Genomic DNA, 71,879 nt, shown 5'->3' on the forward strand with positions numbered 1-71,879 from the left:
GGCCATTTGGGCCCAAATTACATTGTCTTATAAGTTTGATTATAATCACAGTCATTGGTCACTTGTAATCAGGAGGGATTTGGGGAATGGACCACTCAGTGGGTAAGGAATTGGCTGGATGTTCACACTCGGAGAACTGTGGCCAAGTGGAGACCGGTGATGAGTGGTGCTGCTCAGGGCTCCCTGCTGGGATCAGCGCTGCTTAACATCTCCGTCAGTGATATAGACAGTGGGATTGATGCACCCTCAGCAAGTCTGCTGATGACACCAGGCTGCGTGGTTCGGTTGGTATGCTGGAGGGAAAGGGTGCCATCCAGAGGGACCTGGACACATTTGAGAGGTGCTCCTGCCCATGGCAGGGGATTGGAACTAGGTGATCTTTAAAAGCTCCTTCCAACCCAAGCCATTCTATGGTTATGTTGTAGTAACTTTGCTGTGGTTGCTCAGAAACATTGCAAAGTTAATATATTACAATCTTTAGCCTCGGCAGTGCCCATCTGTTAAGCACTGGTAACAATTGAAGTGTTTCACAGCAGATGTTCTCCCTGAACAAGTGCCCACACAGGGTTTGCTGATTTCCTGGATCACAACTGTTTGTCCCAAATAAGTCTGCAAGTAATTGCCAAAGGTTAATTCAGAGTGAATGCCCTGTCTTCTGGATTTACACTGGTATGAGCAGTACAGAATTTTCACCTGCTACAATCCAGCCCTGTTCTCAAACACTAGCACAAATCAAGAAGGGAGTCAGTGGAGTGGAAAACAGATGGAAGTGAGATCAAAATAAATCCTTCCACTTTTTTCTTGTAACACTTCAGATCGTGGATGGGAGAGCTGGGCTGCAGACAAAATATCACGGGATGTTACTTGAACATCTGGAGTCCAAACAAATGCTTCTTTATATAAAATAACATTTAGCAAAAAATGCCTAGAAAATGTGAAAACTGGACCCAATCCTGGTCCCATGGAAGTCGCTGCCAACGCTCTTGTCCACGTCAGCAGTCCTGCTCTGATGACATTACAAATGCCGTGTCTGAGTTACATCCGATGGTAAATGGAATTTAAAACCTTTCTCTGACTCTTTCTGGTAGAATTTCCTTTGTCAGAAAAACTTTGCAAGTATATTTCAGGCAAGAACCAAATGTCCAGTATTTGGATTCTCTTTTCAAAGCCACAAATATCTATGAGGTGTCCAACTCCTCATGAGAGCCACTGAGAAACAGGTACTTAATTTCACTTTGTACCTTTAGAAATGTCCCATCTGATTTAGATTTTGACAGAGCTGTTAAAATAGCATGGCAATTTAAGGTAACACTCTTGTCCAACCATTTGTCATTGAACCTCTTTCAGTGAGAAGAGATTACCTCACAACTATTCAGCTGTGAAGCAGATTTACATGAGCACTCTTCATGTGTTTCAGTGCAACACTAAGCTGCCACTCAGAGATGGCACAAACTAGTCTGACTGGCTTTGCAATGGAGCTAGTGAAAAGCATCCACATTGGCTGTTTAGTCAGGGATGTCACAGAATCAAGCCAGCTGAATGTTAAAATCTCTGCAAGTGACATTGCTTTACTTACCCAGGTAAGAATATTTACATGGGGCCTCAAAACCAGCTTCCTTGGGAATCTGATCTTTTCACTTGGGAAAAGATGAGAATAGGATGAGAACAGAACTTAGTTTATGCAAATTTTTAGGAAAGGATGTGGTAATAAAGGAGGTCTTTGGATTACAGAGAAGGAATCTGGAATTTGTGATAGACGATTAAAGTGGACGAGGTCTGCATATCTAAGTAAGAGTTTATGGTTTATATAATGAAGGACAAATAAGCAGCCCAGCCTTTACCTAACTGGAAATCTGTGTGTGATTAAGGGAGATGTGCTCCCTTCACTACCATTAAGTGGGGTTCTCCCTTATATCACTGTCATGGACTAGGATCTGATTTAAACCACGTGCTGTAGCTAGTAACCTCAGATAAATCAATGCTCTGTGCCTTTCTAAGGTATTGTCTGTCACTGTAGGACATTTAACAAACTGCCTGTGTGGGAATAACTTGTTTAATCTAAAGCAGAAATACAACCATCTCGGGGTGGGGAGGCAGAAGCAAGACCAACAGGGCTCCTAACTAATGTGTGGGAAGTACTGAAGTAGCTGAGACCCTCCACTGCAGGTGGTGGTCTGCATTCATGTGGAGAAGGGAAGTCTTCTGCCCTGGAGGTCGGATATACGGTGCAGGTATACACAGCTGAGCTCAGTCCCTTCTCCTGGGTAAGGGACATGGTGGCTGCTTCCCGTGGGTTTATACCACGGTGTAGCACCTTTCTGAAGCTGGAACCTAATCAGAAGAACTACCCTAGCTATGGTGTCAGTCACATTTCTCTATTGGGTGCTCTTGGTATGTTAATAAGATTATGCTGGTCTTGTATGCCTCTCAAGATTAGGTGGTTGTCTGATTTATTGGTGGGATTTTCTGGTGGTTTATATACTTAAGGTTCACAGATCTCATTTTGATGCAGACCTTTAACTGAGGAAATTAGATGGGATACATATTTCAAGACGTTCTGGAGGAACTGGGGTGCTCATTCAACTCCTGAGAAGGGCAGGGATGGGCAGTCAGTATAGAGGATTTGTTTTTTGGCTGTTGCCTCTTCAAATGTAAAATCCTCTGCTGTGATCCAAGGGGAGTAGCTGGTTTATGTTCAGATGCAGCCCAGGGGAGACATGTGCCTGTGCCTCAGATAATTCAGATGTAACAGTATCTCTATTTTGCATTTCAGCTGCTATTTAAAGCAACCAAACTTAAATGTGCCAAAGCCAAAGAAGGTGTCTGTAGAATAGACAAGTTATGTACAATGTGTGCTGCCGTTAAATGCTGTTAATTGCCTTGGCTGGGCAGCCTGCTGTGTCCTGGTTGGTTTCTGTTGTGATCCCAGCCTTTGTTCCTCTTCTGCAATGGAAACATTTCTCCTTATTTATTTTTGCGTGAGAGAACATGTTTCCATTCTGAGCCTCTAGATACCACTCGGGTGCCCCCTGACCTCTCCTCGTGGGCCCAGCCCGTGTAAATGACCAGACGAAGGAATGTGGATGAAGGAAGTGCCATAAAGTAGAAATATCGCTGGCTCGTAAATTCCCTCCACCACAGCAAGATTTCAAAATAAACAGAGCTACAGTCACATAGGACAGCATAACTCAGCAGTGCAAAATTCATCACCGCCTCTTGCAACGGAGCGCAGCCTGACATCAAAATGAAACTCCTCCAAGAGTCCTGTCTGCCTCAAAGCCCTGGCACCAGACCCACATTATGTTTCCATACACGCTTCACCTGGCTTTGTTCTCCAGGTTACTCCTCTCTTCACAAGTATTACCAAACTGAATCCAGGGTGGGAAGCTGAACTACAGTCCTTACTCAAGTCACTGGGACTTGGTGGCCCTCATATCCTCTGGGTGGCTCTTATAAACATACCCAACTTTTGTTTCAACTGTGCTCCTTTAGCCTGCAGCGTGAATGTATCTGTATCTCCAGTATCTGAGAGTCAGCCATGAGTACTGTCAGCTGCCGGATGCCAGGATTACTTAGGTGGGTTCAAGCATCTTCTTGCTGCCAGATCTGCTCAGCTGCAGATCACTGTTGCTTCAGCTCTGGTGATACTTCTGTCTCTGTTAATGAGGGTTCAAGGCCCTTATTTCTGAAAGATTATCCAAACAACATGTAATTCCCAGATGCTTGAAGAAGAGACACGCTTATACACCACACAGGCTTTTTGCTTCTGGGTGCAATATTCTGCTGTTGACCACCCATAAGAGGAAGGTTTCTTCTTGGACTGGGAGCTTTTGAAGAGAAGGAAGCTTTCTCCTAATACTGTATGTGCTTGCTCTGATACGTAATGAGCAGATAGCCATGTAACAGTTTCCCAAAGCCCCATACAAAGTCAGGAAGAGGAATCAAATTGGGATTCCTTGAAATAAAATTTTAACTCTGGTAAACTCCGCAGGTAAAAGAATGTATTTCAGGTTAAGATACAGGAACAAATCCCCACTCAGGAGTCTGTCTTACAACTAAGAGCAGTGGAGTCAACAGACTGGCAAGCAGGCACCAATTATTATTTTTCAGCACTTTTTTTGGGTTGACACTAGATGTTTTCAAAAGTTGAAATTAAGGAACATTCGATGAGCTCGTATAGCTTGTTGAAAAGTATTCCATTTTAACACAAAACATACTGCCTTTCCACCGAGACCCAATATCCTTCTGCTTTTCTCCCCTGACTCTGCTGTTCTTATCTAAAAATAATTTGGTTTGTTTACTCAGTGAAAAATTGAATGTTTCCAAGGGCGCAGAGACCTCCTTTCTCTTCATAAAGAGCTCAAATGTCCACTGAAAAAGCTTTGATGAGAATTTTTCAATCAGATCCAGTGAAAAAAAGAGAAGAGATGGGGGAGGAATTCATGACTTTTTTCTTCTTGAAGCACACAGCAGAGTTCCTTAACATTAGTTGTGGGAATGAAGAAGAAAGCATCTTCCTTTGATCTGAAGGGAATCCTATAGTTTTCCTTAATTCTGCCAGCTGCTCTAATTCTGTGCTTCCACCCAGACAAAACCCTACATTATGATTGAGCCTGAAACCAATATAAACAATCCTGTGCCCTTTTAGCCCCACTGTTAGAAGATGGAGTATCAGTGGAGCTGAGAATTTACTCAATACATCTAAATGAAGTGTAACCTTCCAGAGTTAGATGGCACCAGCTAGATAACCCCATTCAAGTGGAAATAAATGAAGGATGACACCAAAGATTGCATGCTGGGGCCATCACTGATAGTCCTGCTTGTGACTTCTGTACTAACTGCGCTGGACATACAAATACCAAAAGTTTTGTTATTACTGAATATGCAAAAACTCTCCAAAAGACTAGCTAAGAGTTTTGTGTGTAATGTGAAGGAAGAGAGATTTATTACATCGTATACTTTACCGTGCAAGAGCGAGTTAGGGATAAATGGACAAAAAAAAAAATTGAGGCAGAAATTGAAAGAAAGCCCTAAACTCTTTAAGCATCCAGGTTTTAGAAGAGTCTGCCAGCAGACTGGATAAAAAGGTGTGGAATAAGGGGGTTGTTTGTGTGATAACAGGTTATGGACTCAGCGCAGAAGATCCTTCCCTGTACTTAGAGTAACCTTAGAGTCCACAAGCCTTGATGTACTTTTTAACCTGCAGCGTTCCACCTTGCTGCTCTGGCCTGCTTTCCCTGATAAGCATGACCTCCCCCCACCTCCTCTCTCCCAGCCTTACAGCCCTAGGAAATTTTGGGGAAATTCGTGTTCCTCTTGTTTTGTAGCATCTGGAATTAGGGCTGAATAAAGCCCTTCAGGCTGGGAGGTTTTGGAAGGAAGCCCCACACTCACTGGGCCCTTCGCCAGTAAGTTAATCCTTTCTGTATTGACCCTTCTAGAAGCAGCAGTCCCAGGCCACCAAGGATCTGATAGCCTTGAACTCTCCATGCCTGGAACTGTGCTTGCTGCATTTTAGTGCTGATCTCTTCCCAGCAATTTCCTCCCGAGGCCCCAGGCGGCAAAGCAGGGGCAATACAAATCAGCCATATCACTCCTCATTTTCTCAGTCAATGCTCTTGAGCAAATGTCATTGTGTCAGTCAAGACAGAAGATGCTATGCCATTTGCTTCAGCTGCTTTTGTTTGTGTTGCTACTGCCTTGCATGTGTGCATGCCAGAAACTCTAAGCTTCCCCATAGATACTTTCCCAGAGCCATTGGCTGTAAGCTGCATAGATCATTGCAACACCCCTTAACCAATGGCCCTGAGCATGAAGCTAAAATCAAGTTTGGCTTAGGCAGAGCTGAAGGTACAGAGCAGTTAAATTGTGCTTGCTGAGCTGCATGTGTAAGCGTGTATACGTTCATGGGGGTTAAGGGCAACATAGATGTGTCCAGGGCAATTCGGAGCAATGTGCAAGAGCATGCATGTGCTGTATGGATATTTGTCCTGTGTCCCGTGGGGGACTGGGGTCAGTTCCATGACTGGGAGTAGGCAAATGGAAAATGGAGAGTATTAAGTATCTCTGGTAACATCTGCAAGTCTCTCAGCTTTCACAAGGAGCCATTGTAGCTGAGGATCACTGCAGCTATGGCAGTAAACTGCACCACTCGAGAGCCTTGTCTTTAATACAGACTTTCTGTGTGATCACAAATTCCATAAATAGCTCTAGTGCCATAGTGTTCCTTCAGCAGCTGTTTTCCAAAGGCCAGAACACTCACACCAGGCACTGGAATCAGCTGGAGCTGGCAACACTCAGCATCCTCAGGAAGCAAGGTTTGGCCTCCCAGGCACTGCTTCACCCTGAATGTCAGGATGCTCTTGCAGCCATTGTCCAAAATAACATTCCACCTTGGTTTCTCCATCCTTAAAATAGGGATAAAACTCTAGGACAGAATACTTTGGGTCTGATTTGGGTACCTAGATGCAGCCTTCTAGTATTATTTGGAACAGCTCAGGTATGCAGCATACCTGCCAGATGATGATAAGCTTATAGACCCATGTATTTCTGATATGGCACCTGGAGGCCTTGCGGTTGCCCCACAGACCTGCAGTGACCATATGTTTACATTCAGGGAACTGACCCCACTTTCTTAAGGTCTACAAAATGCTAAGACATCCTCATAAAGAACTCCAGAACAATGTCTATAGAAAAGTACATTTAATACAGCCAACCCAGATGATTTCTTCTTCACCTGTATTGTACCAACTCTCTGGCAGGTTTGCTCTCACTGGCACATGCTAGGAAGAGTGCAGAGATGCATCTGCCACCTGGGTTTTTCTTCCACAAATAAAAGCTATGCCCAAGGGTTTTTACGACCTTTAAATTACTTACCCTTGCTCCCGCATCCCAGCTGCAGGCAGTCCACCTGGTCAGAGTGTTTGTTTGGGAGGAAAAAGCTACCTTCTGTGGGACATCTGAAAGGCTTTTGTTTCCACATCAGATGTCCTGTTTGAGAGCACATACAACACCTCCAAGAAATGTAAAAGGGAAAACTACAGCCCCTGCGGAACCGACAAGGCTGTAAATCCAAAGAAAATCTTCCCAGGTCATTTATGAGTCAGTACATCAGATATTGGCCTCTTGTGCAGAGTGGCTTGGTACAGCCACATTCCTTCCCCTCCTTTCCCCTGTTACAGGAGTAGGGGACATTTGCTGTGGTGTTGTCCTGGGAAAAGGAATTGCAAGAAATAGCATTTACGTCCTTAGATGGGTGCACTACAGAAATCCACTTTGTTGCTCTTCACAAGAATAACTAGTTAGCTAAAATCTGCCAGCTGAACACAGGGAGAAATTCCATTATAACCTCCTGGATTAAGCATTCTAGGACCAATCCTGCAAGCCTAAAGCCTCTCTTTGCTCTGAATTCCCTGGCTTTCTCTGGTGCATGCTGTCCTAGCAACTCTACTGTGTTGGCTTTTTCCATAAGGTGATTGATAGGTATTTTATTGCACAGGTATACTGCCATTAGCTCCTGCTGGCAACGTATTACTCTTGTTTCCAGGTGTTCTTGACTTTACATTGAGGGCAGACATTTACTATTCTATAAATTCCGTCTCCGGTTTTTCAGATATTGCAGGAGCTGGAAAAAAGCTCTTCATAATCAGGAATGGGGAATGAAGCTGAGTTTTGTTTCACGGGAAAAGTGGTACAATTTTTTAAAAACGTAGAGTCTATCTCCTATAGTTCTTTATTTCTAATGAAGTTTCTGATTCCCTGCTAAAATCAAATGATGTGAGACCTGCTTGGAGCTGCTGAAATCAGTGGGAAGTTTGGAGCTCCCCATCTTTGTTCGAGCTGAGCCCAGCGTCTTGGCCATGTGCCGAGAGGGCATGCTGCAGGAAGTTGCAGCCATGCTTGCCCTCCGCCCTTGAGCATCTGCTTTTGACCATGACCAGAGAGAAGATTTTGGGCTATGTTGACCTTTGATCTGAAATAGTGCGGCCTTTGTACTGCTCTCATGCATCTTCCTCTGAGTTTTTTGCATCTGTAAATGTCATAATGTGAGTTAGCTGGTTGTGCTCTGTCAGTGAAGTTCTCCCCCTCTGTAACACACAAAGCTCAGGTCCAACACCAGTCCTGCTCCCAGACACCCACCACCGAGGGAGTTGCACCATCACAGGATGAGAGAAAATGCACTGGGTGGACTTGTATTGGGCACTTCATCTCACCTGGGGAATTTATTGGAGTGAAGCTCCAATAAATGTTGATGCCTCTGTGTTGTGATTGCTCCACAGAGTGGGAGTGGGGCCAAGGATTGGGCCCTCAGCCTGGGATATACTGTCAGAGCTTTGAGTACACGTTTAATTAACATACACCAAAAAAGCTGTAAATCAACTGTGCTACAGATGTTGAGGAATTGATTGTGTACACGTGTGAAGGGAGTGACTATGCCAAATTCAAACACCTAGTTTACTCCCTTGTGGGAGGCTGATGTTCTTAGAATTTAGCTTAATGTATACGTACTGAAACAAGAACACTCTCACGTTTCTCATGAGAAGGTGCAGGGGTTTACATATATACAAACATTTTGAGCTAGGTCTCTTTCCTGGAAATGTGAGCAATCACTGTAAATGAGGACAAATGGAAAACTGTCTGACATTTTTTTCCTCTAAATTGCCATGCTGTTCAGATCTCAATGGCTTTTACCAAACGAAGCAAGTCTTGAGGAACCAATTCCTGCAGACATAGAGTAACGAATATACTGATTTTTCTGAGGTCAGTAGTTCTGAGCAACTTGTCAAATTGAGATTACAAGCCCTTCTGACACAGTCTTGTCCAATGTTTGCTATTTGTACAACTGCAAAATTAATTGACCAGTCTGCTCAGTTAAAATCATGGTTGAACTTCTTGACATGAAATTCAGTCTGGGTGAGTCCCTTACCTCTATGCTCTTTGCCAGGTTGAAAATAGCATGTGATTGGTGAGCTAACAAAGCCACAAATGCTTAAAAAATGTAAAAAAAGCCAGCATATCAACAAATGTCATCCCCTGTTTGTGAACTGAGATAAGACAAGAGCAACATTTTTGGGACTCAAAAATTTGTAGGTCAAAATGGAAATAGAAATAATCTCCAGAGAGGAACATTTTAAAGTAGTAAATGAGCATAAGTACAATTTTTACAGTCCAGAAGAAGTTAAAAATAGAGACATTATGAAAAAAGAAAAGATTTCTGATGTAAGATGTATCAGACTATACAAAGGCCTCTGGAGGAAAGAAATAGAAGCTGAATCTCTAAAAATGTTAAAGCACAGATTGTACATAATGCAACTAAATCTTGAATCAGAAACAACCCTGCATTGTGAGAGAAAAAGGGCTAGATGGGTTTATTTCTCCGAGTCTTGTAACTGAATGACTCTTCAATGCTTTTTGTAGATGGTTGAAGTTTTATGAGCATCTGGGGATCCATAAAAGATACTGCGGGAGTACCAACTGGTCTCATTTCCTCCGTGTTTCAGTACGTATGGTGATAATATCCTGAAACATGTATTCAACCCCAAATTCTGAAGCAGAAGTTGGGGACAGTAGCTACAGCCACAAGACCAGACTCACTCAAAAGAGGAGAAATGAGTATTTGATATTTCCGTTGACATACTGGGGGAGTGGTAAGTCATGGGTATGTACTTCAGGGACTCATTTCTGGCCCAGTATTTTCCTCTAAGAGAGCAAAGCTTTAAAAGCTGGCTTTGAAAACTTTAGTTTACATGATCAGCTATTGGTTATGAGAGCTAATATAGCTCTGTGCAAAACACAACTCCAGCAAGTAAGCAAATGTAGGATTTGGCACTTCCCATTCTCCCACATCCCAGTTATTTCCAGTCCTGTAAGACGCATGTCCTTGTCGTGTGAGTGACATGCATGTTAAGTGATGTTAATGATTGTTTATTGCAAACTAAACATTTCTACCATCTGGCGATTTTAGATGACGAATGTCAGAGCAGTTCCAGCAAATGAAATGTTTCCATCACCATAAACGGGTTGTTTGCTGGACCTTGCTTCAATGTGAGATTAATACAGCTGCCCCTAGCCCAGAGAACAGATCTCTAAATACAAACTAGATTTAGTTTACATTATTTGCCTCATCAGCCCTCTGTGCATTCACTAATGCCTAACTCTGGGCACACCACATGCTGTCCTTTTCCTCCCACCATATTCTTATTGTTCTCTTGAATGTTTTTATCTTACCTGTTACTCTGGGCTTTTATGTGATGTAACTCTGTGGATGCTCTTTCCTAAAATGGCTATATCCATGGTTTTAATTGACAATAGGACTTTTTCAAAACAACACTAAAATAATGGACTTATTGAATTATAAATCCACATTTTAAAAAATGCAATTTTCAGAAACTTCATGAACATTAACATTATTACTAATGTTATATTAATAATAGTAAACATTAAAAAATCAAAAGAGAGAAAAAAGAAAATAGAAAATACTTTCAAAGCCAAAAGCAGAATACAAAGGAAGTTTGAGGAAGACTTTTCACGGTGATTTCTAGCCAACGCCGAGTCTCCTGTCACTAGAGGGCACCACAATACACGGAAACATGGCTTCTGCGCCTCAGAGGGTGCTCCCACATTAGGGTTTTATCTGGGAACAGGGATGTGCTTTTGGAACGGGCTTCTTGAAGCTCTATCCCTATTTACGTTGCATCGCAAAGTTGTCTCTGAAGGTGTGATTTAGATTTCTTTAGGATGAAATAAATTAAAAAAATGAACTCCAGAAGAGCATCCAGTTGTTAAACAGCAGTTCAGTCTTAGGACAAGACTACATCCAGACTCAAGAAAAACCCTTGAAATGATTGCTTTGCTCAATAGATCTGTCCTTATTGCATCACACAAGTTGTTAATATAGACAAAACCATGAGGCCCCCAAACTTTACTGGGGGAGAAGGCAGCTGGAAAGTTTGTTTCAGAGCCCAAAATCCCCAAAGTGTATAGATATTTGGGTTATGGTATTTTTTTCAAGCTTATCTTAAATTAGAAGCAAATAATAATGCTAATAAAAAAATCCCAAGAGACATGTGACTCATATTTGATTAGTCAAAAGAAAGCCTGAAAACAATGAGTTGGGTGCTGTAAGGACCTCTGACCATTTTGACCTGGCTGTTGGGCTAGATCTTTTCCCTGAAGTCTCAAGTCTGTTAAGTTCTGATGCTCTGGTCTTCTGTGCATCAGTTTCCCATGGAGAGAGCATAACAGCAGAGCTGATTTGGCCCTGGCCAAGTCTCCCAGGTGCCTCTTCTTGCCGGGAATAGTGAACCTTTATTGTTGAGTAAGTTTCTAAGTTCCTTGAAGTGGCCTGCGAGCTCAATGAACCTGAACGCTCCAAGCGAAACCCAAGCAAAGCCGCACAGTTTTAAACACTCTTGAAATAAAATCCCCTCCACAGCATTGGTTTGGTGCTTGGGGAGAGGCAGAACATGCCAAACTTGGCTCTGCTTTACCCCAAGCTTTCTGAAAACACCTCACAGTGAGACCAAGAGCTATGTTCCTAACAAAACTTAAACCCAAGCAAAATCTATCATGTTTTAAGTTTCTTCATGAAAGGTTAGATCAACTTGGGATGTGCTCTGCTGGGATAAGAGGAGAGATAGATTCTGCCCTTAAGGGCCAATTTCATATCCATTCAAATCACATGCAGAACTCCCAGGGAAGCAAGATTAAACCTTTAAACACTGTTAGAAAAGCAGCTACCACAGTTCTCTGTCACTCTAGTTAACCATCTATAAACAGTTACTCACTTGACCTCCATTTGATCTCTCCCTCTGCCCTCCAAGGAATCTTTCAGGGCCAACACACATTATGGATATCTCTGCATACATGAACGTTTGAGGCTATTTTACTGCAATGAGAACAGACCTCTTGCAAGTCTACCTGAAACCTGGTTATTTGGGGAGATCATTTTTTTCCTTCTGCAGAGCAGATGAACCCAACAAACCACTTATCTTAGTTTATACTGCTTTGTTGTAAATACTTAATACTAAAAGTCCTGTTTGCTACACATGTAAAGGATGAGCTTGGAGCCATGAAGTGGCAATAGGAAAGGAAAATTGTCTTAGCACTTGAAACAAGAAGGTCAAAGACAAGAGTCAAGAAAGATTTTCAGACCACTCCAGGGTTGTCCTTTTCTAGCTGCTGCTTGGATGTGCAGCAAGACTGCAAAACCTTCAAGCTTTCACCTGATTAACAGTCTTGGGGGAAAAGTATTCATACAGGAATGTCACAAGAATAAGACTACTTTAATAAGACTACTATTTAGAAAAGAATTCTTAAGCAAAACAAGAATGACAGTAAGATGGAAGTAAATCTAAGGGCGTATAGTCAGTAAATGGAGAAAGAAAAACTTTATATGGATGCCTTAATAAGTCAGAGAATTTAGAGTTAAGTTACAAAAGATTATAAATGCATAGAAATACTGGAACATTTGAAATCTCCAAGCACTCTTAACTCTGCACAGATGCAATAGTTAATGTCAATTTTAACATTTAGCTTTTTTTATTTCCTTCCCATCACAGAATCGTGTTGTGTGAAAATAAGCAGTTTAAGCATGATTTAAAAAACATATATTGGGAAAATAAAGAGAAAAAGAAAAAGAAAAAGAGAAAGCTGCATCTAGAGACAGAGATACTAAACTGCTGTAGTCATTATCATGTGGGCTAATGGATGATGTTACAAGAAGGCAAAGATAAGGTCAATTTGGTGTCTTAATCATGCAGTCCCACAGCCTAATACATACAGATTTCTAAATGTAATTATCCTTAACTCCAGATCCCTGAGTTTCCTGGCATTAACATGCTTAGCTTGTAATGTATTTTACTTCAAATTGTTGAGATGCAGCAATTTGATGTTAATCTGAGCTCCATTTAAACATAGATTCTGTGTGAACACTATGGCTGTCCACAAAATAATGCATTTAGTTACAGATAATAAGTCCAGGAAATATTACAGAAGATCACAGTCAAATAGTATTAGTAAGAACAAGATTAAAACAGGGACACTATTTTGAGGAGGACATTTAGTTTAATTCCTAACTCACAAAGTTTCTTAATAATAATGAACTGTGTTTTACTGGCCAGGAATGGCTTACTCGAGATGTGATTTGTGAGGATTTGAAACAACTTCAGATAGCAATGATTTCATTCCCGGGTTATGCCAGTCTAAAATTCTAAGCAACAGAAATGTTGCCATCTCCTCGTTTAAGAGGAAACGTAATTTGATACACACACACACACTAAAAACTTGGAATATTGTGTTATTAAAAAAGGCTGTCTCAAGCTGTGTTGAAATCAACAGTAGATCTATTTAAGGTTTCTGAATTCGTCCTTTCTTTGTTAGCATTCAGATAAAAGATTAAATTTACTGGCTATTACGGAGTTCTGGCTGCAGCTGGCTGGGAGGGTGGGGGTGTTGTTCAGCCACCCTGTTCATGGAGGGGTGTAGACGGGATTTTTTGAGCATTCAGATAAACACTGGACAGTTTTGTGGGAGTTAACATTAAGCTGAAACGAACTCTTCAAGGAATGTAATACTTGACGACTCTTTTGACTTCCCTTCCAAGTGTTAAGATTTCCCTGAGTTCATAATTCTAGTTGAGGGGGTGCTGGTGGTATGTGTAAATCATAAGAGCCCCTTTTTTGTTTTGTTGCTGTTTAAGTCTTAAACTGAGAAGCGTTGTACCGTAGGAGCAATTTGTTGTTGACGGGGATAATCGCCGTTCATAAAACTGCTGACCGTTCAGACGAGCTCGGTCTCTGTGTGAAGGTCTCCATCCCGACAGCGGGAACAAAGCGGGGTGAAGGCAGCCCCGCGGTACAGGGCAGTGTTTCGATCAGGTCTCCTGCCCCTCTCAGCGCTTCTGGGCTACGTGGGGTTGGCTTTGCTCCGACCCGAGCCCAGACCTGTCCGCGGGAGGATACCCAGCGGGGGAAGGGCTGGAAACAGAGCAGCCTGCGCTGGGCCGGTAAAGTCGCCCTGGCAAAATGACAGCGAAACTTGCTTTGCTCTCTGATTTCTTTACAGTAGAGAACATACCTTTGGGTGCGCGCAGGTGTGTGCATGCTGGAGGGGAAAGAAACAGAACGCAAAAGACAAGCGGTTCATCCGGCAGCCTTCGAAGCAGGACGACGGGGTCTCCTTTCCTCCGGTGCCAGAACTACTCCCTGGGACTTTTCCGGGTACCCGGGCCTCGGGTATCCCCTCGCGGGGCTTCCCCTTCCCGGGTCTGTCCCGCCAGAGGGAGGCAGCTCCGTGCCGCCTCACTGCACCGCTGCACAGTGCTGCCGGGAAGCGGCGGAGCCAGCGCCGGGACTCGGTGTTGGAGCGGCGGGAGAGGGATGCTGCCGGGTGAGGTGTCCCGGTGCTCCTACCCCCTTCCTCTCAGGAGACTTGTTCTAGGGAGAGGGGAGGCTATGACAGAGAGGAAGGACAGCCGAGGAGAACGGAGAGCTAGGGCATCCTTGCGCTGTGAGGAAAAGGGTGCGAACCCTATTTGAAGCTGATCGCACTCCCAAAGGTGCAGTGAGAGCACTCGAATCTGCGTGCTGCTCGATTCAGATCTGAAGTTCTGTCCAAGTATTTCCTAGCATCCAACTAGTTTTCACTTTGTTACAACACATCTGCATGTCTGGGGATGCCGAGAGGGAGACTGTTACCCAAATTTAACACTGATTTTATTCCACATCTATCCAGTCACTTTGATTAGAACTTTGGGCTGGTTTTCTCTGTGGCAATAGCATCAGCACAGTCATGCTTTTGCTCCTGTATATGAAGTGCAGTGTAGATATCCCCATGTGCCAGCCAGAGCACTGATGGGACAGCAGCACTCCTAGTAGTATTTGCAGTGGCATTGTGATTTGCCTTTCCCATCCTGCAGAATGTCACAACTGTCACGTTGCAGATGCACCCAGGCTCACAGCACGAGTTACAATTATCGGCCCTTTAAGCATCAGATTCCTGTTGTGCTATCTTACTACAAAGAAAGTGAGGGAGAACAAGATCAGCTTAAACAAATTCAGTACTCCTTGGTAAGCAGGGACAAAGACATACAGATACACAGATAACTAGATGTAGGGAGCTGGATGTGTGCGTCATAGAGGGAGCCAGTTCATGGCCCAGTATCAGCTCCAGCTTTTCTGGTGACCATTAGAAACAAGCTCTCCTCAGTGAAACAGCCACAGATTAGCACAGACGCATAGTTTGAAGCCCTGTTTTCAACTTCATGAGCAGTGGCTGAAAGAGTTTGAAGTTAGCTGGGGTATAAACCGACTGCACTGCTGTCTGGTGGCATCTGGGACCTGTCCTTTAAAGGTCTCCAGACCAGGATTCACTCTAACCACTCGGGTCTCTGTCCTGTCTGAAGGCGCCTGTTTTAAATGTAGCTGAGGGGTCCAAATTCAAGCAAAGCCTCGATGTTTATTTAAAGTATTGAATAGCAACAAACAGGGCCCCGTGAGCTTGGACTGCAGACAGGGAGGACATGCTTAAGTCAATTACACTTGACAATGCTGTACTGGCTCAGGGTAAGCGGAACCCCTCGGACCTCCGGGCTCAGCCGCGCCGTCGGGGCTTTCAGCCGAGGTGCCAGGGAGCCCAGAGGCATCTGCAATACAAAGGAGGCGAAATGTGGCAGCAGACATACAACTAGCTTTGGCTAATATGGGGAAAAGGTTGTGTTCCGAGCCAAGCATGAGGAGGCAAAAACTGAAAGCAGCCGTCTCCTACTTCCTCCCCTTCCCCCAAATGCCCAGATAAACCTGGGGATATTATCTTTATATTCTATTATAATCTGGGAAGATGCTTCGCTTGAGGCTCTGGCTCTGATGTCCAGACCGCCAGTGGAAGTCTAAATTCGCGCCTACGGTAGTGAAATGGGATATTTCTCATCCCGGTGTGAATACTGAGGTGTTACAGGACGCGTCCCCACAGCTGTCCCAGCTCTAGCAGCCCTGGTTCAAGAACAGAGCTGCCGGAGTGCCCAGAAGGGACCGTGGTTGGCATAGTTGGGGGAGGAAACATTTCCTCCGCTGCTGGGGCTGGCTGGAGTGGCCGTGATGCCGGCTCCCCGCCGCGCCGCATCCGTGAGGGGAGGTAGGCACCGCCGCTGCCGTCTCACGGGGGCTAGGGTCGTGGGGCTGTTGGGGTAAGCACTTTGCCTAGGGGAAGACTGCCAGGCTGACGGAGTGCCGAGAGAAGCCCTCGCTCTTTTGGTTCCTGTCCAAGCATTTTTAACAGAGGAAGGATGTAATAACATGCCACGGGCAATAAATCATAGGCTAGCTACTCCCCCTGGCTCCCCTCCCCCACCCCCGGCGGTCCCGGCCCCTCTATAGAGGGAGGGGAGGAGGGGACTCCAGCAGAGCGCTCAGCCGCCAGGACGAGCAGTGCAGCGCCTGCCCTGCGCCCCTCCAGCCGCCTCACCATGGACCTCCGCTCCCTGGCTCTGCTCGCCTTCGCCCTGGCCGTTCTCTCTCTCTCGGAGGGTAAGTGAGCTGTCGCTCTCCAACCGCTCCTGCCTGTGAGCGCTGCGGAGCCAGCCGGTCCGGGAGTTGCGGTCCCGCGGTAAGCCCCGCTCTTTCCTCTCTCGCTGCAGCTTTCCGGGCTCTGTCTCCTGCCGCTGTTCAGATGTGGGGGACTGGCGAGCCCCGAGCCGTGCTGTGGTGAGCTGGAGGCAGGCAGGCTCTCCCTCCCGCTCTCCCTCGATTTGTTTTTCAAAAGAAGGCTGTTCAAAGCGATCAGCTGCCAAACTTACCCCAGATTGAGATCGGCTGGGGGGAGGTTTTCAGCAGCGTTCGGTCTGTAGGGAGCTGGTTGGGTTGCAAAATACGCGTATCTATTTCCACTTTAAAAACACAACCCTTAAAGTTAACAAGAAATGAGAAACAGACGGTTTGCTCGGTTCCGTTTCCATCCCCTGTCGTGATCTATCTTCCCTCCATCAGGGCAGAGCTCAGCCAAAGTGGTCAACCCGCAGGAACCACCGGTCACCTCGCACCCCCGGCGAGAGAGCACGGAAGGGCTGCGGGGGGAGAGGGGAGCTGCGCGGATGGGAGGGGGGGGTCTGTACAAACGCGGGCTGGCAGCCGGCGGACGCTGCCACGGCGGCGTTTGTCGCCGTTCGCACCGCGCTGCACGCAGTCTTGCAGCCCGCCCTCCCCACGCCTAGCCCGCTGTCACCCCCGGAGCGCTGCCGCAACGGCTGCTGGCTCGCCCGCTACCCGCTGTTGAGACCCGCCGGACTCGGGCAGCCCCGGGAGCGCGGCAACCTGCGCCTCCTGCTCCGCGTTGCGCGCATCGCCCCGGGGGAGAGGCGACTAAGCGTGGCAGCCTCTGGGCATCTCCAGGGCGTTCCTTCTGCAGCTGCCTTCTCGCCTGGCAGAGATTTGCCGCCTTTTGTCCCTCATCTAAAGCTTGCTGGGCTAGGTAAGGAGCGCCCTTTCAAATCTCCGCTCCCATCTTATTCTCCCGTTCTAGTGACCGAAACTTGGTTATTCCCCACCCAGGGCGGCAAAGGATGCCCTCCGGTGCCCTCTTTGTGTAGCCTGAAAGAGTTAATTGTTCCCTATAATTTCCCCGAAGCCTTTCCGCAGTACAGTCCCAGCAGCAGCCTCGTCCCGGTGAAGCTCACGAAAAGCCAGAACGGAGCAAGCGCTGCCTCGGAGAGGCTCCAATCAGCGGGTCCGGGCAGGTGGTCTCTTGGCCCCGGGACCCGCCGCGCTGGGGCTGCGGGCGGGAAGCTAGGGGAATCCAGGGGCCGCAGGTGCTGGAGCCAGTTCCAGCCCCCCAGGGCCTCCAGTCCAGCATCCCCGGGGCATACGATGTTCCAGCGGCTCGCCCTGCCGGTGCCCGGGATGTGGGGACGGACTTAGAGTGGGCTCCCCTCATCTCTGCAGGCTAGTGGGGCTCTGGAGCTAGCTGTGGGAGCTTTGGTGGCCAGCACCGGGTCTGCATACGGCAGAGGTTACCTTTGCGGCAGGGCAAGGACCTGGCTACCTGAGCGAGGAAATGTCTTAGAAGGGTTGGAAAAAAACTAGTGTAAGGGGAGAGACCCCACCGGCTTACAGGGATAAAAGTGAAGTTTTTGCCTACATCCTTGCATGCCATGTAATGCTCTCAATTCTGGTCGAGTTGAGGGCTTGCAGGATTACTTTCGTTTGGAGGGCAGCGAGCTCTGAATGCTTTGCAACCACCCTGGTAAAGCTCTGTTTGCCTATAACAGCCTCAGTTCCCGTGGAAATTGAGCTGTTCTAGTTTTAAAAAGTTGCTAGCCTTCTCCCAATACTGATAGATGCGTTCTTGGTAGGCTAGTGTAAAATGATGCTTCCTTCAGATGTTTTGTCCGTTTATGCCCAGCTCGTTTGCCTGCATTATAGCTTCCCACTCCACTCAAGTGCCCAGAGCTTCTCAACCCACACAGCAAGTTATCGATGGTAACTGGATGTCCAGTTCCAGTGTGGGTGAAGCAAGGCAGATCCCTACAGGGTGAAATAGGTATCGTCCAATGTTGATGTCTACTCTGAGAGATTTTTGTGGGTTTTTTTTTTTTTTTAGAAAAAGGTGGGTTTCAGAAGGAGCAAAACTCAGCTTTGAGTTGTAAAAGAGTAAAACTATTATTTTAAAAACCCCAAACACCCATAAGAGCCCTTTGAACCTTTCTGGTGGAGACTAATAGTTGTTCTCTTTTTCTTTCTAAGGAAATAAGGCTGAAGGAATGACATTGCAATGACTGAATAGCGTCTGGCTCTTCTGTCACTTTTGACTATATTCACCCATTTTAACCAAATGTGCCAGACAGATAAAGGCCTCAAAAGCTTTATGTACCATCAGTTTCACAAAAAATGGTGTTTTCATGTAACAGGGCAATTGACAGACTACTAATTTGTCCTACTGAGAGAATGGCTTCAGCTGGTGCTTAGTGTTTATTAGACATCAGAGAACCCAGAGAGCATTAACTCCTGCAGTACAGATATTCAGAATAATTGACTTAATCAGCTGTACTGTGAATGGAACAATCTGTTTCTAAATGTCCCCATCCCAAATTGTGAGCCCCAGATGGCCCCTTCCCCCTTCTTCGGGATGATAGGGGTTCATGTACTGGGAGATGCCATACGCACTAGTTTTCCCTGGTTTTCAGCTTTGCTGAGAGCAGTGAGCCACTGCCAAGCTTTTGGAGACAGAGTGGAGGGCAGTGGCAGCAGATGCTGGTTTGCAGTTAGAGATGCTGAGAGCTGGCCCAGCTGATGCCTGTGCTGCTGGTTCCAGGTGTAGCAACAGAGGCATTAGCCTGTTGCTGATCATGCAGCAAGGGGCACAGAGACACCAAAATGATTCTTGTGCTGGGGAGTTGTCATTCCACCTTGCATTGAGATGACAGAACACCAAATGCTGGGGCTTCCCCTCTTGATTGCTGTGCTGGATGCTCTTTCTTGGGCAGGAAACAGCTTTGGGACTCAAGGACATGTTAGTCACAGTTAAGCTGTCTCTGCTCCTGGTTTCAAGTGTTACAGGATCAAAAGTCCCTCTTCCAGTCTCAGAAAGGACAGAATTACATTCTCAAATCAGAGATCTGAACAGTTCATCTCTTGCATGCTGTTTAGGGTAAAGCTTGCTTAAACTTGGTACAAGCTTGCAGAGACGTTTCCACTGCAGCCATGCTAAACGCAGTTGTATGACTGCATTCAGTTTCAGCCTCCCTTTCCAGTACAAACACACTGATGTGTAGCTGTGAGGCACAGAACTTCAGTGGAAAACCCTAGCGGTTTTCTCCCTCCCTTCCACGTTAGCACTAGTCAGCCTAATGCATGTTCAGAGGCTCACTCTGCAGCCCTTCTTCCTCCTCCCCTGCAGATGGGAGATTCTCCTCTCATTTATTAACTCATAGATGATATCACTGTTCGGACTGCCATAATACTGGTATAAAAAGTCCTCCAATTTTGTTACCTTTCAGTCTAGATCCTGATGTGAATCTGGAGCAACTCTGCTCCCACTGATTCCTCTGTCTGCCCATCTGCCTGTGGGATCTGATTCTGGCTCATGTCTTGGTTGAGGCAACTGAAAAAAAAGGGGGTTCCCTCCTTAGGTCAGGGTGATTTCACCGTGTTTTCTGGGGTTATATGTGCTAGAGACAGGCACTGTTACATGTGCAATGAATGCAGGTCCGCTGCACTTTGAAAAGCTGTCTCTTTTCTCGCCTTCCTAGATGGCAGTTGAGGGATTCCAAGCCTTTCCCTGCTCTTTAGATCTCCATCTGCCTGTAAGCGATCTGGGTTTGGATGCTGGGAGTGCTCCTGTGTGGCTAAATAAACAGGGTGGCAGATTGCCATGTGGGATCTAAAGCCCTATCAGATATAGATCTGACCATCTACAGCATGAGCCAGACCTTATGGATTAGGTGTATGAACTTAATTCCTCCCAGAGGCTGAAAGTGTTCCACTGGGAAATTGTTTAAAATCTTAGCAGCTCTTTCTAGACTTCCAGGCAAGGCTTCTGTGATTGTATTTTAGTGTGCATGGAGCTTTGAAGCTTACACACAGTATAAGGACCTTATTTATGTGCACTTGTTTGCCAGTAATTAAGTTCTCTCATAGAGAACTGGGTAGCAGGGCTGCATCAGAGGCTGTGGTGAGTTCCAGGTTGCTTTTCTCTGCATGTGTATACATGGCTGATTTTTAGCCTGGGAGGCTACACTTAAATCTGTCCATAGTGATGCCGGTGACAAAACTCCCATTCATTCTGGTGGAGCACACCTTGCCCGGTCCCTGTCTTTTCGATTGCCGTTACTTCGCCGCAGGCGGGGGGCTCAGAAGACTCCAAATCTCTCCTGCGAAGGCTGCTGTGATCTCCATCTCCGAGTCGCACCTCTTCGTGCGAGTATCTCTGGGAGTAAAGTTTGGCTGTAGCGGGGAAAGGTCAATCCTGGGCCCTGGGAAAGCCTAAAAGTCTCAGAGCTTTTCTGTAGCCAGTAAGTCCTCCCTGAAAAGCCCGCACCTGAGCAGAGCTGTTTTGATCTGAACGCTTTGGAATTCATCGCTTTCTTCTGGCTACCTTCTAATTTGGCCTCGGGTCAAAATCTTTTGACAAGAACAGCACTGAAGACAAGTGCCCCCTCTTTTGGCCTTTATTTTGTCTAATTACCAGGAGCATCCCCGCACAATGGAGCGGCTCTTTATTCTAATCTCTTCTTATTTACTTATCTCCATTTTCTTTCCCTCTTCTTTTGTCTTCCAAAATCCCACGCACCATTATTGAAAGGCTGGGTACTGGGGTAAGAGGATTGTGCTGTGAGCTGTGGGCAAATGCTCCCCCAGTGCTACAGCTTTTCTATTGCTTTTTTCACCTGCATTTTTGAAAGGCGTTTCTGTCAGCCCTGCTCCGTGTATCTGTGCTGCTGACCGGGAGCAAGAGGGAGTAACGTGTCCTTTCTCTCCGTGTCCCGCAGAGAAACCGGTCAGCCTGACTTACCGATGCCCCTGTCGATTCTACGAGAGCAACGTGGCAAGAGCCAACATTAAGCACCTCAAAATCCTCTCCACACCCAACTGCTCACTTCAGATTGTGTAAGTCTCTTACCCTGTTCAGCTGGGTGCAAATCTCAGGTGTCAAAAAGAAGAGTCACAGAGCTGGCTCCTGCTTTCGTGGCTGCCATTTGGTTTGTCTCATGCCATTCTTTCCAATTCATCTCTTCACTCCATGTGTCAGATACAACTGGCCCCTGCTTTCCCACACACAAAGATGCCCAGGTAGATGTTTCCCAGCTGTGTTCTACCTCTGCGATCTCCCTGTGACTGTGTGATCCCATGTACTGTTCCCCCATGGGTATGTGAGCAGGAATGTCAGGGAGGCTGTCCATTGCCTTTGGATGTGGAGCTTCACACTTAGGAGAAAAGGCTTTACAGTGGTATTAGTCTTCTAATGCTCCACTTCTCTAAAGAGAAGAGATAAACAAGCAAAAGGAATTCCTGGCTTTCATGTAGTCTCCCCAGGAGTTACAAACCCTAAACGTATGCTGGCCTGATCTAGGGACATTCTTACCAGGCAGTGACTGTCTCTGGTAAATGACAGATCACATCAGGCCAGAAATGATGGGTTCCAAATAGAAAATAACCTCTTCATTTTTTTCTGAAAAAACAAAACAAACAAACAAACCAAACCCAAACCCCAAACCAGTCAACCTACTGATTTTCAGGAAAAAATCGGGTTGTAGATTTGTGTGTGCATGTTTTTAGGAAAGTCTTTTTGGTTCATTTCTTCACTGGTGACCCCCTCCCTCCTCACAGAATTCAAAATCTTTACAAGGAAAAAAAATAGCACTCATCTTTTCACTGCAAGGGAGCCTTACTACTGTCAACTCCTGTTGACCTCTGTAAGAGGATCTCAGTGACTAGAATGGGTTTCTGTGCAGTGCTCCCATTACTAGTTCTGTCTTCGATCCATGCCGAGCTCTTCCGTTTACAACTGAGATGCTGTAGATATCCATCCTTTGTCATCATTTCTGCACTTAGAAAACTCATGTGGTTTCATGAGATTTCTTAGGAATGTACAGATATATTGAAGAGCATGTATCTGTCCATGAATCGGTTTTCATTCATATGGTATTTTTCTTGTTTGAACTACCCTGGGTAGGTCATATACATTTTCTCATGCATACATCTGCCTTAGGATTTGGTGTGGGACAGTGAGAAAAATGTAAGCCTCAGCTGAGAAATAATTTCCTTTCACAGAAATGACAAAACCAGCTGTTACTAACTCTGTTCTCTACCTATAAACAATTTTGGAGGCAAGCATCCAAAATACTGTAGTGTATGGATTTGTGCTCTGGGAGTTCAGTGAATATCATCAGGGTCCCAGCGCTAAGTCTTTATAGAGGATTTGGAATTTTCTGGACTAGTTTCAAGAAAGACAAGGGTAGAGTACATTTATCTCTTAATTAAGATGGGCTTATAGTTATTACAGATAGATAACACCATAAACCAACTCATGTTCTTGTCTATTCCTGACCCAAATATGTTTGTTTGCAATGTGATTTATGGCACACAAAACACATGAACCTGTTGTTCACCACTTCTTTGTTAGTTTGAAAAATAAAGGTTTTACCCCAGAAACATCCTGAGTGCAAACTAGGTCTTTATTGAAACAGAAGCTGAAATAGAATCAAAACTAACATAAATTTCTCATCTTGATGGTTTTAAGCACACTCTGAATTTAGTGAATATGCATTGTACAGTGGAGATATAAGTAACTTAACAGATACCATTTTCAGGAATAGAGAATCTCAGTGAAATCATAGTTTCAAGGAAAGACTGTTTTTTTTTGCACTCCCCTTTATAGTTGAGAGAAATTCTACCTGAGCAAAAAGCCTAAGAGCAGGCTTTTGTCTTTCCTTCTATTGGAAGTCATCTCTCCAAACTCAGAAATATCCTCTGTCAGTGTCCACTTTCACAAAGCCCACCCTAAATTCCTTGGTTTTTGGTACAAGGAAATATAAGGACTTTAAACATGCAATTAATTGCATCCTAAAGTAGACACCTAAACCAGTTCAGATCAACACTCCATACAATAACCTTGGTCTCTGCTGTGACTAAGAGGAGGATGGGCTGACAGGCTCAGAAACAACCGTAAAAAAAAAAAAAAAAATCAATGTCTTAATATTCCATGAGATGAATTGCATTGCATTCCTCTGGAGTGGTGGCTGGAGGCTGGTTACACATGCTTTCGGTTCTGTATTCTATGAGGCCAGCTCAAGAGTTCCCAGGCATTGCTAACATCAGCAAATCCATTCTTACTCTCTGTTGGTATCACTTCACTGGAAACAATCCAGTTTGGCATTCCTGTAAGGAAAATATGAACTACGCCCATTCATCTCTTTATTGGCACAAGGGTTGCAAGGCTGCATCTTCTATGTGTTTATGTTACAACTGTGTTGTTGCATAACTTCAGACCAAGGAGCATTTTTGACCTGTTATTTCTTACTCTGTAGTTTTATATTCAACAGATTTCATTTTATAAAGCAGGAAACATTTTGGCTTCCGTCCAGCAAAATGCTTAAACAAGTACTGAACTTATTCCTATGGGCATTTCCATGAAATTGCTGTTCTTGGCCCTTTTGCATGGCAGGCAGGCTGCTTAAGGGGGAGCTTCTGAGCAGCTGGGGCAGAGGCAGGGTACTTCTGGAAACATGGGAGATCACAGCACTCTCGAGAGGCCCTGAGATTCCTGGAGGGTAAGACCTGCTGATGCGGGTGAAGAGCTATTTGTACTGCTTCTGTATGAGAGATGCAGATATCACGAATGCCAATTTCACAGGGAATTTAGGTTAGCTGTAGAGACTGGCGTGGAAAGTGCAGCTTGTTCATCCAGGAGAAAACCCTCAGGAGGTTTCTGCTTTTGTTTCCAGTGCTGAGAGAAAACTTGCCTCTGGCACTATGGTACTTTCAGTTGTCTTCCTGCCTGCAACCTGTTTGTTCAGTTTTGTATATAAAAAAAAAGCAGAGTTACCCTTTCAGAACATCCAGGAGGTATGGTTTGGTGTGTCTTCAAAACGTGTGAAACTCTACTTTTGTGTGGAATCTGAAAGCTGTTCCTAATTCCTTCCAAAAATGACCCACATTTACCATGTCAGTATTTCCAAATGAAGCTTAGCCGTTGTCAGCACTGAACTCCTAACACCCCAGATATGAATTGGAAAACTTTGATTCAAATTCTATGTCTGTGCCAACCCCACGTGCATCCTAGTGCGACCACAAGAACCATCATCAGAGGAGACAGATGGTACCAGTGCTTTGAAACCAGGGATATTTGTAATAGGTGCCTCGAGGGTGGCAGGAATAACACATCCTCTTCATGGATTAACTGAGAGCAGTATTGACACCCAAGGAAAATAAGGCATTAGGGAGGTGGGTGGGTGGTGGGTGCGGGCTGAGGAGCAGCTGCCCACTGGGCTCACTCTGACTTTTCTCCTTTGCAGTGCAAGGCTCAAGAGCAACAGCAAGCAAGTGTGCATTGATCCCAAGTTAAAGTGGATCCAGGAATATCTGGAGAAAGCTTTAAACAAGTAAGACAAGAGACAAATGGACTTAACAGCTAACATCCTGAGTTATTAAAGGGTAGAACATTAAGGGCTGGCTTTCACCATGTGGACAAAATACTCATGGAATCAGATACTGTTTTGAAGAAGGGTTTGGAGTTGACCTAGTCTGTATTAAAACAACAGTTTATAGCATATTCTAAATGTTAAAATAAGAGTTTTGCCAGGGTTTGAGGCAAAATTTCTCCTGATGAATCTGTTCTGGGGTCCCCAACTCATCCTCTTTTAAAGAAAAGCCGTTCTCCCAAGGAAAATGCTTCCCCAAGCCAAACTACAGTTATTTTAGAATCGGTATTGTTCCAGTTTCTTTTGACCCCCTTTCTCCATATTACACTGGGGGTCTGTTTGCACAGGCAGCTGAGGCTTAAGGGGTCTTGGCTCTATATATTGTTTCTCTGCTGGCCAGTGTGGAGTGCTACTAATATCAGTCAAGGCGAGATGCGCTGCCATGAATAATGCTCTCACACGAGGCCAGGGGAAAACCAGCAATACTTGGCAAATTCGGATTTTTAAAATCTATTTTTATTCCCCTTGAAAGTGGGTGATCATGGCTACGCTGAGTTGGACCCAGCCTATCTCAGCTCAATTTTGCAGTCAGCAGCACAGAGAACATTTCTGTGCTGAGTTGCAGGGGAGGGCTCCAGGCTTCCTGGGATGGAAGATGAGACAAGTAATGGTACAAAGCATTTCCTTGCTTACCCAATGTCCCGGTCTGTGCTTGATCCAGCAGTGGCATTTTGGCCAGCAAGCCTACCTGTGCACTCAGTATCCCTCCCACCCTTGTGACCACATTCCCACCCTCAGTAACCACCCTGTAACCCTGCTCAACCTTGTCCCCCTGCAGCTGTAGGGTAAAGGTGGGGCTGGAATCCAGTCATTTGCAAAGGCAATGCTTTCTTGGAGAAATGTGATGGGTATGGCCCCAAGGCAGATGTGAGGCTGTACAGGCAGCTGAATGCCCTTCACCATTCACTTTGTAAAGGCATCTGCCAAACAAGGCGTAGTTAAAAAAAAAACCTAACTCTTTGTTCCCGTGTGTTTTTAAAATAAGCAATGGGAAAAATGATACCAGAAACAGAGAGATTCCTCCATGTGGCCCTTTTGGGACCACAGTGGGGCCAAGAGTGAGGAGGAGGAGGGAAGGAAGCTAACTAAAAAACTGACTGTGATTCCAGCCCTGACAGCTCTTCCCATCTCATCCGATGCTCAGTGCCTTCTTTGCTGCCAGTACTCAGCCCTCTTGTCCTTTGGTCATACTCTCTGTAGAGGTAATCCAGGTTAATGCTGCCAGGATGGCTTTGTATTTAGGCATAACTGAACCAAAGAGCAGGATATGCTCCATGCTGACTATCCTAGGGGCTTGAGCAACTTTGTTTTCCAACCTCAGGAAATCCTCAAGTCCCTGCCTAGATATCTGTTTGCTGTCATCCCCAGTGGAACCCTTTGTGCTGTTCATAAAACCTAAAACTTAGGAGGCACTTAAAATTTTTAGGGTTGGGCAAATGGGTTTATGTGCTCATATCCTGCCTGCCTGACTTAGGGGAATAAGTCAGCTGGAACATGTCCTGCTCTCACTTCCACTAGTGAAGATTTTGGGCCAGCTCTACTGAAACCAGCGAGCCTGTGCCTGATCTCCAGCCGGATTCTGGGTTTGGTTATCTAACGCTAATCCAGACGCAATTCTGCTAATTTGGTGGATTATGTCCTGGTTTACATTAAGTAACAGAAGAGGTTTTGGTCCCAGCTCTATGAAATAAGATGACAGAAAGCATATATCTCCATCACCTAATCCTGTAATCGTGGCATTGTTTTCATTTTCCAACTAGTAATGCAAGCACCAGTGGCATTTTCATGCTTCACAGACAGTGAGGGCTCTGCCTGTAGGATTTTCACAAGGCGTGTTTTTGATATATTTTAGTGCACAGCTTTGACTTCTTCAATGAAATGTACTTTGGAATATATTTATAGTGCATCAAACAATTCATATATTTGAATTGGAGCCATATGAATGTTGGTAGTTTAAAACACCGCTATCCCTCTAAACTACTAACAGCTTGTAAAATAAATCTATATAGATCTATAAATGTTAATGTAGCTATCAATTTCAATCAGCCATATATTATATTTTTTCACTTGTACTGAAATTGTATGAAATGTGACATTACCTTATATGCACTAGCAATAAAATGGCTAATTGTTTTGTGTTATCAAAACCCAATTGTACATGGGAATTTATTTTTCTGGAATAAAAGCAATACTTTTTGTAGAAAGGGCTCTTGTAATTGCTTAAGTAAAATCTAAACTGTCAAGACATCCTAAGCTATACCAGTGCTTCAATACAAGAGTATCTTCTGTGTTATAATCTGCAGCTAAAGTAAAGGAAAACTTCATAGAATATGGTAGTCCAATACAATAGATTGTGAAACCAGAGATGACTTTTAGTATGAAATTTTTTTTGCTCACTAATTCTGCTTAGCCTTTATAATTGCTTTATATTCATCACATCTCCATGTAATATACACACTTATTCAACATCAGTAAAATACATTCAGGCTGTCAGGAATACAAATTCCTTAACTGGCTTTAAAAATCATTGTGCAGCTGCTGTGGCCAACATCATTTCAACATTCATCCATTTTATAAGCAAGGGGCAAATCAGTCCTTTCTTGAAGTAGCTAACAAATCCTTTATCATTTCCAGACAATCCCAGTCATCGTTTACTGTACATCAACTGTCTTTTCCTTCTCCCTTCACACAAGGATATGCAAAATCAGGCTGTTGTAGAGAGAACAGAGCCCAAAATAAACAGAGACAAACTTTGCTGTTGAGTTAATATAGTCCCACCTTAAAACTTCCCTCCGTTGGAAGGATGCTGGAGTTCATTAAGCTCAGTTCCTACCCCTGGCACAGACAAGAGAGCTGATGGATCTGGAGAAGATACCAAAGTCAGATAGGAAAAACCTTCCCCTTGAGCCCTCTGGGAGAGCAGAAACTCCCAGCTTCTAGAAGCTGGCTGCAATAGGAGCCAAGTGCTGCTACTGCCTTCCTACACAGTGTTTGTAAGCGCTGTTGTGGCAGCTCTTCCTAGTTTCTGACCTCATTTGTAAATAAGGGCTGAAGATGCCAAAGCAACTGCTTCCTGGTACTCCACCAAGTGTGTGCTGGGTGGACATCCCACATAGTGGGAGACAATATAGATGACTATAGCCTTGTCTTAATCCTGCTGAGTAGCCACCAGTTCTTGTTATCAGTGGGAATGCTGGGGGGGAAGTAAAAAATCCAGACCCCCTCTGCTTTCATTGTACCTCAGCAAGTACCATGTGGATGGTGAGGTTCCTGGCTGACCATATCTAGCAGGAACTAGGGGAGGCTTTGGTGTTTTGGGGAAAAGCATGGTTCTAGCCTGAGAATTGAACGTCCTGTCACCAGGGCACTTTGTGTAGTGTTTCCTCTGAGGCAAGGTTATATGAAAGGGGATGTTATAATTGTTTTCACCCTGCCAGCAAGGTGTGATGGGGCCATAGAATAAATGTGAATAAGGCCTTTGTATGTGGATAATTTATGGCAGTCTTTTTGTATTTTTCTTTTAATTTAGACCACGTCATCGCACTCATAAAAAAAAGCAACAGAAGAAACGGGGCCCACTCTGCCCTTCCCGAACAACACCACTAAAGTCTCCAGGGAGAAAGAATGGTAGGAGGCATTAGTTTTTGAGCTGGGATACCTCAGGTTTAAACCCCTGCTCTTCCATTGACCATCCTATGTGACATTGAGCAAATGTATTAGTTTATCCAGACCTCCATTTTTCCCATATTTGTTGAGGATAACATCTGTACCCTCCCTGCAAAGGACTTTGGTATAGATAAAACTCCTAAAACAGTGAGAAAGTTCGGCCATTACAGAGGTGGGAAATTTTTCTCATTTTATAGATGGGAAGATGGACACCCAAAGAGGCCAAAATAACCCTGAAACAAAGATAAAGTCTAAAACAGGGTAAAGGTTTGAAAGCCCTATTTCTTTTAACTGGCCATATTCTTCCAATACCAAACTGATAGGGTTAAACTAAAATAACAGCTGTGAATTTGTCACTGATGTTTTTTTAATGACAAATGCAGCACTGAGTAACAGCAACACGATTTGGTGCTGCGGTGACTGGTTGACACCTCTTCCATGGCAAGTCCCAGAGAATGGTTTTATTTATGCCAAAGCTCTGGATGACTCATTTGGTTTTTTTCCACCACAATGGTTTGTCCTGCTTTTCTGTGCCAAAAGAAACAGGGTTACCTGTGTGGAATATTTTTAAAAGATATCTTCAAAGAGGATAATTTTGCTTGTGCCATACTCATCCTTTTTATGTCTGGATGATTTTTCTGGGACTACCTTTACTGAGAGTAGCCACAACTGTCTCTGGTTGTTAGCACACTACCATACTTGTCCAGCAGAGATTGAAAAAGGTGCTTGTGCTGAACCTGTAGGCTAGACAAGACATTCTGAACACCAGGGTTTTTAGTTTTTAAATACTTGGTCTCCGACACATGTAACTCAGGCTTAGTGACCACTTCCAGATGTCAAAAGCCGATCAGCCTGGAGCAGGAGTAGGAGTCACTTCAGACAAAACCTGGAGGCTACCAGCAGGGACTGGCTCCTTGTTCTGAGTGAATCCTGCACACAATAGACCTGCACTTACTGTGATGCCTAAGCCACTACTCCCCCTGGGTACCATGCTTACACCAAGCATGGGCAACTCGATTTGTCTGCCTCCTACCCTGTGCTCCCTACCTCTGCACTTAATGCCTCACACATTTACTGTGCTGCTCACCCTCCCTGTCACCCTACCTGCACTGGGCAGCAGGTCACTATGAGCTGTGACATGCTGCCCAGCTGCTCAACACAGGTGAGGTCCCAGGGCAGGGTGGCCACAGGGATGGCTCCTGGCTGAACAGCACCCATGGGCAGCACCCAGCCACCCCATGGCAAGAGCTGAACACCAACAAGAGCAAAGCATGGACTGTCCTCTGTGTTCCTCCATCCTCACAGAGATCTGGAACCCTGTGGAGCTGCAGTCCATGAATCTCCAGGAGAGCTGTGGGGCAGGGGGAGGTAGAAGGGGCATTCCCAGTGCTACTTGCTCCACTACTGGGGCTGCTCACAAATGATTAATCCCTCCTTTACCTGCTGGTGTTTTTTGCCAATTCTCTTTGCCCACCAGTAATTCTCTGCTCTGGCTTTCAAGTCCAGAATAAGCTTCCTAGCTAGCCTTCCTCCTGTGTTAAATCTGAACACCTTACTAACTGTGATGAGCACAACCTCCCCAAAATAACTAGCATTGCTGGGTCTGCCCTGCTGTGTCCCAGTAGCTCCTTGTGGAGAACTTCCCCCCCATATGTTCGGCAAATACTGGTTGGAGGGGCTGCAAAATAAATGCCTTTGGGTTAGTCCAGACAGAGATTTGCTGTTTGACTAGGCCTGATATCAAAGCTTTTGCAACTAAAATCAACCTTAATAGTGTTTCACTCTGTTCTTCATCAACAGGAGGTTCAAGATGTAAGAGGCAAGCATTGTAAGCCGTCTACAGGATTTCTTACTGTAGGACCCAGAGAGCAGATAACCAGTATTAGGGAATGAATACATTTCACTGTTAATGATGCAGCACAAAAGCAACGCTTGATGCATTTCCAAAAGTTGTTTATTTTTGTTTGGGGTTGTTTGGGTTTTTTTTGTTTTTTTTTATTTTTCCTGCCCACAAATTGGCTTCCTTTCACAGTGCTATTTTTATATAATAAGATGTAACTATTTGAGAGAAGTAGTTTTTATACAGGTTGGTTTATTACCTAGCACTGAGGGCATATATGAATTCAAACTAACCCTATGTTATTATATAATATTTTTATTACCTTTGCTATGTAGAGGTCATGCTTTATTTAACTTTCTTTTGGTTCATGCAAGTCTCCTGGAGTTTTAAACCTAGAAGGAGATGAACTGTACAGTGCAATGATGTTGTGTAAGTAATGGAGGAGCTCCTTGCCTCCAGAAGTCATCAAGGCCAAGAACATAGGAAGGCTAAGCACCAGACATTGATGAAAGTGGGGAGTATCACCATGAGCGGCATTTATAGGTATTTGGGGTGAGAGATTAAACTGAGGACCACGGCGCTAAAGCCCTTTTCTGAAGATCAGTGACCTTGACAGCTATGAGCAGCTAGGTCAGTGCTCATCTGGTATTGCAAGGTGCTGGTACTTGGTTTGCGGTTGTATGTATTAGGAGCCACAGCACTGATCTGATGTCACCTGGCATTTCCTATGTTCCTGTGTTTCTGATGACAAATTTTAGCATAAAAGGCATGGATTATTCTAGATGTAAGCACATGATCATGGTGTAAGTTGCTTGAGGAGTCAGATATGCTGCCATGGACCAGGTATCTCTTCCCACCCATCTACAAGAGGTGGCTTCAACTCTCCTGGCTAGATTTGCACTGAAGTAGGCAGAGATGGATTCATGTAACCCTTCACCAATGATGCTGTAGCCTTGGTTACTGAACAGTCACGGTTTCCTGAGAGCAGTAACACCTTTGATTCCTCCAGAGATACCTAGAAGATGATGTCTGGCCATATCTGTGGAGAAAAGAGATACCTGGGGCAAGAGAGAGTCAGCCCAATTTATGGAAGGAGTGGTGTTTCTCAGGTGTGGAAATGAAGGCCAGCACTCACTGTTCACCAGTGGTCATAGTCTTGTTTGCTGGTGAACAGGATACTCTGGAATTTCCTTTGCAAAGTACCTGTGGGGACAGGCACCATTTCATGCGACAATCCTCTCTCTCAGCCAGAAATCTCTTCCTCCCAATTCCTACCTGTATACGCAATATCTTTGCAGTATAAAGTATGGAAAGACACTTGCAGTACTGTGATAATCACATGATGCTGCACACTGGGATCTGGGGGAAGCACATTTGTGCAGCACAGTAGTTGCATTTGTATGTACCTGTGTGTGTATTGTAAACAAAAAGATGTTGTGAGATTGTATGTTTTTTGAGCCGGGTTGCTTCAGAAGGAATTTTCCCTCCAGCCTGTGTCAGGAACACCGAGAGGGATGTTTCACTAAGCACTCCTTTTTGTGGCAGGCATCTTCAATGCCAAACAGGCACTTTCGCAAGTCAGGGACTATCCTACTTCTGAGTTTATTCAGGTAAAAATCTTGTATTTTTCTCTCTGCAAAACAGTGCTATTACAGAGAGTGCTTCAGCTGGGACAACACCACCTCATTTGTTTCAAAGTAGAAACCAACTGCTGTGCCTAAAATATATGTATGTATGTGAGATTTTGACATTCCTTCTATTGTTATTATTAGCAATCTGGTGCTGTAAGTATATTGTGTCTCTGTTTTGAACGGTCTGGGACCACTGTACTTGATGAGAATTGGAGTGTTGATTTAATGTGAGTAGGTTCATCTGTTATAAGAGTAAAGACAGAAAGAACTTCTATGAGAAAACTAGAGTTTCTTGGATCTTCCCTGGTCTGTGTTTCATATCCTAAGGTTTATCTTCTGTCCCCACACATGCACCTGCAATTGCTGGTGGTTTGCCAGAGGTGGACATGTGAATGTCAAAGCCAAGAATGACTTCAGGGAAAGCGTGGAAGAATCTTGGTTCTAACACATACACGGAGCTTCTCCTTTCACCCCAGAAGGTGCAGTCTTCACACATGCTTCCCATCAAAGGACAGCTAGAGGTCTGATTAACTCCCATTGGAGTAAACAGAGAATTGAATAATCCTCTGATTTTGGTTGGACAGCATAACTTGTTAATGATGATTGAAGCCATGAAGATTCCTTTTCAAGGGGAAATGTCTTTCCAGGGGTGGGTGGATGTGACTGAACAGCCTTGCCAAAGCTCTGCTGCAGTCCCGCTTAATGGGTAGTGCATCTGAGGTCAGAACCAGTAGGGAAAGGTCTCTGGGCACATGCCAACCCCACATTACAGCCTGGGCACACAGAATGCTTTCACAGAAGCATTGAAATAGGCAGTCCAGGGAGCAATGCATGAGTAGCAGCAGGAATGAAAGGGACTCCCTGCAAGGCTAGGGAGCTTTGACAGCCAGGTGCTGGCTGTCTGCCTCTGGCATTTCTTGTGACACACACAGTTACCTGGGCCCTGGCACTGCTGGTGACAGTTCCCTACTTGCATCACTGAGACCACTCAGGGCATCGGGCTGCTTTTGGGTACCACCACCATGTTCTTCCCTTGCCTGAACAAGGTTGAGCACAGCATGAATACAGGGTGGTACAGAACTGGCAAAATAATTCAGTGAGAACCTGAAAAACCTTTCTCTTGCTTTAGACCAAATCTCAGCCTTGAGTGGGAAGCTTTATTCTTTGCCTGACATTATTTGCATGGTGCACCAGGAAGTGCAGTCGTGCAATTCACACATGGCTGCCTCAAGCTCCCTGCACTATCCCATGCATCGCACGTTGTTCCTCGTGTGCAAACCATGGTAATAGCAGGCTGAGAAGCAGCACTAGCAGAAACATGCTTGGGGAGAGCACCTGATCTTCCATTTTACCTTTAACTGTTGACCAAAGACCAAATCAGGAGAAGAAAGAATAGGGAGATGGGAGTGATGCAGGGACCACACATGAGGAGAATGAGGGGAAAGAGATAACACTGAACTGTGCTGAAAAAGCAGCTTCCATAAATGTGTAATCATCACATGTGGTATTTTCAAAGTGCAGCTGTCAAATCCTACGGTTGGATTTTTATTTTTTTTCTTTAAGAATAGATGGTATTTATTGCTGTGCCAATTTATTTATACTAGCTTTATACTTTTCTGTATCAATATCTTATCTGAATTCTGCCTGAGGAAGGATGAAGTGTGACTTTCTGATGTGTATTTAACTAAGGTGTTTGAGCAAAGATGACTGTTCATTTTGCAATGAAGGCTATATTTGAAGTTACACATACACATTTTATTGAAAATGCAGTTCCTATAGAAGTTTTTCTTGCTGTTTTCCCTTTTTTAGCATCTAGAGGGTCCTTCTTTTCTCTGGCAACTTTTTTTGAGTGATGTCATTTATACTAACCAGGGGTTTATGAGAACTTGTCACCTGAAATCTGATATTCTTTTTCTTTACCAAGACAAACCTTGTCTGCAAATATGAAACTCTGGTAGCCACAGAGAAGAAAACGTATCATGATGAAAGGGCTGCATGAACCTCCCATCTTCCACTCCTTAAGAACTCGGTGTTGTCAGAATGTGGTAAATACTGTACTTTATATTTTTATTAAGTAAAAAGCAATATCTTCCCAAATAATGTGAAAAGGGTTTTGTATTTGTGTTCCTGTAAGGCAGCTTTTATGGAGGAGTTATATTATGCTTTTGAAATTACTCCTTTCATAGAATATTTTGAAGATAAACACTTTTATATTGTCATAATTTCTCCTATAAATGTGTATGCACTTAAAATTTTCTTAATAAAAATGTCTATCTAAATGAAATTATTACTTGTTTCTATTTTTTTTTGTCCTCACATACAAACAGCTAAAAGCTCCACACCAGAAAAAAGCTTCTGGTGTAGTTTAAGTTGCCAGTTTCAAGGATGCTTCCATGTAGCCCTACGGGCTCAGACTCTGCAGTGAACCTGAGGCAAAGTGCCGACAGGGTTTGTCTCGGAGCAGCAGCCTAGGAGATTGAAATGTGCTCTCTTAAAAAGGAAAAGCTTAACCATTTGCTCCCAAAACAGAAGCCCAGCCTTTTGGGTTTTTATCCTTTTTCTATTCCCTCAACTTTTCTCCTGCAGTGGGTTGACTTCAGTGGCATGAAAAGCTGTTTTTGCTCCAGCGACAAGGATGCTATCGTCATCTGCTGGGGAAGGGATGAGACTTTCCTTGAAGAGCCCAGGGAGTGACAGGGGATGCTCTTGGGGCTGGGTTTCCGAGGACTCAGCACCTTCAGTTTGAAGGTGGGAAATGGTTATAGAGGCTTGTAGGACTGGCCTGAGATCCTGGAGGTACAATCCTAACTTGGACAATGTTGTAGGGAATTTGCTGTGAGTTTCAAAACCGTGAGTTGGAAACTGGCTTTTGTCAGTGCCTCCCCTCATCTCCGAGTCCCCATGGCAGGCGGAAGGCGTTTTCTCATGTCACCCTGCTCCCTCCACAGTGCCCTGTTCCAACATGCCACTCCTCTTCCGTTCTTACACTGTAACAACACAGTGAATCCCTGCACCATGTAAGCTTTGGCTGGAGAAAAGGCTGGGAATAATTTAATACCTCATAACAGTGAAATTGCTTGAGTCTCACCAAGCTTCTTGTCCAATAAATATTTCTTGGCCAAATTGATGCAAAGAGAAAGACAAGCAAAAAATGGAAAAAGGTAACTCAGATGACTAATGATCCCTTTGCAAATCCAGCAATGATTTAGTAAGAGATTCTGAAAAACTGAGCAGGTGATTGTGAGTGCAGATGGTCAGTGAGAAGTTCCCAGGCCACTGGGAAATACACTGGGAGTAATTAGCTACAAAATTATACATTAATATTAAGGAAAGGCCCCATGTTCTGTAGAGAACTTTGGTGTGCCTTTCATCACATCTTTTATCTTGAATGTGAACGTTTTGGTTCTTATTTCCTCAGCAAAGCATCATGGCAGTGTATCCATGAACCGCCTAAGAATTAGAGGTGAGCCCCCTTATTAGCACATCTGGCTCTCTTCATAGGCAGCTTTCCAATATTAGCAAGCTGAAGGAAATCAGCTGCATTCATGGCCTCAGCCATCCTGACATTGATTATGAGCTGGATTTATTAAGCACTGGCATGGTATAGGTCAGAAGACAGAATGGTAAATGTCTCTGCTTCTTGGAACCAGCTGAGGATGTTACCACTGAGAATGTTACCTAGGAGCTGCTGTGATGCTATGCGACGTGGGCCAAGTCCCAGGTTCTCGTGAGCATCTCTCTGTTTTATAAAGCTACTTGCTCTAAAGTTATCCTGAGAGTCTCTCAGACAAAACAAGTATGTAGCTTTGAGATTAGCAAAGGCAAAATAAAATAAATAAATAAATAAATAAATAAATAATAATTAAAAAAACACCCCAAACCACAAAAAAAAACCCCCAAGGTCTAGAAACTGAAGGCAGAGAAATTTAAACTGGAAACAGATTTCTAAGTGTGGAACTGATTAGCCTTTGGAACACATTTTCCAAGAGAGGGGGGAAAGCCCTGATCCCTCCTGTGTCTTCAGAGGGGGCTGAATGCTATTGTGGTGTTAGCCACATACTGCTTGTTGGGCTTTCAGGGGACACAGGGTGAAATTGTCTTGCCTCTATTACCATAGGGTCAGACTAGATGAGCTAATGATCCCTATGGTCTCAAATCCATATGCAGAAAGCGCTGGTTTCAAGGGAGCATTCCTCAGCCTGTCTGTGATTAGTAACACTAGTATATCATCAGCCATCCCAGCTCTGCTCAGATTGAGGCTGAGGATGGCTCCTGCTGTTGCACAGGAGACAGATTTAGGGTAAAAGACCTCTATTTCTGGTCATGAAGGTTGCCTTCCACCTGGGGGGGAAGAGGCATGGAAAACAGAGAAGGCTGCAGCTCTGTTCCTGGTCCATGTAACTCCTGATTCTGGAAGGGTGGTCTGCTCACACAGGTCCCCTCTGGTAGGAGTGCTCGCACTGGTGGTTTTCTTGTAGGAACTCTCTGAGTTTCTTCCTTTGTTCCTTTTTGCCCCAGCCCTTATTTGTCCTTCATTTATTCTGTTGGCTCTTTTGGGACCTCTTCTTTCCTCTAAATCCCAGTTGTAGCAGCTCAAATGGCAAGTCTTGTTGATCTAAAACCATCTGACAGTCTCTGTCAGTCATCAACACCTTCCTGCTTCCTGTTTCCTCATCCTTGTGCTGCTCTCTGGCAAGAGCCAGTCATCCATTTTCAGTCTTTGAAATAGGTGGTAGGACATCTCCTTTCTGTTCTTTGCAGCCACTGTATCAGAGCAGGATACAGCGTCCTTTTGAAAAGGAGCTGCCTGACTGTTGCGGCTGAGCTGTTTGGTTTATGCTCTTGGGCTCATTCCCATCTGTAAAGCCGGATCTGTCTTCTCCTGCCAGCCACAGCACCGCCCTTTGGCCCATCAGCGTGTCCTCAGCTCACATGCCTTCCAGCACCTCTCTCTACAGCCTCAGTTCTTCAGTGTAGACGCTGTTGAGAAAAAAGTGGTGACCTGCTATTGCTTCCTTCTGCCTGCCAGCAGAGAGCTAAAGCCTGCCCCACCAGCCCAGTGAACTGGTAGAATCCAGAGGGTGTTTTACACTTTCAGCAAACCCAAGCCAGGCCACCATGGCTTGAACAGAGGGTGAAGTCTAGCACAGCCTGTTGAGAGGTGGAAGAACACAACCTAAGAACAGAAGGACGGAGGTTTAAAATGCTGCTGTAGCTGACCGAATCCTCCAAAACATGTGCGATCTTTCCACTCCAGAGATCTGCAATCACTTCCAGCTGCCTAGTGCGCCACATGATTTATTGCAGTGCCTGGAAGAAGATTTTGGCTGTGGTGAAACATGTTTGTACGCTGCCTGTAAAAACAGCAAATCTGAAGAAAGGACTCTCTGGATGTGGTTCAGAGGGTGTAACAAAACCCAAATCGCCAAGTCCTTCCATACATAATACCACAGCAATATATTAAACCAATGTAAGTTTAATATCTAGCACACGCTATCTGTTTGCCTCTGAGTACCAGAGAGACCTTTAAAACACTTCAGACTACACTATATAATTCCTATGCAACGGGAAGACCACTTACATGAGCAAATGCCAAGCCCCACTGCATAGCCTGGCCCATATTTTATAAATTAGAACCTTCCCACAGGGCAGAGCACTGGTAAAATTGTTCTGCACAAAATATTTGGAAAAGAAGGAGCAAAAAGAGAGGAAATACATCTTTTTTTCCAAATATAAATACTATGAATGCAAACAGGAATCAAACCCTGTATGCCAGATCTAGAGCCACATAAGAGGTTAGATAACTACCATCGTGCTAAGTGTTTACATTCAAATCTAAGGTCCTCATAGCAACTTTCAGTTGGTTTCAGTGCTTTCCTCAGCCTAGTTGTTCCAGTGTTTCTCCTACCTGCATTATTGCCTGCTAAGCAACCTACCCCAGGCCTGTTACTGAGGGATTTGGTTCCCCTCTGGGAATCTCCAGACATCTAGTCTTGCCAAGAAAAGAGAGAGATTCCAGGGGCATTTCCAGAATGTATCTGTTGTACAAGCCTGCACTCCCCTACTCTCGTATCCTTTTTCTCAGTCTGAATTTCTCTCTATCATTATTATAATTGGGACAAGGCCCCACTGTGCAGGAGCTGCACAAACACACAATGATAAAGACGGTCCCTACCTGATAGATTTCATGGCCAAAGATGTGTTCTGCTGGATTCTTAATGGAACATAGAAGATGAAAGGTATGCAAGTCTCTATCTCTTCGTTGGGTGTTGGAGAAGCATCACACCAGACGCTGGATGGCTTGTCAAGCAAGTAAAGAAATGCAGATCATCTTATTTCACATTCAACTCTTCCACCATATGCAAGATGTGGCTAACAGAAAGTATTTCAGTTCCTTGGAGGGGTGGAGTAATGTAAAAAGATAATGGAGAAGTGACAAGGAGAAACAAGGCTTCCCAGTCATTCAGTTGCAAGAGATAAAGTCTGGAGAGGGATGCTCTGTGGGCAGGAGAGGAGTAGGTCTGAGCTATGCAGCTCGCTCTGCACAGTTCCCACGTGGTTTGCTCCCATGTGAATCTTAGCAGCACTCACCCTGTGTATCACTGGTTTGGGCACCCAGCCATCCTCGCTCCTCCCCTCCTCTCCCTCCCCTTCTCCTCTCTCCTTCCTCACTTTTAACTACTTTAAGATTTCTCTTTCCTGATGCCATATTATTTGTTGCTGACTTTGGACATTCTTTATTGCCTTTCATCAGACTTCCCAGTGCTCACACAATCTGTGATGGTTTGGCCTGCTCTGCCTTTTGTCTGCAAAAACAAAAGCTTTATCTGTTGCCCATATACCATGGTGATTTCAGGGTTTTTCCAGTGCCAGCACATAATTGCAAACAAATGGAAGTCCCCAGCTATGTCCCCAGTAATACTGTCTTGGGTGGGAGGGCCTTATTCTGCTCTCTCTGCACTGTGGGACTGATGAAATGCTTGTGATTTACTGCAGTGTATCTCAGAGTGCTATCTGGCCGTCAGCAACATAGCTGCCTTGGAAGAAAAGGCATGAAAGGCACACGAAGCTTGCGACATGAATATCTCAAATGTCTGTTTTTCCTTAACGTCAATGAATAAAGGGTAGTTGATTGCAATGAGCAATATGGACACCATTCAGAAAATCCTCACAGAACATTGAGGCAAATGGCACAATATTTCCACTCCATCCCTGCCTCTCTTTGAAATTCCCAAAGGTATCATTGCCACAATGGCAAGGCCTGCCAGAGAGAGGCATACGAAGCCGGGCTGGAAGTGTGTGTCTCACATACTATACACAGACACTCCTCTGCCCCGCACGCAGAGCTGCTGGAAAACTGGATCTTCACCCAGGAGAAAGAGGGAGAAATTCCCAATACTCTGGCATTCGTTTTTATTTCAGAGCAGGACAGAAAAAGTCTGGATATCATGTTTTCTAGTGAAGCGGATAGTTTGGAATGGATTCCTTCAGGAAATGACAAAATCATTTGTTCTGCTCAAATAACCGAGAGCTGGATCTGCCTGCGTGTCATAGTGACTCATAGGAGTCATAGTTCCAACCATCCACCCCATCCTGGGTTTCCCAGGATAGACTACATTGCCTGTGCTGCTTTGCTGTTGCAGTCTATCTATGACTTAAAACATGTCAGCCAAGGGTGTTTCATGAGGTTTATAGTGTCTCCACAGCACCTAGCTCATTCAAGATATTGAGAGCACGAAGAAGAGTCTGGAAGCCAGACACTGGGCATGTCAATTTAATATGAAATCTTTCTGATTTTTACTCCCAGCAGAAACCACACAAATTTTTGCAAACTTCCTCTGAAAAACTTCAATTTCATTAAAACTACTTTTAATTGCATGAATACTTTGGCAGAAAATTCTCCATCAGCTCGACATTTCCTGACAAGCTATCACCTAGCTACTGTTCATGATTTTATTTGCCACTCTTCATCTTAGTCAACTTTGCTGGGGAATCATTCTCAGATATTGATCAGCAGATAAACACCACCAAGTCCTGCTAGCATTATTTCTTCCTTTGTGGCCCTCAAGCATCTCCTCCCCCTTGGAGGGCTTCCCAACCTTCATGTGAAGTACTCGCTTCACATGAAGATGTCACTCCTGGGGCTTATCCCACTCCTCCACCTCTTCCACACAGCACCTGCATGTGCTTATCCTGAGAGTCTGCACAGGCTCATCCCAGACAGCAATCCCACCATCCCATGTGAGAGCAGGTAGCAAAAAGAGGAGAGGGAGGATTATTCTTGCCTGCTCTCTAGCAAACAGATCTGGATATTTTTTTGTTCTGTCATACAGATTTTCTTGGAATCCAAACATTCAGTGGGAATACGGCCATGCTGGTTAAACTTCAGTGGGAAAGTCCAAATACTCTGAGGTGACTTTTTCATTCTTTCTCACTAGTGCTCGATTGTTTAATTTTCATACTATTGAAACCTCTCGTTCTGAGAAGGTGAAATAGATTGCTTTGACTTCACTATTTCAAATATGATCTGATAATATAGCACAGCAGAGCAATATCAAAAGTAGATGCTTACATCTTCTTGAAATTAAACGTATTCCCAAACCAAATATTTTTAATGGAAATAGTCTTCCTGCAAGAAGTTATGATATTCTGACTTCCTCTGAGCCAATTAGTAATGGAAATAAATGGCAAAATACCAGCAGCTCTCAGGAAAAAGAGATTTATTTTTTTGACCACTTCTAGCAGCCTCTCAGGACCACGGTTTGGAGAGAGGAACTTAAGAGGAACAGAAGGTCAGTTTTTCCACCCAGCCACACCGAAGCACTGAGGAAGAGTCTCTGCAGTGCTGCTGGGATCTAGCCCTAGCAATAGGGAGCCTTAGTTGTTAGAAGGTGAAGGTATGAGGGTGCCCAAAAATGATGCCCTGCAACATCAGTTCATGATGACTGTGAAAAGTGATATGTGCATCAGCCAGCCTGCAAGAGTGGAAGATTCTTTTATGTATATTCCCCTTTGGGGGTTGTTCTGAGATTGATTTGAATTAGGCTCAAGATACAAATCTATAAATGTGGTATTTTTGGTCATGATGCCTGTTTTGTATTAAACTCTACAGCTAGTTTCTTCTTTTTTTAATTTTTCCATTTTAGTGGCTGTGCAGGGTGCAAAGCATAGCATCGACAGCATCAGAAAAAAAGATAGGAGAGTCGGGGAAATAGGGGAAAGGTGTGATGTTCTCCTGCCAGTACAGTTATTTGGAGTCTCAGTGGTCGGTTTGCTGAAGGAGTGGAGAGATGTTAATCAAAGGAAAAAGGCAAAATCTCACATTCCAAGTCCTGACCATGTTAAAAATAAGGAAGAGCATCTACAGGCAAAAAATAATAAGGATGGTTTCTGGTTTTCTGTGGGTCATGTTAGATGTGCATAGTACGTTCATGACCTCTAGGTCCTTCTTAGTCTGTAAAGTCAGGACCCAGACCACCAGCGAAGCAAATACTGTGCAAGATGGACATGCTAGTCCCTGGTAGGTGTTGTCTGGGGTTTTTTTTATTCCCATGTCTGGCACAAAATTTCTTCACAAGCAAACATGAAGAAATGTTTTCTTAAAGCAATTTTATTCCAAACCGAGAAAAATCTATGCTTTTGTCTTACCCGTCTCTTGAATCAGATATATCTGTAAAACTGCTCCGAATGAAATTGATCTTAATTTGTTAATACAGAGAGAGTGTCTCTAGCACAACTGCATGCTTCCGCTCATCATACACATCAGGGTCTGTAAGAGCAGAATCAGGTCCAAATGATTGCAAGTAATTTTGTACAGCTAGAAAAAAAGCTAAAAAGAATAGAAAAAATAGCCTAACTATTTTCAGGTATGTGGATTTAATGACATGGAGAACAAAGTCTATGGATTTATTTGGGATTTATACTGTATGAGCAATATTAGAACTTGGCCAAGTATTCTCCCCTTGGACTTTTCATCACTTTGTTTTACTAGTTACTTAGGACCTGTGGATCCTTACTCTTTGAATATTTGCCTTCAGAGGAGTTAAATTAGATTATTGGTAGCTTTCATCCTGCGGTCACAGTTGTTCAGACTTTGGCAAATGTCCTTCCACAGAGGAGCAACCTTTGGGACCTGCAGAATAAAATGCAGAGAAGGCTGAGACAAATCCCACATTAATACACCACGACAAGTAACTAAGCAAACCACCAAAGATGGAAGGCTTGCTGTTTCCCAGACATAGAAATGTGCCTGGTCTTGGTGAGGAGGACAGGTGCTGTCACTCTCCATTGCAGCACTGGGACTTGATGCTTGCCAATCTTAAATAATGCAGGAGTGACAGTTCCGGTATCTCCTTTCTTTGCTGAGTCACCACACAGTTATTAAGCTCTTAAAATCTCCTTTACTTATTTCCAGTTGGCTGGAACAACACCTCTTTTTCCCTTAAAGAACTACCCAACTGCTTATGTTATGAAGTGGCTCTTGAGTTTGAAATTAGTCAGGAACTAACACATGCAGCATAACCCATCAGTCCGTTTCCTGCTTGCTGAAAGCCAGGGAATATTTACAGCTTCTTCCTTTCTATTATTTTCTTCTCCAAGCAATGAAAAAAGAAACAACATTAAAACAGTATGCTTGGTTGTTCTTCTGTGAAAATTTATTCATATATTTTATATAGAAATATACATATTTGTATATTTGTATATTTATATATTTGTAATGTCACCTGGACACAAGTGCTGCCATGCTGAAAAGGGCACAGATGCGACCAGAAGGCAAATGAAAGGTACAAAATTGGGTCCTGGAAAAAAAAAATACAATGGAGACTGGCTCTTCTGTTTGTTTTCACAAATGGAAGCATCCCTTCAGGGAGCCTGAACTGAGCACTGCGGAACAAAGGACACAGTAGCCCAAGGAGAGCAGCATTTTAGATATGTGAAAACACCCACCCCAAAATGTGAAGAATTCCTGCAGCTTGAACTCTGGTGAGAGGACCAAGGACCAGTGAAAGTGGAGAAGCCTCCCAGTGCAATGGACCTGGGGACTATGAATCTCCTCTTCCATTGCACAGTTTGCTGGGACAACAGTTGCAAGGTGCTGGTGATTGTGCCTGGTTAGGTCTGAGGTCCTGTGCACATTTCAGCACAGGCCCAGGTGCCCCAGTTTCTTGCAACAGGCATCTCCCTCAAGCACCTGAGCTAGGATGTGGAGCCACCCAAAACTCCCCTTCCATCTCCTCCCTTGCATAGCCACAGCCCACACAGCAGTGAGGCTGAGACAGGTCTAGAAAACACTGAGGAGGGGTAGCAGTTAGCAGGTGCTATGGTTAGCACCATAGCCGTAGCAGTTAGCAGGTGGGAGATGATGAGAAAGAAGTGAGAGAACAAGGATCTGAGCAAGTTCCAGATAGCGCAGGAGCTGAACTTACCTGCGTTTTTCTTTGATTTTCAAGTCACCCTGTAGCTTCAGTTCAGTTTGTTCTTGATTCAGCCAGCTGGCGTGCTATGAATGTTAAGAAAACCAAACCAAGAAGCAGGTCCGAGTTTATTGCTCTGAAATTTGCAGGTATGCATGTAAATTTAAGCAAGGTCACTGAGTGCTTCAACACTTGCTGACCACTCAGTTGTAAAGAAACAGGAAGTCGTAATAACACCAAATATTTTTCCTAAGTAAAAGGCTTGTATGAATCATATATGTATAGATGCATACATAAATGTATACTTAGACATATATATAATTATATACACATAATCCATTTTACATGCATGTAAAAAGTGTGTGTACAAACCAGCAACTTAACAGGCCAATAAAATTGAACCCCAAGTGCTCTAGCTATAAAACACACAGAGTTTTATTAATTCTGCTATAGAGTTTGGCATGTCAATTTGAGAGTATTCAGTGCTTGGAAGGGACACATGAGATGTATATTAGTCCTTCCAGTGGGAGCATAGGAGAGATTGCAAACGCCCAGGCAGAGCTGTGCTAGGGATCTGCTGGAAATTAATGCTTTTCCCCATTGGAAAATGGAGTTGTGTAAGGATCGAAGCCTTTTGAGGAAACAGAATGATTTTTGGCAGCATCTTCCCTTTGAGAAAAGTGAAATGGCTTGCTTAGAACTGGCAGTCGTGTCTCATCCATGCCAGTCATTCAGTGCTCCATACATTTTTATTTCTCAAGAGACATTGCACTGAGGCTGTGAGGGGATATTACACTGCACACCAGGAGGGGAGGGACACCTGGGGCTGAATTCAGTATGAGTGGTGCTCAGGAGCTGCAAATCACCACCAGTGCAAAAGGCAGAGAGCATCATGTCAGCCAACAGCAAATAGCTCCCCAGTGCTGAAAAGAGCTCTTCAATTGACCTCTCATTCTCCATCATTGCTTTTCCTCACAGTTCTGGATGAATCAGTGTGAAAAGTACCAGAATTGCCTGAGGGAGATTGCATTTCTCAGTTAGATTCTAGCTGATATGGCGTTTGAAGAATTGTGTTATCCATGTAAGTATATTTTTTGGAAAAGTCTCACTTACTGTAGTAGTAAACAGATGTTGTAGGAGGCCATTGTTTTATAAACCCATATGCATTGAACTTCTGGCAGATAGACTAATCAGGCTCTGAGATAGTTCATATGTGTATAACAAGAAATCACCATCTACTAGCGGGACCCTTTGTGGACAGAGAACTGCTGAGTTATTGCAGTATTTTGGCTAAGCAGCACTCAGCTATTGTTTCTTAGGTTAGCCTAATCATTGTGATAAAGTTCACACCAGCAGAACCAGGTTCAGATACATTCTTAGGACATCCAGTTCAAAGAGATGCTCAATCAGACTATATTCTATTTCCAGCTCTGGTCTGCCCTGCTTGTGGGCTAAATACCATTTCACATCTTTTTCTACCCTTCTTTTATCCTTCCTCCATTACAGGATCACCGCAATTGCTCTGAAAGCCCTTCATCTCCCTGACATCCTCCTTCCATTTTGGACTGTAGACTGCCCTGCAGAGAAAGGAGAAGAAGCTGGAAAGAGAGTTATAGCATACAACAAGTAGTTACAAACCTGTTCTTATATAGATGCTGCCAAGTGGAATGGGACATGGTGTGTAACAGCTAGGTCTCTGCTGTGTGACTCCCAGCCACTGCCTATGGTTTCTTCTTCTCTGGGGTGACTACATGTTGACAACCACCACTCCACATCTGTCCCTCAGTGCTGCAGCTTGACAGTTCTCTTTCTTTTTTATAAGCACTACCAAGGAACAAGGGTATTGAGATTGGGCACACGCTTGGCTGAATCCAGTCAACAGTTTCAGATGAAATAAATGAAGCAAGCTTCAGAAGTACTTCAGCATTTCAGTTTGTTATTTTAAAATTAAAATGCCCTGATTTTTCCTTTTAAAGAAATCTTCCTTGTCTGAAAGTTAATTGAATCAGTAAAATAACTTGAGAGAAAACAAATGGCTCTGTGTTGATAATCCATTTTTTTTGTCTTTTTTTACTTTTCCATTAAAGAACTTCAGCACAGTCCAATTTGATTTTCTCATTCCTTCCTAAGTTTTCTAGTGCAGATACCAAAAAGTCAGTCACTTTCTAGTTCCTCTTCAGCCATACTTTCAGTCCAAATCTTCTTCTTGAAGTCGCCCCTTACTGCTTATCAAGGCTGAATGACTGGACCACGTAATTCCTCTTTTGGTGAATGCATCCCTTCACCACCAGCCTCCTCAGTTTTCTCCAATGATTGTTTCTAAGGTTCAGGTCTTGTTAGTATCCCTGCTTTAATTTGGACATCAAACATTTGTCCTAGCTCATTCTAGGGCAGCGTGCGTCTTCAGGACTGGTCATTCACAGAAGGACTTTTTACTTGTGAGTTTGATAATGGCCAGATACGCAACTTCTATAAGCTGGAACAGCTCCCATACCTTCACTGGGGTCTGAGGTGTTTTACACTCCTCTGAAGAGGTGGTTCATCCAGAAAGACCACAATATACTTTACATGAGGAGAGCTAAGGGTCACATTGCCTGTGGCTGACACATAGCCAGCTTGTTCTGTTATGTCTATCATGTTTATTAGACTTGCTTGCCTTAAAGGCAAACCTCTTGCAAGCCTCCTATTTAAGTAATCTGCTCTTCATCACCTTGTGTATTTCAATCCTCTATTTACACGACTGGGGCTATGTTAGAAATAAGATCCACATCATCCCACATCTGTACTCCCACTCTGGAAAATATTTCACTACACTGCTGTCAAGAATCATTACAAACCTGGGAAGCCAATGCCCTCATATGAATGCCTTCAACTTGCCTCCAGGACCGGAGATTATGTATGAGCTGTGTTAGACTCTATGGTTTCCCCAGTGCTTAGAAACACAACTCCTCTCTGGAAAGGAAGATGTTGTTACAGAAGTTTAAATACACCTGCACTCAAGGAGCAGAGAGCCTCCCATCATTTGATGTGCTCCACAAGCTGTGCAACACAAGGCACTCCAACAGAGGTATATCCATGCAAAGAGTAGTCCCATTTAGGGAGGGAATAGACACTGGTGAGGTATTATATCAATATGTCATGACTCTGTCCTGGATTGATGGATGGCATCTCACTTGTGTAGTCCTACAGACGGAGGAGGACTGTGCTCATCTTCCTGCTGGCAGCTGTACTCACCTGCTGAGTTTATACAGCAAGTTGTGATGGTGTTGCCCACTGGTGCCGACATTGTACAGCACTCACTTGCTCTGCAGCTACTGGTACACATCAGGATGCCTCCCAAGACCTTTCTGCAGGCCTTCTCTCTATGTCCTAGGTAAAATAGGGATGACAGCATGTCCACACCTCACAAAGGTATTAGGAGGATAAATGTCTTAATGTGAGAATGCTACAGTCTATATGAATACTTCAAACGGATGCTGACTCTGTTGAAACCCAGTTAAGCAAGGCACAAAAAGCCTGTGAGTGTATTTTAAATGCACAAGCCAGTTTCTAACTTTTTGCTTTTGTTTTCCTTGTTCATTATGATGGGTAAAACCCAGATCAACAATCTTTTCTTCCTATAATTGTATTTAAAAGAGAATATGGGAAAAAGTAAATACCAGTGAGAGAAAATTGAACATTCCACTGCTTGGTTAGCCTTCAGTGCCCCTTTCTTCACCAGGAACAAATTGTGTAAAGGAAGTTTCAAGCAAGAATTCAAGTGAGAGCTCTTCCTTACACGCCTCCTCCCCTGAGCCCCTGAAGCCAGCAGCACACCTCTGCCTGGACCCATACCTCCTCCTCATCACCACACACTACTCAAGCGGACTTAGGAGAGACCTGAGAGGAGATTAAGTGACTCTTGCTTTCCTTTTAGTACATGAAACCCAAACCCTCGTTTCTCCATCTTTACTGCGCATGTAAAAGTGTTTCCCTGTTTTATGTCAGCTCATAGATGACACAATGTCACATTCAGAATTAATGAGGCCAGTGAGGCTGGGAGAGTGTCATTAGACTAAATGCAAATGCGGTGCTCAGAACCAGCCCAGACCTTTGCCCTGAGGCCAAATGAATTCAAGGCTAAATCTTGGATGCAAATTGCCCAGGGCATGACCCAACTGTGGTTCATACTAAATCCAGACCTTGAACTTGAGAAAACTTTGTTAATTTTTACTTTTAATTTTCATGCACTATTTAGTTTCTGTCTGTATGCCAGACATGAAAGAAGAAATGCAGAAATACTGCAAAGGAGGTCATTCTTCAGCTCTCACCAGTCAGACCAGGAGGGAAAGTGACTAAAAAGTCTGGATGTGTTTGAAAGATTTCCAGCATTTGTTTGCAGACTTCCCGAATATCTGGATCAATTCCCAGTGATCATCTAATCTGCTAGGTCTTTCATGCAAATCTATCTCAGCAAGGTCTACTCCATCACTGAAAAGACACCCTATCTTTTCTGCCTGAATGATGTCTCCCAGGGCTGAAACAAAAAGGAATGGAAATAAATATTCTCAGAGAACCTGTGCACATGGCTTTTATGTGGCTTATTTCCTCTGAAATGAACTCCAAGTGGCCATAGCCTCTAGCCACTCCACAGCTTCTTGTGTTTGGTAGGTGAGCAGAAGCCAGATTTTCCAGCTTACATATAATTCACTTTTTTCCCTCCATTCTTAAATGGAGAAAAAGCAAAAATAAACAAGCAGGAGAATAGGAATACTGAAAAAGAAAGATGAAAGGGAAAGCAGTCCCATGCAGTTTTTCTAAACATGAAAGTTCCTGATGATGAATTTTGGCCAAAAGTTTCACTTTCAAAAATGCCAGTTTTCAAAAAGAAAAATTGTTTCCATGCATCTTCTGTGACTTTTTATTTGTTATAAAACAGTGAGGGTTAAGCTTACTTTTCCTTTTTCGATTGCTGATTTAGTTTGATGTTTTTTTTTTTTTAGGCAGTCTGAATACGTTCTGTGTTGAAACCCTTCTCTTCGCCTTCCTGATACAGTTTCTTTCCTTCTCTACACAGAGATTTCCATTACTGGCCCAGAGATGAGCATGTTTTCCCAGAGTACCCACAATTCCTACTGACTTCAGCATTTTTGCTGAAACTAAACTGCTGACTTTTAAAAGTGTGCAAAACGAAGGATGGGGCATAGGTGTCTCAGCTGCAAGATGCCAAGCTGTAACAGCTTTGGTAGCACTGCCCTCCATAAAGTAACTGTATCCAGAGACCTGTAAAGTGAATAACCGAAGGCGCAAGGAAGTAGGTTCACTCTGAAAGCCCTTTATAAAGCTTGCATCTGAACATATCTTTCTTTTTTTGGGGTCTGTTTTTATTCCTGATGGCTTGTTGCCAGGGCAGGGTTTACTAGTGAAAATTCACATGGGAGCAGTTCTGAAAGCCTAAAAATCAATCATGACTTCAAGCTCTTTTCCCCCCCTTCTGTAGGAATAACACCCCTCTGTCACCCTCCCTTCTCCTCAATTTGCATTGCTCTGGTAAGTTATTTATCAATAAAAATTCCACAGCCAGCACATAATTGGATTTCTATAAAAGCTTTCAAAACTGAGCTGCACTGGGTTACAGGAGGCAGACAATTAACTTGACAGAGGAGTTAGCACTCCCAGCTTTGCATCTGTTTTCACTGCCTGCTTCTTTCAGAGCAATCATTTTCTCATTTTACGCTGGTTGTGGAAGGAGCAGGTGAAAACAAGCCACATTTTCTTTAGCAGCCACCTCTGGTGGTTGGCTGATGCTCATTGAAGTGGCAGCAAAATAATGCACCAGGAAACACTAGCAGTGGCTTTCAAACTGGTGCTTAATGGGAACAGGGTTTGAGGTAAGAGAAGCACACACAACAGGATGCAGACTAATTTCAAGGTTTCTCTATTTAAGGATAAACCCCATCTGGCTAATTCAATGTCACAGGTGAGATGGGACATAGAAGCTGGGGAGGCACAAATAGTCTGGGTTTTAACCCCAGCAGTAACACTCATTTCCATGAGTGTCTTGGCTCTGATGAATGGTGTGAAGCACAACCGCAGAACACTGCATCCTCGTTCTGCCACCATAGGTGCTCCCACAGCACAAGACAAACATCCAAACTGCTCAAGACAACTAGCTAGTGCAATTGGCTCAAGCAGCAACACATACCAGTCCTTTCCAGCTTGCTTTCTCCTTCTTTGTTTCACTCCATCTTTTCAAGCCTTTGTATTAGAGAGGTAGAGGAGGCTACACTCTTCCTTGAGGCAGGTAAGTGATGTAGATGGAGATGCAGATGGAGATACAGATGGAGATGTAGATGGAGATGCAGATGAAGATGCAAGTGGATGGCACCAGCAGTCTGACTGCTCTCTACTCCCTTCACAGTCCTTTCTCAACCATTGTCCTGCCTCAATGGGGCTGTGCATAGCCCAAAGGCAGAGGTTCCCCAGCAGGAGGATTTGTACCACTAAGGTACACAGGCAATCCAGACTGGTGGATAGCTAGTGAAAGGCAAAATATCACCAGTGTCACTGGCAGCACTTGTCATCAGCACTGAAGATGGCCGTGCCACCATCCCACCAAGCCCAGCAAAAGAAGAGCAGGGTTCTGCTCTGATAAGCTGTACAATGAGCTTCCAGACTTCACTATATACTTGCAAGAGAGCAGAAGGAAAACTGGGAGTTGCTTTGTGCTGCTGGGTAAATCACTCTCAGCTCTCTGATCTCTCCTGCTCCTCCCAAGCTCCGCTCTGCCACTGAAGAGGTTCCTGTCCTGCTGGGGCTGGGCTCCCTTGCAAAGAAACACCAGCAGTGTGTCCTTTCCTTTGCAGCTGATTCCACCACTTCTTCCACAGTGGCCATCAGCTGCTTTTTTCTCCATCACATACTCCAAGAGTTTCTCTATCTCGATCTGGGACTGAAGGCTACAGAGCTCTTCCTGCTACCAAGGGCCCTTCCTACATCCTCCAGGTATTTGCTCCCCTCTTCCTGACAGCTTCCACAATCCCAGATCCTTCTCTTTTTCATCTTTCACATAGCAAGCCCATTCATCAAGCCCTGACAAGGGCTGGGTCTGAGTTTGATTTCCTAGCTGGCACCAGGAAGGGGTGGACTGCCTTGGGGCTGCAGGAACGTGCAGGCATTTCTAAAGAGGCAGGCGGAGGTTACAAATTAGATTCAGGTCTAAACCAAACTGTCAACTCCAAACAGTTCGGAAAGGAAGCTTGGGAGTGAATCTGGGCTTGAACTTTAGTTTGGCTCCTATTGTGAAGAGCAGTCAGAGCTAGGCACCATGAGCACTTTGGAGCTGGGTTGTCTTGAACCCCCCAAAGGTAAGTATATTTCTTAGCTCATCCATATGAGGGTTGGGAGCTGCACCCCAGAAGAGCTAGAGGTGGAATGTCTTCTTAGAGCCACTGTCTTATCCTGGGCCACCCACCCCCATGTCCTTCTGCTAGCAGTGGCCAAGAGGAAGACTGGTTCTGTTGCAGGAAACGTAATTGCTTTACAACTTGCTTCCTGTTTGAACAAAACCAGAAGACCAAATTACTAAACTGTTTTAAAGGCAAAGAATTTCAGGAGAATTGAATTAAGGATATGGAAACAACATTTTTTGAGGCATTCTCAACAAGGATTAAAAAAACAACAGCAAAATTGATGAGAGCAGCTTTTTCCATCTCGAATGAATGTTTTGAAACAAAATAACTTAATTTTGCTCCAAAGCTCAAGTGGAGGCAAGTTCCCTTTTTGCTTCATTTCATCTCCCTGGAATATTTAAAAACATCTGTCACGATGGCCAGGTCCCTCTTGCCTCCCCACAGATATTGCTTTCACTTGAAACCACATTTTCTGATAGGAAAAACTTTTCAGGCAAAAAAACAGTCTCTGTGAGAATGGACACAGAGCTGTCTGGGAACAAGCTGTAACTCAGTGCAGCGTCTCCATTCATGGAGAACTTCTCCAGCCACTTGGTTTCCCCCCAGTACACAGGCTTGTAAATAAAACACTAAGGCCTCCTGCTCCCGGCAGATGGAAATAATCTGTGCTGGCTGTGTATCATTTTACAACCTAGGGAAATCAAGCAGGTGGTGACACTGTTACCTTTAACCGGGACTTTAAAGCAATTGCAGTCCCCACGGTGCCCAAGGGCAGCCCTTCCCTCCAGCCAGAGAATGAATGAGTGTGTGATACACGTTTTCTGTGACCTCCTGTCACATGCCATGTTGAATCTGTACCCCACTGGCTGTGGCTGCTTGAGGGGGACCTCTATTTCACTGTGCTGCCTGAGACAGTTGCCCACCACAGGGAAACCCCTGCCCTCGGCATGTGCTTCACCCGCCTTTCAGCTGGCTGGAAAAAGCCTTCAGAGAGGTTTCACCGTCCACAGCAATAGATACAGACAAGGCTAGAATGTAAATGTTGCTTCCAATCTCTAACCTAACCTTTTTTTGCCAGATTTCAGCATGCCAGTTCCCAGTCTAGAAGTGTATTTTTCCTTACTGCAAAATTCAGTTTGGAGTTAAAATTATTCCTTCTTTCCTTGCAAATGTTTTTTGTTTACTTATTCATATGTTTCAGGCAGGTCACCCTAAAAGGCAAGGGTTAGGTGATGCAGTGATTTTCAAGTGAGACTACTCAGCTTTGGCAAGGTCTGTGCTCCCCACCCTTGCTCCCTGTGTTTGAGGAGATTCAGGTCAGGGAAAGCTTGTGCAGAGATGATGTAGGGATGAGGTGGTGTGGGACCTGATTGTTCCTTTGCTAAATGATTAGAAAAGATTTCAGGGCTCCCCTTCTCTGCCCCACCTGTTGTGTTTGGAAAATACATGGGATCTGGAGGGAAAAGTCGATCATGTTTCATCAAAATGTCAGTTTTTGTAAAAAAAAAGAATAAATCTTCAGTCTTCTTCCACTCTTCCTTTTTTTCAAAAAGATTCATGGAAAGGGTAAGAAAAAAGTGAGCGTGTTTTGTTGTTTTTTTTTTTTTAAGAAGTGGTTTAAATATAAAGTTTCAAGTTTCATATTTCATTTTTCAAAACAAAAAAAATCCCAACCCTAGAGCAGTAAAATAAAAAAGAAAGAACAATAGGGGAGGGAGGATTCAGAGGAGAAGGAAACTCACATTCATCTTTGTCCAAAGTCAAAATCTGGTTTAAACACCAAAGATCATGCAAACAATCCCTCTGCCCATCATTCTCTTCCCAAACACAGACATAAACAAAACTTTTATTAGCACAGGAGTTGCCTACACACAACTGTGTTGCTTTAAGAGAACATGTAAATGGTACACGTCCCACTGAATTGCTGTACATTGTTTTTCTTGTACAAGTGCATCTTTGAGCTGGATTGTTCACTCCAGTGGACAGCTGGGGATACGCTGTACCAAGGTGCAGCAACTTCACTTTGATATGATCTCATTCACATTGAAGGTTGCACATCTCATCCATAGGTAGAAAAAACACATTCTTGACCAAAGCTCTCATGGGGATAAAGAGCAGGCCATAAAACAAGTCACCCTTGCTACACAAAAAAGTGTGTCCCTTGTGGATGCCCTGTCTCTGAGGTCTCCTCCAGGCCGTCCAAACCATTTCTGACTCAAGCAAAGCTACTAAAGGGGAAAGCAGACTTTTGTTTATAGTTTGATCTGTGCTAGGGGTTTTTCTACAGTGGTTTCACACTGCTATCTCACATAGTTACAGCAGAAAAGCTTTAGGCCAAAGTGTATTTCTCATGGTGAAAGGAAAGCTATCAGGCAGATAGTACCAACGCAGTGCCAAGAAAGGGCTGCTTCATTCACGCAGCCTGTTGGATTACCCTTTTCAACACTGTTAATAGGATGGAGAATAATCCAGTCAATAGCATAAAACTATTGCATTTACCAGTGGGGACCCTATCCTAAAAGGAAGCTCTGGAATCAGAAGCATGATTAGAGGCAGGAAGAGAGATTATGGTCCAGGAAAACACAGAAGATACTGAAAATAGTGAGACTTGCTTCACAGTGGAGATAAAAACCTAGGGATGTTATAGAAATAGACAGGACTATCAGAGCTGTACGGAAGCCAGATCATCACAAAGCTTCTGATGGTGTCTCCTAACACATGAATGTCCTGGATGTGCACAGAATACTCCGTGAAGTTGAGTCGTAACTTTTAAATGTAGCTATAGGAATGATTTCTCCACATGTTGCAAATAAATAGGAGGTTTTTGATTCCTGGAGATTAGAGGGGGTCAAAGTAAAACAGGACATTCCTCAAAGCCATGGGAATATTCACAATGATATTAATGCAGTTTCATAAAGGAGTTTGGGGAAAGCTATAAAACGTATTGGCAGACAACTGCTAATAAAGTAAATTGGTAAGCAACTTCCCCTGCGGGCAGTTTGTCTCTTCCTTAGGAGCACCTGGTTCTGAATAGAACTGGAGTTGGGATATTGGCCCAGATGTCTCAGGCAATTTGGCAAGCTTGAGGTTCTTCCCTGCTGAAATAACTCCTGTAAGTCAGCTAAGGTTCAAAGTGCTCGATTTTCTGTCTTACCTCCTCTGTATTTTCTCCATATCTAGTGCTGCTTTCCTCACTCACCAGGGTTCTCTAACCAGCATCCACACTTCTATGAGCTGTGGAGTCTGAGTTTTGTGGGAAGATGAAGAATATTTTTATACAGATTTTTGGTTTTAGTCAAGACTGAGTTCCTCTTGTGGCATTTCCAAACCAATCACAAACCTCTGGAGGAAGCTGAGGCTTGAGAGTTTGCAGCTTCATTTTGCTCACTGTAGAAGTTGGAATAACTTGGATAAACATTGGCTAATCAGTACAACTCCTCGTGCTTATCTGCCACAAACCCAGGCTGCCTACTCCTTACTATTCCCCCAGCACTAACTTTTGCCAGACATAATCACAAACATTCCTGTTTCCCGATAACAGAGGGGAACAAAGTTGATTCAGAAAAATCTTCTTGTGTGTGAGAGTGCAGGCAGCTGGGGCTGCTGCTCCTGCCCGGGGCTGCTGCTTGAAGGGGCTCACCAGAGCAAGCCAGACTTCCAGCCAGCTGTGGAGATAGAGAGCTGAGGAAGCGTGACTTCTGAGGAGCAGAGATAGCCTGGGATAATCACTTCTTGTAAGCCACTGAAGTAGGCCTCTTGAATTTCACTTCCTGATAGCACTGTGAAGTGTGTGTGTGAGATGGTGACACTTACAAGGGAAATGAAGAAATGACTGGAGGAGTTAGATGCTTCTGAACAGATGCTGGAGGGTAGCAGATTTTTGGTGAGCCTGTTAAATTCAGCAAATTTTACCAAAGTTTAAAAAAAGTTTACAGAGGGAACAAAATTATTTCTGGTGTTTTCTTCACCTGAGGGAAAAGTTTCCAAATAAAAAGTGTATGGGAAATTCTGAAATTTGTGGCAACTTTCCTTGTTCACTTTTCCAAAAAAATTAACTTTTATTTGGAAATATTTTATTTAAAAAATACGTTAATGGAGCTAGAAGAAAGTATCAATTTCAGCCTGCCTTTATTTTTGGTCTTCATTTCAAAAAGAAAAACCAAATGTGAAGACATAATGTGGACTAAGGAATCAGTCACCACTCAAAGCATCACATAGCTTTTCTGGATCGCTTTTTAGAAACCACCTCAGGCTAAGGTACAGCTCCTAGCTCAGCCGAGGCTTCCTGAGGCAAGGCAGGCATAAACATCTGAAAAAGATTAATCTTCCTCTCCCTGTCCAAGGAAGAAATGGAGCATTTGCCTGGCAGTTTCTTTCGGAATATTCTGAAATATGATTTAGATAATTCAGAACAATACTTGACTAATACTTGATCAATGCAGGGTCTGTCCTCTCCAAACACATGGTTTTGGAAAGGATAGGGAAAGAGAGAGGGCTAATGGGATTAGCACTGATACACAGTTTGCTGCTAAAAGTCTCACAACAGACGTGCTGCTGTGCTGGGAAAACAAGGGGCACTTCACCCCTCCTGCTTCTTGATATCGGTTGGGCTTTCCTCACACCATCCATAGAGCCAGAGCTCCGCAGACATGGACGCCCAGCCCTCACAGGGGCTGGGCCCAAAGATCTATCAGCCTCACCTCCCCTCTTCGCCTCCTGCTTGCTCCCCTGCCTCTACCTTGAATTTCCATGTGGTGTTGTCAGCTCATCCCTATTCCCCTCACATCCCTGTTCCCCGCACTCCTGACCCCGGGGCTGGATGTGCGGAGCTCCGTGCTCTTGCAGGCGCAGATTAGAACCCTGGATTCGCAAACTGCAACGTGGCCATGCCGGGGCGCTGCTCAGGCTGGCCCGGTTGTACAAGGCATCCGCTGAGGCTCGGCCAGCGAGCCTGCCTGTTTCGCGTCAGATGGTTACCCTTGGATGCTGAGAGCACTGGAGTATAAATCCCGGACTGCAGGAGACAAGACTACATCTTCACACACATTAATTTACGTCCTTTCTTTATGTTTATAGTTCTGTTAGCTTTTTTTTGAGGACACTTCTATTTATTTATTTTCTCTTGTTACCAGAGACATTAATAGCTTAGTAGCAGCTGCTGCCAAAGGAATGATCCAGTTTACAGGCCCAGTGAAGAACGACCTCTTACATTATTTGAGATAAACAAATCTTTGCTCCCCAAGCAGAAGCAATTATTTCATTCAGAAAGGTAACTCAGCAAAGAAATTATTTCCCTCAAAATGGTTCAAGTGCTAGTAATACAGAATGCAATGAGTACAATGGATTTATTTAGCTGTTTTTCCCTCCGTCTCTTGTCATAGACTTTTAAAACCAAGCTGACTCCCAAAGGGACCAATCCACAAGACAGTTATAGTAAAAGTTAAGTCCAGTCAAAGCATATGGAATGCAGATAGTACAGGATACAACAGGGGAGCAGATGATTTTTAATGATTCTCGCATCATTCCTGGTCGCTAGCCAGTTGTTTTGGGATTACCCAGTCCCTACACACGAGCAGCATGGCTTTGCACTGTGCAGAGACACATGTTAATCCAGATGCCTGCTTGGGAGAAAAACTAGGAGACTCAGCACCAGCATTTTTATGATGCCTTGCTGTTGCACCTCATTTAATTTTTATGCTGATGGTAAACAAAGGGAGTGAGTATCAGAACTTAAATCACACTTCTCACAGCCATCTCCAGTACTGGTGTGGCTGCTCTGGAGCCCTCTCTATCTCCAGGAGAGGTGCAGCAGCCCTGCAAGGTTATGTAATCTTGCAGCCTCCTGGCTGTCATCCCTCAACCCTGGCCTGAGACAGGATTAATTTTTGCATGTTCACTGTGGTCTCTTAGGTTACCTTTTGAATTCTATTTAATTTCATGGGGTTTTGTTTGTTTTGTTTTGGGTTTTTTGGTGTGTTTGGTTTGGTTTTTTCCTCCCCCTAAGGACTAAATACTTCTTCTATCTGAATTCTGAGGAGAAACCACTTTTGTCTTCATTTAGAGAGCAGATAAGATCCACATGGTTCCTAAAAGAGATTTATTCCAGACAGACCTGCTGCAAGATCTCTCCATTCATTTACATACATACAGACATACATATGTAGCTACAGAAATACATAGATGCCCATATACATCAGCTATATCTAGCTGTATATCTATGTACACATGTAGTGCACTGTGAAGATATGTAGAGACAGCCCCATGATGCCTTAGTCATACTGTCCTGGAATCAAACCAGAATGACATTTCCCTAGCTAAAAGCAGAGCTGCTTTAATTCAAGAAGTCATATGGGTTAGACAAGTAATTTTTTTCTTTTTCTTTCCCTGGGAAGATGGGATTTTCTTACAAGATCCCATCCACGTGTCCATGACCTGCCTTCTACTGAATGATGGTTACTGTATATTTAGACTGAAGTAGCACCTGAAGTGAGAAATAGAATTGGTTTTTTTTTTACGAGGTCTGGGGTAGGTTTGTGTCCCCTGGGCTTAAGGCCATGTGTGGTGCCTGCCATACCACCACTCACTCATCTATCTGGTCCCAACTGTGCCTGCAGGTATTGCACTCAAACCTGAAGGCTGCAGAGCTAGCACAGGCTTAGGGTTGTAAGCTGTTTAGACATATCTGAAAATAATTCTGCTTTCTTTATAATACATTTCTTATGCATACATCCCTGTATATATGTACAAATACTTGGGTAGCTGGTCTTACACAGAAACAACCTTTCCTTTCAAGGAGCCAGCAAACAAATTTTTGCCCCTAAAATAGATCCAGAAGTTTTTATATCACTTTGCAAATGAAAGACTGGGATTTTGATACAGACAAGGACCAGCTTGGCTGGACAGCATATTGGGACATAAAACCTAGGTCATGCTTGACTAGAAAGGTTGGACTAGATGATCCTTGAGGTCCCTTCCAGCCTGGTATTATATGATTCTATGGTTCTGTCTGAGACACACTGCTGAAAGAGGTGTCTGTGTTAAGGATTTAGATGCTGAAGAGAAAGGGGCTGATGGCCCTGTGAATGCTTTCCTATTGAGACGCACCAGAGTGCAATTACTTGCTCCTTTGGCTTTCCTGCCTTTACTAAGAGAAGGGCTTTGTAGAAGACTTGTCGCCACCTCCAGGTAGACAAGTATTACAGGGCAAACAGAGGTGATGGAGAGTCCATCAGCCGGCTTGATAACAGAGATATTGGGCTGCCTGGGAAAAGGCAGGAAGGCAAAATCTTAATGCTCAGGAGTCCAGTAATATTTACAATGCTGATAGTGATACATAGATGAAGAACTAAGAGCAGCTGGGCTTAGTCTGTGAGTTCTCATGCTGGAGCTGCATAGGCCTAACAGTTTCCATTGTTAGCTGGATCCATTTGGGACTTGGGTCTCAGTGATCTGGTCAATACATGATCCTTTTCACTGCTCTCCTAGGAAGGTGTGTATCTGGCATGTTCCATCACCTCGGCCAGTCTTCACTGGGAAATGCTCCCAGGGAGCAGATGGGTGTTTAATTGCTCTCACACATCCCCAGGGGAGTCTTGAGATTTCTCTTTGCAGCACTCAAGTGTCCCTGGAGGTAGATGGAGACTCCATTTTTGCTACTGCCTTGTGTCAAGCTCTCCCATGTCAAGCCCTGCCTGGTGTCCAGGGGACTTTGGTCCTTAGATCCCCTTGGCCAAACACTGCTCTTGAGGGTGCAATTTACAGCAGACTTTGTGTGGGTGGGACTGCTCAGGAAAGAGTGATACTAACCCAAGCACAGAGCCAAACAGCTTTGCTTTCCCAAGGATGAGGCAAAGATAAAATAAATTATGGCTAAAAAATATTTCACAACACGAAATCTGGAAGCTGTCAGTAACATGGAATTGCAATTACAATTCTGTCCTGCTCTCAGCTTCACCATAAAAAGAAAGTCACCAAGATCCTTCTGCTGATGACAGCAGGACATGTCTGGTTGGTCTGAGTATGGCAGTTTCAAGAAGGTCGTTAGACAGAGCAATTTTTTTACAGAGAATCATTTCATTATTCCAACCTGGAAAATGCTGCTCGTCTTGAGAGCAGGGCCAATCAGAAGCACAAACTGCAAAAGCAATAGGCTTAGCTGGAAAAATTAATATCCATACCTGACCTTTCTGTTTTCACCTGAGAGATCATTTCCAGGGAATAAATAACCTGGTCATTCGTGAGTCCATTGGGTATATACAGCCCTTTCATGGTCTTCCTGTAAGATTCAGACATCCAAAACAGATGAACATATGCCAGCATCTGAGGCAGGGGTTATGATGGGTAGAGCAGAGATCAAATGTGTCTCCTAAGTATTGCCTGTGAGTTTAATTCAGCAAAACACTAAAGCATGTGCTTAGCTTGAGATCTTAATGCAAGCAATAGTCACTTGTCTACTTAAAGCTAAGCATGTGGTTAAGTACTTTGCTGGATCAAGGCCAGCATGTATAGCATGATGGTACTAGAGGAGTAATCATCAGTGAAGACTGAATTCACACCCATGCGTAGTGAGTGCTTCACCCTGAATCATGAGCTAATCTCTGCAGGCTGCCTTTATGAGACAAGGCTGACACAGTACGGCTTAGAAAGAGACAGCATGCTCGCTACCCAGGTTTAGATGGGTGATGCCGCCTGGCACAAGGGTGTAATCATCTGTGTAACTTACACACGTTGGTAACTTCATTACCAAGGTGGTTAGGTCCTCCTGGCCCTTTTAGCTGTGTGGATGTAACGTACATGAGCATAGAATGAATAAGAAAAGTTGGGAGTGAACAAAACAGGTATATATCTCAATACCTACGCTTTGGTCCTGGCTTTGGGAACAGAAAAAAAAGTCAGGGCCACCTATGCACAAGGATGATTGAAGGGGACAGGAGCTGTGAGCTGAGAGATGCTGTCCTGCCTTGTTCAGCAAAAGATTTTTACCTGTTCTTTGCAAATGGGCAAATTACTGAAAAAAAGTAATACGTACAGAGCTGGATTTTTTACCTCCTGCCAGAAATAAGGCTTGACGCCTTGAGCCCTGCTAAATGCTCAGGACAGGGAGGGCTACTGTAACATGAACACATCATGTTGGTTAGTTAGTATGTTGCACTCAGAGGGTGCAGCTGGAGATCGACTGCCACATAGAGGCCGCGTTCACGCCTGTGGAGCACATCTGGGCTTCCAGAGCCCCCTCCAGCTGTGTGCCAGGTAGGTTTGCTGGGGGAAAGGACCCAGATGCCACTGCCCCAGGGCTGTACCATGCAAAGATCCATTCAGCAATAGTGAAGCCTTGCAAAGAAGTGCACCCATCTCTGGATATCTTTATTTCTACCTGTCTGAAGGGATGAATCCCACTCTGTAATCATGGCAAGCAGTCTAATTCGCTGTTTTTTCATGAAGAATCTATGGTGATTTTTTTAATTGCTTTACTGAAAAAAAACCGATTAATTGACAGAAAAACAGTCTTTTGTTAGTAAGAAAATGAGATGCATTTTCCCCATTTAAACACATACGAGATTAGACAAACATGTATTCCATTAAAAGAGTCTTTCTTTGAAGAAAATACCTAGTGCTAGTGGGGAAAAAAATAGCTTAAGGAAGTAACTTCTAGTATTACACTATGTCACTGGAGTATTCTTGGTAAATCAGTGCCAAAAGCTAGATTTCATTCATTAGAAACCATATACTGTTCGATCTAAGTCACTGAATGAGTTAGGATCTGGCTTTTGTGTCTTATGGGAAATTCAGCATGAGATGTCAAAAACATTTCTGTTCTAAAATGAAATAAATCAAGATAAATTGGGGATCGCTTAAGCATTGTGCATTAAAAGATTCAGAGAATTTCAGTTTGCTTTTGATTTTTAAGTCTTAGAATGCTTTTTTTGTTTGGGTTTTTTTTTTTTTGTTTAAAGAACATTCTGAAACGTTATTTTCTAAAAGAGAAATTAATCTTTCTCTGAACAGGTGTAATTAAATAGACTGTGTCAGTACTTTTGAAATGTTTCATTTTGGAGTTTCTCCCCTAAAGAAAATACTAAAATCAACTTCTATCATTTTTCCATACAGAAGGAGCTACTTTTTCTTAGCTAGCAATTTCTCTTTAAAGAATATGAAACATCTTCTGAAAACCTGCTTGTTGAAAGAGGGTTTATTTCACAGATCACTGGAAAGCAGTCAGCTTTGACAAGGGCAGTGCGAAGGTTTTCCCTTAATGATCAGACACTTAAATTAAGATGCTTCCCAAAAGGGATTTGCAGCATGGATCTCTCAGTCATATTTTGCCATAAATATTATTCAGATTTTAATACCATATGTGGTAAACAATCTTAGACTTCAGTGAAATTCAGAAAGACTTCCTTGTGTGTCTAAAGGAGATCTTTATTGCCAAATGCTGCATCTAAAAATGTATCTTAGAATAGCTCTAACTTGGATTTAGCTGAGTGTAGTGGGATACATCTTGCCCAACAAAATAAAGATATAATATATCAAGAAGTTTAAAACTGGTCCATTTTTTTTATTGCATGTATACATTTCTTTGGGTGGAAAAGTAATACATATAACAAAGGTGAAAGAATAGAAAAATATAAGTTTCCAGAACAAATCTTTCAGCTAAATTTGTTTTGATAAATGATATCGAAAAGTAGTCTTTTAGATATATCTGTCTCCAAAGACATATATATACACACACATATGTATATATATATGTATATATATAGCTTTCAGATATAAAGTAGTCTTTGTTTGGAAACTTTCTGACTTAACCCTGATCTTAGACAGAGGCCTCTTATCTACTCAGCACCCAGTAATGGAACCATCTGAATAAAAGTATTTCAGATACAGGTAATTTTATGAAAAGCACGGAGCTGTTCCAGGACATGATGCTATCACACTGCTTAATTATATTTTCTTTCTCTAGAAAAATGCAGCTATCTGAAAGTGTAATGAAGTGATTGCTGTTTGTGTAGCTGTGAAGAAGGGAAGCTCACTGGTTCATTAGCAAAGCAAATGATTTGCCTTTGGCACTAGTTAACCCTAAGGGCCAAATTCCATTCTCAACTACAGCAAGAGGAAAATAACGAGGGATAGACTGGATTTGCAATGCTGTGAGTGGGAGCAAAATTTGGCCCTTACCCTTCAATGGGAAAGTAAATATAATATTCCTGCTTTCCATCCATCATGTCAGATAGTTAGATGGCTTGATTAGATTACAGAGGCCACACTAACAACTACGTATATTTGCCTACATTGAAAAATGCCATTAAAATGGGATTCTTGGAATTTTGCAGGAAAACAAAATATTTCCTCTCAAAACTCATTATACTTACAGAAAAATTTTGGATGAGTAAATGAGAAAGCTTTAAGAGACTCTCCTGTCTGTGTTTAAAATTAAAAGCATTTAAATATGATCAGGATTTTTAATTTTCCCCTGGATATGTGACATGTCTTTGGATATTACTGGCTTTATTTTGGAAAAACTTGCAAATCTTAAACTTTATGAAAGCATTTTTAGCATCTTCTCCTGTAGAACATACACTGAGCATAGTGCTTATCCCAGATTTGGAACATGGAATAGACCTTCCCACATTAGAGTCTTGCTGGGAGAAACACTTTTTACTTTAAAATGTGTTGATTTCTCAGTCTAAACCCTCCAGGCACGGCTTTGATTCTGATACAACTTGGGGGCAGGGGAGCACTTAGAATCATAGAATCGTTAGGGTTGGAAAGAACCTTAAGATCATCTAGTTCCAACCCCCCTGCCATGGGCAGGGACACCTCACACTAAACCATGTCACCCAAGGCTTCGTCCAACCTGGTCTTGAGCACTGCCAGGGATGGAGCATTCACAACCTCCCTGGGCAACCTATTCCAGTGCCTCACCACCCTATAACAGGGAAGAATTTCCTCCTTATATCCAATCTAAACTTCCCCTGTTTAAGTTTTAACCTGTTACCCCTTGTCCTATCACTACAGTCCCTAATGAAGAGACCCTCCCCAGCATCCTTATAGTCCCCCTTCAGATACTGGCTGCTTTTCTGCCAGCTCTCTTTTCCTGGCTGATAGCGGGAGATTCTAGGATTTGGGGGATGTGCCATGAAGCCCACCATTTGCTTTCCAGCTAAGGAAAACATGCTTCCAATTTTTAAATGGAAGGCAAGAGGAATAAACAGATTTTGGAATTGGGCAGCCAAGGATCAATTTTCACAGCATCCCCCAAAAATTCAGAGGATTTCACCAAGCTGTGTTTGGCTAAAAGCCAGCTCATCCCAGAGGGATTTGTGGGAATGCTGAGCCATTGAAGGGCTGTCTGTACCAAACCAGGGGGAGAACCATGGTCCTTTCTCCTTTATTTCTGCAATATTAGATTTGTATTTCTGTAGAAGACCTCTGAAGGGAAACCGTCATGGAAACATTGAACTGGAAAGGAGAAGTTTGTTGTCAATGAAGAGTGGAAAGGGACTGAAAAGATGAAGCTACCTGATGGTAGTGGGAATACTGAGAGATATCTAGCCATTGGCTGTGTCATCAGGGCAGGATAAAGTTGGCCACAGGTCTGTGGTGAGACATGAAAAACTAAGCCTGAATTTTTAATTTTTTGACTGATCTCTACTTCTTGAATTAGGCTTCACCTCTGTATAGCCTTGTTATCCCCATGTGTCAGGTATCCCTGCCATTCATATGTACATACTCCCTTCCCTCCCCCTTGTCTGTGCACACACAGCAGGTAGGCAGAGATTTGTCATCCAGTGTAATTTTTAAAGGTATACAGGGAAGGGTTCCAACATTATTAAGCTTTCTCACATTAAACAGTCTGATTTATTGTTAGTATGTTGCAGTTTTTTCTTGGACTCACAATCATTTTGTATGCTGTGTTTGAATCCCTTTACTACCAGAGCAGTAAAACTTTGACTACATCTAAAAGCATTCCTAATAAGTAAACTTGAACTCCACTTATTTCCCATTAAAAAGGCCTCTGTTTGCAAAATTGCTCTCATGTTTAATGGATTTTTTCTTGCATTCAGTGTTTCCATCACTTGTAACGGGATCTAGTGCAAAACCTTGTGGAATAAATTTTGATCCCACTGTATAAACCGAGAGTAATTTAAGTGATGTTAGAAAAGCTACTCCAGATTTGCACAAATATAACCATGAGCAGGGTCTATTGAAAAAGCAGACAGATTTGAATTTGCAAAATGAGGCATCACATACACTACAAAGCTGCAGACAGCAAATAGAGGTGCACTTTACAAAGGTTTAGTTGCAAATGCTGATGCAAAGACACAGTTTCCCAAGGGCATGTCAGTAATTTAGCAAGCACTTGATCAAGGGACTAAAGCCAGCCAAGATAGAGATGAATTTGGACTGTGAGACTGCTTCAAATTTCATTCCTAGAGGCTACCAGCTACTTTGTAGGAGAAAAAAATGAGTTGTGAGCCCTGTTGCCTTGCAGCATCCACAGTTGCAGGTGGAGTCCTGAATGCCCAGCAACAGTATGAGGGGAGCCAAGTGTCTGGGGATGGGACCCCAGGAAGGGGTACATCATGCAGGGAGCTGCCTAAACTACAGAGCAGAAAAGGCAGTGGGGAGACTCATTTATCTCTGCATCAGCAGCAGCACAGCTGTGATCATCTCCTCACAGCTGGATGTATGAGCTAGGTTGAGTTTTTATTTTTGAAATTTTTGGAAGACGTTGAAATGTCTCCCTCAAAGACACTGTGTGCCTTCCTCTACCTCACTTCCCTCACCCCCTCCAGGGCCATGGACCTGAATAAATGTAAAGTGAAAAAATCAGACAGAGAGGCCATTTTCAAATGGATGTGGAACACAGTCTCTCTAGGCTGCCTGGAGCCTCTGGGGTGCTGCCTGGGGGGAAGACCTGTCCCCATGGTGCTGACCCAGGACAAGGCAAAGCACTGCACACTGAGAAGCTCAACTCAGGCAGGTGGGACCTCACAGAGGTTCCAAAGGGAATATTTAATACCACAATGAAGGTGTATGAGGGGTAGGGAAGTCTGAGGAACAGTTATTGACATAATTGGCTATGAACAATTGCATCTATCTTAATGAATAAGTATATCCATCAGACAAGATTTGATACTTCCCCACTACTTTCAGTTTGATTTAATGATTTTTCTAACATAACTTTTTTGCAGGTAGTGTGAGAGACACATCTGTAGATACAGGTAGCTAGATAAAAAAGGAAAGTGCAGAAAACTGATGAAGTGTGCTATTAATAATAGCCTATTCCCTACTTTTATTAATGTCTCTGCAGAGAAGTCCTAGGAATGAGGAGTCTGGCTCTGTGGGCCAGTACCTTCCATCAGCATTTGCAACTAATGCAAAAGAAAGAAATCAAAGAAATTATTTTTACAGTTCAAGCTTATAAAGGAAAGACTTCTAGCTGTTTTCTATCCTTAAAGAGTGCACAGTGATGTCTTCTGGTACTATTTAAATTCACATTTCTAAGCTTTTTCTTTGCAGTGCAAGGACTGTATAAAATTCCTTGGAAAGAAGTTGCAAGTTGAGTCCCTGGTAATTTTGGGACCTTAGATTTGAAGTAATGGCAGCATCAGGAAGACCAGTTGACAGAGCATCTACAGCTGGCCAGAGTGTGGTGATGGCACCTTTGGTGATGCTGGAGTTGTGACAGTGTCACACTTGGGGTGAATGGTTACTGCATCTGTGAGCCACCAGAACAGTGTATTGAGAAAGCTCTGTGCTACAAAGGCATGATAACAAAAGTCTCTTGAAATGTGTAAAGAGATGATAACTGAGTGGTAGCAGGACACTACCAGACTTTAAGTGGGCTCAGGTGGGTTTTGCATGGGAAAGCGGTTACCTCATTTCAGATGAAGCTGCTGTGATGAAGGGGGATTTCACACTGAGCATGAATATTCAAAGCCTGCCAGAAACTTTTCTTCTCCCCAGAAAAGAATTGCACATTAAAATTGAAAAGTGTAGGGATTTTTCCTCTTTCAGTTGGAAATGCTTGGCTCTGCTTTGCCACTGCAAACAACAGTCCGTTGCTGGATTATAAACTATCCCATTTGTTAGCTCCTTGGAGACTGAGAGGAGCGATGTGTGAATCAGTGAACTCTAGTTTCATTCTGGTATTGAAAAATGACTGACTGGTTTGTCTGTGGCTGTAAGTATCCCCACAGAAGCTGTAACACAGTCAGTCAACGCATATGCGAATCTCATCCTCATGATCTGCAGAAGCCTTGCTAACATTGCCTCCTCTTCAGAGCATGTGTGGTAAGAAAATAAGCATGCTTAAGATATTACTGTCCAAGTGAGAGATCTGCATATTTCCAGTTAAAGCATCCCCCATCTATCCCCCACCTCTTTTTGCTTAGTTCACTAAACAGATATTTATGGCTCCTTGACATTATTGCTGGCTTTCTCTCTCAATGTCTGTCTACAGGGGGTAAATAAATCCTAGGTCTTGTCTCAAAGGAGAGGAGACCTGCTCATTATTTTACAGTGTTTGCAAATCTTCTTTTTAAAGTGTTTTTTTAACACACAGTCTCCAGCTTTGGCTAGCTTAGGGACATGAACCCAGTGCACATTTGGTTAATGTGGATCTCTATGGCTCTTCTGTCCAAGCCATTTCCTCACGTGTATTCAGCAACAAAGACACTTCTGACGAGTCAGTGATTGCATTAGCAAACAACATATTTTCAGGCTCCTCTGGAGGCTAAGAACACCCTGAAAGACTGGGAGGAAAACAGGCCGGAATAAGCACCTCCTAAGTCATTACTGTGGCTAGCAAATGTTGGGTCTGTGTTCTTCCCATTCATTTTCTGGGCTGAACTGAGATCCAATAGAAAACTGGGCTTGAAGAGTCATCCTGAATACAGTTACAGGTGCTAGCCTAGGCCAGAGCTCCAGCATCATCAGTGCTACTGCCCCATAACGGGCAATACCTGTAGTTGTGACACTTAGGGACATGGTTGAGTGGTGGACTTGGCAGCGTTAGGTTTATAGTTGGACTCAATGAATTTAAAGGTCTTTTGCAATCTAAATGATTCTATGATTCTATGGTAACAGGTACATGATTCTCCAGACAGTCAAGTGGAGAACAAGATTTAACAGAAAGCAAGATCAAGATATTTCCTGTTAAAGCCTCCCCCATCTATTCCTCATCTCTTTTGCTTAGTTTGCTAAACAGATATTTATGGCTCAGTGGAGAAGGCTAGAAAAGCAACTGGAAGCAAGTATGCGTATTTCAAAACTGTGTGTGCAGCAACACATGAGAATGTCTGCATTCTTCAGTTGGTGCTCTTGGTGTCCCTCAGGGATCAGTGCTGGGACTGGTCTTGTTCAACATCTTCATCGCTGACAGGGACAGTGGGATTGAGTGCACCCTCAGCAAGTTTGCCAATGACACCAAGCTGTGTGGTTCGGTTGATACACTGGAGGGAAGGAATGCCATCCAGAGGGACCTTGACACGCTTGTGAGGTGGGCTGATGCCAACCTTATGAAGTTTAACCATGCCAAGTGCAAGGTCCTACAGCTGGGTCGGAGCAATCCCAGGCACAGCTACAGGTTGGGCAGAGAAGAGTTTCAGAGCAGCCCTGCGGAGAAGGACTTGGGGGTGGTGGTTGATAAGAAAATGAACATGAGCCGGCTTCAGTGTATGCTTGCAGCCCAGAAAGCCAAACATATCCTGGGCTGCATCAAAATGAGCGTGACCAGCAGACCAAAGGAGGTGATCCTGCCCCTTTGCTCTTGTGAGGCCTCACTTGGAGTATTGTGTGCAGTTCTGGTGTCCTCAACATAAAAAGGACATGGAACTGTTGGAACAAGTCCAGAGGAGGGCCACGAGGATGATCAGGGGCCCCTCCCGTATGAAGACAGGTTGAAGAAGTTGGGGCTGTTCAGCCTGGAGAAGAGAAGGCTGCGTGGAGACCTCATAGCAGCCTTCCAGTATCAGAAGAGGGCCTATAGGGATGCTGGGGAGGGACTCTTCATTAGAGACTGTAGTGACAGGACAAGGGGTAACGGGTTAAAACTTAAACAGGGGAAGTTTAGATTGGGTGTAAGGAGGAAATTCTTTCCTGTGAGGTTGATGAGGCACTGGAGAATGGGTTGCCCAGGGAGGTTGTGAATGCTCCATCCCTGGCAGTGTTCAAGACCAGCCTTGGGTGATACGGTTTAGTGTGAGGTGTCCCTCTCATAGCAAGGGGGTTGGAACTAGGTGATCTTAATGTCCTTTCCAACCCTAACTGTTCTATGATTCTATGGTAGGTTTTTGAAGCACTCTATTTAAGCTTTTGGGTGCTACTAAAATTGCCTGGTGCAGAGAGGGTGGAATGTCCCTTGCACACCAGAGGATATTGCTGTGAAATGCTCTTATTCAGGCTGTGCATGAGCACTCTTTCATGGGGATGAGTCTGCTGGCTGTCACCATCCTGCCTAATCTGCAACCAGAGCAGTTTCTGACACTGCTCTTTAAGCTATTTCCATCAAATTGAGCTCATGCTATTACTCTCTTATGCTATTTGATAACCAGTATTTGCTGAACCAGCTTATTCTGAGAGAAATGAGGTGGTGAGTACTTTACCAAGCAGCTTTTCTGGCATGCCTGTGTGCTGGTGGTGAGCAGAAGGCTCTTCTGTGGCCCAGCTGCCTGCAGTGTGCACAGCTGGCTGCAGGGAGCACAGCTGTCTGTATGGCACATGGCTGACCACATCACATGCAGATGTCTTCAGGATGCACAGTTGTCAGCAGGCTGTCCTAATGTTCAGATGGCACAAATCTGGCTGCATAGCACACTGCTCTGCCTGGGGCATAGTAGTCTCATGGAGAACTTCTGTCTCAGGGTGCACAGGTCTGTGTGTCGCACAGCTCTGTGTGTCACACAGCTATCTCAAGGTCAGCTGTCTCAGGACACACTGCTGTGTGCAGCTGCAGAATTCCAGTATCACTGTTCTTCCCCAAGTGGGTTCACCTTAATTCAGTTTAATTGAGCCTAGCAAAATTCATGCCTTTCCTTAATTCAGGTTAATTTCAGTGGGTTCCCAGTAGCTGCCAGGAACACAGCTCGTTCAGCCCCAAAATCAGGTGAGGTGCAGGGGGTACGCTTGCTGAGGGTTGCCAGAGATTACAGTTGATGTCACATAAGGTGCTGCCCTGCCTGGAGGTGCAGACTGCTGAAATCTTGGCAGAATCCACAATTGCCTTTTCCATGACATTATGCAGGTCAAAAACTTGGAAGGACAGATGTTGAGAAAGAGAAAGGGATATGACAAACTTATGTGACATTTCTTAGGATGTTTTAGGTGAAGCTGGTCTTGCCTTGGGCAGGAGAAAAGATTAGAAGGTCTTTCAAGGTCCCGTTCAGCACTCAAAGAGAAAAATTAAATGCCTCCTGTGAAGCACAGAATGTTACTGTTATACATGATCATAAACACAATATTTAATAGTACTGAATAATGAATAATACCACTGCCAGTTGTCTCAGTGGTTCGCTGGAGGTGGAAAGGTGCCAAAAACATTTCCACACTACCTCCTTTCCCACCTTGCCTGCATGTGTGGCAGTAATTCACAGCACAACAGAGCCTGCCTGGCCAGCACAAGTATAACTGCCTTTAAAGGGTCTGGTTTGAGTTTTCTCAAGTCCAAAGCATCTCAGGAGGGACAGTCATCTGGTGAAGAGAGCAGCTGCCTTCTCCATGCAGGGGAGCAGTAATCCTGTGGCACACCACACCTTCTGCAGACTGATTAACTTCAGACCTCTGCTCTCCCCATAATGAACTGTACTTTATGGACTGGCAGCTGGATTTCTTATGTTGTGTAGATGGCAGCACCCACTTCAGCGTGTAGCAAGACAGTGCTAGCAGGAGGAAAACATCGGTAAAGCACAGAAATTCAGGACAGGCTGAAGAGCAGGGTGATGGAGCAGGGAAAGGAGGGTGGGATGGGCACAAAGGGTCCAGGCTAACAGCGAAGATGGGTCCCAGGAGATGGGGAAGTGGGATAGGATGCTGCCGCATATTCCATATGGGGATAATCCAGGTTGGGAGTGAAGGTCATTGTGTTTAACCCCTTCCTTGCCAAATCCAATTGCAGAGGAGCTAGGAAGCACTGCCAAGCAGCAGCTGATTGCAGGCAGACCCCAAAGCTGCACAAGTCCTTCTGCCCTGCCCAGGGCATGCAAACTACTGTGTCCCACTTGTCAGACCACTGAGACCCTCCACAGGCCAAATCCCCACTACGCAGTGCAGGGCAGACCTGCAGAGAGGCCATGCTGTGAGAATCAGGGACAGAGACAGACATTGGGCAAGTGGTATCAGTGGCTGGTGTGCAGTGGGAATCCTGGTGAAAGCAGGGGTGCAGGAGAGGGGTGTTATTCCTGGGGCTTAAGCATCCACATTATGTATTGGCCATGCTGGGCATGTCCCCACTGCAGACCTCAAGTACACAGTAAGGACACCTTGCTTAGCATATTCCTGTGAAACAAGCTGCATTTAAACTGCATAATTTATAACACACTGCAAATAGCTGTTCCTTCTTCTAAGTAAGTTTGATACAAATGGTACAAATAGCTGGGCTTCTTCTGGTTAAGTTTGCTTGCTGAGGAGACAGATGAGCAAAAGGGTTCGGCAAGGGAGAAGGAGAGAACATACAGCAAAGGGAATGGGACAACTGCCTTTTCAGCAGCCACCCTGTTCAGATTTACTGGATACAATGTGGAACAACACTTGAAGGCTCATCATGCTTTTTGATCAGTACCAGGCAGGCAGCTGTTTCCACAGACTACATAATTTATACAGGATTTCTTTTCTAGGAGTGACACAACCTGACTTACAGCCTAGTCCATTATTCTGTATGGTGAGTTAAAGTTGTTTCTTTCCCATGAACACAACTTAGTACTTATTAGCATTAAATTTGCAAATAGAACTCCCCTTGTTCATCTCCCCACTGCTCAGTAACCTGGGTTCCTCCTGCACCTTTTCTCAGTCTGTGAGAATCCTTGTGTCCTTGGCAAACTTTGTCACCTCTTTTCTTGCTTCTTCTCAGATCATTTCCAGACCTATCATGAAGAGACTGCAGCTGAGGATTGTCATCCTGAGAAAAGCCCTTGTCAGACAGACTGTCATGGCCTGAACATTGTTCCAAGATCTTATACATGGACTCCTTTTGCAAGATGAGAGTTGGTACTAGGAAAAGAATTAACAGGAAATGGGGGGAAAAAAAAATGCAAAGAAATATGGCTCTGTACATATTAGGGATGCTAATGAATATCTAGTGGAAATTGTTGTTGATGTATAAATGTGGTTAGTCTCATTCAGACAAAGTATTCCTTCTGATAATTTCTATTTTGTACCCCTCCTTCAGAATGTGACTTTTGAGAAGTTTTCCAGCTTTTTCAAAAGTGGAATTTGCTACATTTAAGGAAAGAAAAAAAAAAAAGCAAGGGAAAAAACGCAAGTAAACTCCAAACATTTGGAGTTCTGTAAGCTTTTTTTCAGAGAAGAGTGATGAAAACTGGGGTTTTTCTGGCAGAAGTCTGTGGCTCAGTGGTGATCTGCAGGACATGAGAACAGCTTTGCAAGAAGAATTTTAAATCTAATAGAAAGGAGCATTTATTTACAGGGGCATATATTTATATTGTAAAATTATATTATAAATAAATATTCAAACTGAAGCACACTTTTTAAACTGTGCATTATAGCCCCTGTGGCAGCACTGCACAAGATGTC

General features: G+C 43.9%; 1 protein-coding gene across 3 annotated transcripts; it reads left to right on the forward strand.

The window, feature by feature from the left end:
• The first annotated feature begins 16,225 nt into the window (after positions 1-16,225).
• On the forward strand, positions 16,226-45,582 carry CXCL12 (C-X-C motif chemokine ligand 12). 3 transcript variants are annotated; one of them, XM_061459230.1, is made up of 5 exons: positions 16,235-16,523; positions 21,479-21,596; positions 25,004-25,090; positions 28,719-28,816; positions 30,656-34,613. In XM_061459230.1, the coding sequence occupies exons 1-5, from the start codon at positions 16,463-16,465 to the stop codon at positions 30,685-30,687; spliced, it is 396 nt and encodes a 131-aa protein (XP_061315214.1). In that variant the 5' UTR covers positions 16,235-16,462; the 3' UTR covers positions 30,688-34,613. The 3 variants fall into 3 exon arrangements, with proteins under 3 accessions (XP_061315215.1, XP_061315214.1, XP_061315216.1); XM_061459231.1 differs by lacking the exons at positions 28,719-28,816; positions 30,656-34,613 and adding an exon at positions 45,247-45,582 and having other exon boundaries at positions 16,226-16,523; XM_061459232.1 differs by lacking the exon at positions 28,719-28,816 and having other exon boundaries at positions 16,266-16,523.
• The last annotated feature ends 26,297 nt before the right edge of the window (positions 45,583-71,879 follow it).

Source organism: Pezoporus flaviventris, unplaced genomic scaffold, assembly GCF_033815535.1.
Source record: "Pezoporus flaviventris isolate CSIRO_AGI_PZ_B2104156 unplaced genomic scaffold, CSIRO_AGI_Pfla_v1 ptg000029l, whole genome shotgun sequence".
In the NCBI taxonomy this organism is placed as follows: domain Eukaryota; kingdom Metazoa; phylum Chordata; class Aves; order Psittaciformes; family Psittacidae; genus Pezoporus; species Pezoporus flaviventris.

Bases quoted from the DNA above. Each gene is read 5' to 3' on its own strand.
- CXCL12 (XM_061459230.1), top strand. From the start codon at position 16,463: ATGGACCTCCGCTCCCTGGCTCTGCTCGCCTTCGCCCTGGCCGTTCTC. The intron at 21,597-25,003 runs GTAAGTCTCTTA...TCTCCTTTGCAG, and splicing joins AACTGCTCACTTCAGATTGT to TGCAAGGCTCAAGAGCAACA. The intron at 28,817-30,655 runs GTAGGAGGCATT...CTTCATCAACAG, and splicing joins GTCTCCAGGGAGAAAGAATG to GAGGTTCAAGATGTAAGAGG.